The sequence below is a fragment of the Littorina saxatilis genome, linkage group LG3, assembly GCF_037325665.1.
Source record: "Littorina saxatilis isolate snail1 linkage group LG3, US_GU_Lsax_2.0, whole genome shotgun sequence".
Lineage (NCBI taxonomy): Eukaryota > Metazoa > Mollusca > Gastropoda > Littorinimorpha > Littorinidae > Littorina > Littorina saxatilis.
Genome location: NC_090247.1, coordinates 15,343,353 through 15,415,441, shown reverse-complemented (window position 1 = coordinate 15,415,441; position 72,089 = coordinate 15,343,353). Strand labels below are relative to the sequence as shown.

The 72,089-nt window shown below is 41.3% G+C and overlaps 2 long non-coding RNA genes across 2 annotated transcripts; both read left to right on the top strand.

Annotated features, from left to right (window-relative positions):
- The first annotated feature begins 13,614 nt into the window (after window positions 1-13,614).
- Window positions 13,615-41,104, top strand: LOC138961714 (uncharacterized). Its single transcript, XR_011454287.1, has 3 exons — window positions 13,615-14,474; window positions 35,737-35,827; window positions 39,894-41,104. It is a non-coding gene; the product is annotated as an uncharacterized lncRNA (long non-coding RNA).
- Window positions 41,105-51,972: 10,868 nt separating this feature from the next.
- On the top strand, window positions 51,973-61,056 carry LOC138961709 (uncharacterized). Its single transcript, XR_011454286.1, has 3 exons — window positions 51,973-52,184; window positions 56,738-56,951; window positions 59,988-61,056. It is a non-coding gene; the product is annotated as an uncharacterized lncRNA (long non-coding RNA).
- Window positions 61,057-72,089: the final 11,033 nt, after the last annotated feature.

The following is a 72,089-nucleotide window of genomic DNA, read 5'->3' as shown; positions in this document are numbered from 1 at the left end:
AGAGGATAGCGAGCGGTGACCAGGCTAAAAAAATAAAAAAAATTAAAAAAACATAAAATCATTCAATCGCATGCCTGTACAGATTCCAGTTTCTGTTGAAAGAAGTTAACTCATTGTTAACCAATGCATTGTGCTTCTCTGCCAAAAATCTTTGTTTTAGAGTTAAAACAAGAACCTGAAAATGGGGGCCGGTCGCACGTATTTTAGATGTATAAATGTGGTATTTTGCGATTAGAAGGAACAAATCAAAGGTTTTGTCCGTCACACAGTTTGTTTGGTAGCCACAGATAATAAGTTGCTTATACAGTCTAACATTAGTACAATGTACAAAATTGTCTCGCATCCACTGAAGGAAATCATTCCAAAAGGCCTGTGTTTTTGTACAGTCCCAAAAAAGATGTTCTAGCGTTTCCTCCTGCTGTCCGCAGAAAGTACAAATAGGAGATTCAACAATTTTTCTCAGATGCAAAAAACGCTGGGTGGGTATAATTCTATATATCAGTCTATACTGAAACCATCTGAGACGTACGTCCTCAGTTGTTCTTTTAATTTTTAGAAAAACCTTATTGACATCTACATTACAGTTCAGTGCAGCTGTCCACTTTTCAATACATTTCAGAGGATCAGTATTCTTAATCAAATATCCATAGACATGTTTAGAACCACCACTGGCCAAGCACTGCCAGACACATGGGTCACTTACCACAAAGTTATCACAAAAGTCAATTTCTAGCTTACATTGATACTTCTTAACAGCCCGTACTATTCCTTGATATAACAAAAAATTAACAGTCACATTTGGGTATTTTCTGCTAAATTCATCATAGGTCAAAAATCCATCTTCCTTCAGCAAGTGACCAACAGAAACAATACCACAATGTGCCCAGCTTCTAAGAAACAACACCTTCTTGTCTCTGCATATATTGATATTATAAAAAAGACATTCAGATACAAAGTCATGAAAAGAAGATGGAATACATTTGTTACACACTTTTTTATAATGTTTAAAAACATCAACCCAAAAAGGATTAACAATTCTTTGCATCAGTACATTTGCAAACTCGCCCCCGCGTTGTTTCACAACTCGGACAGCAGGACATAATGCATAGAGAATTTGTGTAATTTTTCCATCATCATGTAAAACTTTCATTAGCCAGTTTATCTTCAATGACGATAGAAAAACTCTCACATTAACCATTTTAAGTCCCCCCTCTTCATATGCCTGATACATGGAGGTTCTTTTAATTTTGTCAATTTTCCCGTCCCAAACAAAATTAAACAGTAGTTTCTGTAGATTAGCTAGAAAATCCTCATCTGGGTCCGGCAAATTCATAAATAGGTAGGTAAGTTTGGACAATGCCAAAGTCTTAATGACTGTTATTTTTCCGAAAGGGGTTAAATTCCTTCTGGACCACGAGTTGAAAATTCTCTTAATCTCCACAAACTTGTTTTCATAGTTTATTGGAACAATTTCCTCGATGTTTGTCGAAAACCAGATACCCAAAACCCTGAAAACAGTGGGATTCCAAACAAAGTTGTGTTCTGGCATAAACTTAACGTTAGAATTTTTAGAGGCTCCTATCCACACTGCTGACGACTTATCATAGTTAATAACTAGACCTGACAAAGAAGCAAATGTCTGTAGTGTTTCTACACATGCACAAAAAGAATCTTTGGTACCATCAAGAAAAAAAGTAGTGTCATCCGCATATTGTGACAATAAAATTTCGACATCAAAAAAGTTCAGTCCCTTTATTTTTGGATTCTGACGCATCATTATTGCCATAATTTCGGCACAAATTAGAAAAATATAAGGAGACAAAGGGTCCCCTTGACGGGTTCCTCTCTCCAGATTAAACCACTCTGAATATTGTCCGTTTACTGCTACACATGATTTACTATTTCTGTAAAAAGTTAATATCCACTTTTTTATATCATTTCCGAAGTTAAATTTATTCAGTGCTTTTTGTATAAACGACCATGCAATGCTATCGAAAGCTTTTTCAAAGTCTACCATTAACAGAAGGCCATCAGCTTGTCGTTCATTAGCATAAATAATAGAATCATAGAGTAAACGAATATTTTCGCCTATATTCCTACCTTGCATAAACCCTTTTTGATCTTCATGAATTATGGTTGGGAGAACACGTTTCAGCCTTTCAGCAATGCAGGTGGAAGCTATTTTGTAGACAGTATTTAAAAGAGTAATAGGACGCCAATTTTTTAGAAACCTTTTATCTTTCCCTTCTTTGGGTATGCAGGTGATCACTCCTTGACGTTGTGTTACCGACATTTCACCTTTTCTAAAGCCTTCATTAATTGAACGAAGCAAGAAAGCACCTAGATCAATAAAGAAAATTTTAAAAAATTCTGCTGAATATCCATCCGATCCAGGGCTTTTATCGTTTTTAAGTTGTTTTACTGCTTTGACTAATTCTTCTTTACAAATAATACCTTCAAGTCCATCACGTTCTTCATCAGTCAAAACAGGATGTTCTAAGTTATTAGGAATGTCTTCATTCGTTATATTATGTTCCCTTGAAGCATACAACTGTGCATAGAAGGATTTAACTTCTTTAGTAATCTCATCACTGTCACATAAAAGTTCGCCATTGTCCTTTTCAATAAAACACATAGCCTTTTTGACAAAGTTTCTTTTTTCAAGACTACAGAAATATTTAGAATTTTTTTCACCATCTGCAATCCATTTTGCTCTTGATCTAACAATCAACCCGTCTACTTTTTTCTGTCTTAACTGAAACAACTCTTGCCGCTTCTGTTCCAAAATAGTTACATTCTCATCATTTAGATTACTTTCTAGAACCTTAATCTCATCCATCAGATCAGTCTCCCTTCTGCAATTTTCTCTCTTTTTCTGCGCTGCAAACGACATAGTTTTACTTCTTATCTCTAAAAGTAACATTTCGAAAAATAATTGATCGTCAATAGTTAACTGTAACTCCTCATCATCAATCTCTGCAATGTTAACTGTATCATACACGAGAACAGCATACTGCTTTTTAACCTCTAAAATACATTCCTTAACTAAGCGAACATACTCAATATCTTTTAATAAACCATTATTAAATTTCCAAAAGGATCTATGCCTTTTAACAACATCAGTTTTAAAACTCAGAGATACAACAGAATGATCTGAGCAATATCCAGGTGAGATATTAACATCATCCACAACAAGACCAAGTTGTTCAGAGACAGCAAAATAATCAAGCCGGCTTCTCTGTGTGCTATTAGTTCTTCTCCAAGTATACTTTCTCACATCACCATGAATAGCTCTAAAAATGTCTACAACATCATGCTGTTCAAAAAAATCAGTTATTTCTTTTCTACTCCTATTTCTATACACATTGCTTGGATTGCTAGAGTCCATTTTTGGATTCAAAGGAACATTCCAATCTCCCCCCATTACTAACAGTTCATTATCTAACAAAATAACACTGTTAAACAGATCAAGAAAAAACTCAGGATGATCTCCACTACTGGGACCATAGACATTCACCACTGTCATGCGTTTATTTAGAAGTTCAATATCTAACAAAATGTACCGCCCCGATTCATCTTTTATGGTATTGTGTAATTTGTATTCAAAATTATTTTTAAACAATATCGCTACTCCCCTACTAGCTGAACTATCCCCGTTAACTACAACATCAAATCCCCACAGTGATCGGATGAAATTTTCATCTTCTGTTTTCCAATGTGTTTCTTGCAACATAAAGATATTATTATCAGAACTTCTCAAAAAGTCAAATAAGTCTTTTCTTTTCTTATAATCATTTAGTCCATTTACATTGAAAGTGCAGATCCTCAGTTTTTCACAATTGCTTGCCATCATATTTCATAATCGGGTATAGCCAACAGTTACAGAGAATATTTACAGGAAAAACAAAAAGCAAAGACAGTATACTCCTGCACTCACATAAATAAAATAGAGCATACACGCTATGTAATGCACTTCTGCAAACACAACCCTGTAATAGATTAAACCAGCAGTCAGCATACAAACACACACATGAATGATTTGACCTAGTAAGCAAATAATGTGTAAACTTGCACTCACACAGATCTAAAAAAACAAACAAGTCAAATATACTTTCACAAGCACAGCACTGCAACAGAAATAAACCATGATCAGAGTGTACATGCACACCTAAATATTCAGACCTGGACAACAAGTAATGTAGACATTTGCCCATATGCTCTAAGGAAAAGTCACACCTGCCATACACACATTCACAGAAGCAAGTCTGCAACAGAAGTAAGCCTTGATAAAGAGACAAGAGCACACCAAAATAAGCAGACATAATAAGTGGGTCAGGTACACATTTGGACCTACACAGATCAGATAAACCAAACAAGTTGTATACACCATCACAAACATAACCCTGCAACAGAAGTACACCATGGTAAAGATAAGCAAACAAAAGCACACACACATATCCAGGCATAAATGACATGTCAGGTACACATTTGCACCTACACAAATCAAAAATAGCAAACAAGTCATGCACACACCCACCAACATAACCCTGCAACAGCTTTGGGCAACAATCAGCATACCACTGGCAGTATTCACATAGATAGGCAGATATGCATGCACATGCAGCAAACAGATATTGAACACACTTGCACTTACACAAATATGGCAAAACATTTAACCACACACAAACATCCCCATGAAGTAGATGTAATCCACAGTCAGGATATAAATGTACGCATGAATATTCAAATACAGGACACATGTCATGTACACACTCACCAGCAGAGTGCAAAAACAAATTCGTGCACAAGACCCCAATCAGAAATTCGGCAATCAAATCCATCTTCTGAACATGCGGGGAGAAAGAATCAACATAAAAGGGCAAGGCGGAATATACACATGACAACAGTTGAGTAACACACATGTAGGCCTAACTTGGTCGCACCTGGTCACCATAGAGAAAAAGGAAAGTATAAGAAGCCAATACAGTGACAGAAAGAGGCACACTGACAGTGACAGAAAGAGGGAAAAGAGAGAATGGCAGGGGAAAACAGCTGACAGACACAAAAACAGGGACATGTAAAACACATGGAGAAAAAAGAACATACTTTCCGGATAGAGCTATCACACCTCCATCTTGAAAAATCGTGCTAATCCGTAAACAGACACATTATGTAACACACACAAAAAACCAGATTCGTTGTAAATCCAACGTTCCGCGGCCGAGTGAAACTGACACGCATAGGCTAGGCCTACACAGGATGCAGCGAACGTTTATCATTGGCTAAGACTGTCACATGGTATGAGTGTTTACATACACGCTGCGTAACACGCTTCAGCACACGTTTGTGATCAATTGTCCTGTTTGTCTGGTGTTTTGTCTTTGCTTCCTTGTTTTGCACTGTCTGATTGTTTCTTCTGTTCAATTTCTTTCTTTTTACGTTGCTGGAAACGGCGCTGGGCTGGAGTAGAAGCAGCGGCTGGGTCATTCTCAGGGATGGGAGGTAGTCTGCTCAGGTCTGCAACACGTTCAACACGGTGGACTGCGCCGGCCGCGTCTTTAGCGAAGATGGAACCCTCCGAGGTCCAGGCCTCACGGGTGCCAGGGTGGTCGAGCGTGCACTGGAAGAGGATGTACCTTGATTTGGTGAGGTCTTCGACGATGACGACTTTCGGCTGCACATTCTTGAGGAGTCTTCTATTCTGAATAACCTCACGCTTGTTTTTCCGTGAGACGAATTTCACAATGATAGGCCTGTTGAGACCTGCCTTTCGTTTGCCCACACGGTGTGCTGCCTCAATGTGCCATGGTTTGATGTTGGTCAGCTTCAGTTTGTCATGGAAAACTTTCAGAACTTTTTCTTCACTTTCTTCCCCCGTCTCAGCATGGTCAGAGGGCTCTTCAATGTACAGTAGTTTGACATTGTTCCTGCGAGAATATTGTTCGTTTGCCTCTGCCCGATCGTAAGCAAGTTTTGCATAGTAATGGGCCTCGTGTAACCGACTCTCTGTGTTTTCTTGCATTTTCTCACACGCTTTGAGCTGCTTCTTCACATTGTCGTTTTCTTGCTTTAGATCAAACACCTCTCCCTCCAGTTTTTCCACATTGAGTGCCAAGCTGTCAAATTTACGATTCACACTCTTCAGTTCTTTTCTTACAGCTAGCAGTACTGACATAAGATCCTTGTTTGAACATTCTCCCACCTCCATGTCACTGTCACAACTCTCAAAACCGGTACCACTCATTGTATTCAAGTCGTCGTCCTCACCACCCGATGCTGTCAAACTGTCACTCACCTCATTATATTTCCGGAGAAAAGAGTCTACAATTGAAGGCTGAGACAACCGCAAATTTATCACTTTCTGTTTTTTCTGTCGCTTCGGTGGCTTGGGCGTAGAAGTAGACTGAGTGTTAGATAGGTTTGTGTCACCTTCACCACTAGTGTCAGCTTTGCGTCGCTTCACTGACGCAGACCGGCTACGGTGCATGGCGGATCACTCACACATAACACATCGTGCATTGACAAGGTTCGTGTCTTTCAGGAAAAGTACGATAAAATTCACATATTCACGTCACATTTTTAGTAGGAGGATTACGACAGCCCAGAGGACTATCAGTCCATGTTACTAGAGCCCTAAACGACTTGAAATAGACGTTTTTACATCATAGATGTTGAGAGCTCACAAAAAGACGTCCTCTCTACATGGGCCCGGAAGTGACGTTCCTCAACTCCGAAACTAGTGACAGAGCATTATGATGGCTTAATAAAAAGTAAGTTCATTACGAATTTCTACAACTGTTATTATTAGCACGACCACCACTCCAAACCAATTGGCGTTTTTAATAGATTTCTCGGCAGTACTAAACTATTACTTAAGCTGTTGTAATCTGAAAACTTGCATGACCAGTAAGTATAATTATCTATATATAAGTACTTATATACAACTATCCGAGAGGAACATAATTATGGTGTGACGTTCTTGTTCGTAACTTTGACAGTTACGACCAAAATAGACTGTTGTTCAGCACCATATTGATTGGTTCAGCTGTGACCAATAGGAGTGAAACTGGCAAATACGCCACAGGCTCTCAAATGGTATAAGGTTTAAAAAAAATTGCGTCAACAGTAGTTTTGCAACCTACTACACAATCTGGCTGGTAGATGTAAAAAAACATATAAACAATAAGAAGGAAACAAAGTTATAAGAAAAACGTTTGTGTAGCATGCGTCAAAAATCTTGTGTATGTAGGCCGTGAGAGCTAATGGCTATGAACGTCGATTGCATCATAGATAATTAACTCTTTTGTGATTCGTTTGCATGCAAACAACCAACAAGCTGATATTGATGATGCTTTGTTCGGGGTGGGGGGGGGGAGCTTTTTTGTTGGGGGATGTCGGCAAACAAGACAGGCTAAGCCTAAAGACATCATCATATGCATGAATCGAACTGCTAACGTAGTGACTCTTATCAACCAGAACAATCTCGGCACACAGTAAATTCAACTTGTGTATAATCACCCAACTGTCCTTGACAAACAATCAAGGGCGTCTAAAACGAAAGAAAACAAAAAGTTGTTATCAGCGCAAATCCTATGCAGGTGGAATTCCTGTTGGTGAAGTGTCGTTAAAGACGCCGTCCCTCCCGTCTAAACCATCATGCACACCACCACAGACGTCGACCTGTCCAGGCTTTTACCGCAGGTTAGTTCCGTCTTTCCACTTGCATACATACCGATAATCTACGCCCTAGATGTTTCTTGGGATGAAGGAGGATTTTTCTATGATTTTTATTTTTATTTTTTAGAATGACATGGTTTTTGGTACGAAATCAATTCAGCACCTCCCCAAGTCCCCCACTGCACAGAACACAGCACGCAAGGCTTTTGATGTTTGGTAATTGTCCAAGTGGATGAATGCTTTTTTCCCACGTTTAAACCTGGACGGATTTATGTTGGTTTACGCCGGAAGGAATGTACCCGTACTTGAATGAATGTCGGCCCAGCCATCGCGCATGCCGACAGAGGTTTTTTATTTTCGTGAAGAGTCGTTTAAACCCGCCACAGTTCTGCCAAAGCAGAAAAATATTTAGCGGCGCCCTAGGCATAAAATATCTGCAAATCTTTTGTCAGATTGTTCCCACAAGCAGCGGTCTGCACCTCTGAACTATTTACACACACAGTTACACACAATTACCCGTCGCTTTGTCAACAAGCTTACGATAACTTGAAAGCAAGAACATAAAACCCTCACGACGGGGTAAACTATTTGTTGGGCGCTTGATCGAGCGAGCACCGCAAAATGTATTCATAACAAAAGGACATTCGCCCTCTCTTCATGTGCGTGACTCTCCATTAATGATGTAAATCAGCGGCGTTGACATTTATTTCATACAATCCGCCCAGACTTTGTTATAGAGCTTTGCTTCTGGTTTGAAAAGTGCTTGAGTAGAAAGGACTTCATTACAAATAGCATGGGGGAAAAAGGCTTGCAACTCCTTCAGGGGGTGTATAAGCATACTTACGACTTAAGAATACTTGCGGGAGGGGGAGGAGAGGCGTGGTGGGGGGAGGAGTGAGAGGGGATGGACGATAATAATGTGTCCTCGGATCTGTCCTTAATAAAAACTAAATTACAGGGGGATAGTAATTGTGGTTGCAAGGTGTAATTTTATCTTAATAACGATTCATTGTTTGATAACTTATAAGGAAAAGTTGTGAAAGCAATTAGTAATTAAAAGTAAATCTACAGACAGCGCTCGTCTAATCACAAACGCTACATTGTTTGGGACCTGTGACAATGGGACCACAAAGCGTCATTCACAACAATGACACCCGGCAATATAATAATAAAAAAAAAGAAGCAGAATTGTAAGAGCTTTTAAGTGGACGCTGAATGGCATGCCTTTCTGCTGACTCAGTATGACTGAAATGGGAACAATAATAAACATTGACTTAGTAGTCCTAGCATGTTGTAAAAAGACAAAATAAGTATTTTCACTACTGCAAAACAACATCCGAAACGATAGTACCACCGTATGATTGCCCAGGACAAAAATAGCAGAAATTCGAGAAAAAAAGTCTTCGATCTTAATCAGCCTAGTTGTCTATGCATGCCGAATGTCGCCATGAGCATGCCAACTTAACGTGTGTTTGTGTGTGCTGATTCTTAGCTTTCTATTTTCTGAAAAGAGTGTCATAAATAGAGCCAGATTACCTGCTGTGCTTAAAGTGGCATTTTCATATAAAACGAAACTTGCAAGTCATGATTGAGATACAGCATAGACACCCAAAACTAAACCGTGTTGCTTTTGCTTCTTTGTGTGCTAGTTTCTTTGTTCTAAATGTTTGCTTCTCCCCTTGTGTACCCAAAAATGTCTGTGCTGAAATGTTTTCCGATTACTTGGAACGAAATAGAGCCAGTCATAAGTACATGTATTTTCATTTTTTTGACTGTATGCAGGCTCAATATTTGATCTGCCTTCCCCCGCCCCCCACCTTCTTCGTGCCCCCTGATAAGTCCCTACCGAGTAGCGCTCGGCAGTGTATGTGGTACATGGCTATGGAAAGCCGTTTGGCTCATAACCATTACACGTGTAAAAAATGATTAGTACACGTGTAATAAATAATTAATACACGTGTAATTTATGATTAATACACGTGTAATAAAATTGTCATACACGTGTACGAAATGATTAAATACACGCGTAATAAACATTTCTTACACGTGCATGAAATATTTATTACACGTGTATTTAATCATTTCTTACACGTGTATGAAATATTTATTACACGTGTATTTAATCATTATGCTATTCCATAGCATAAGAAAAAAGATAAATTACACGTGCAATAAGAAATAAATACACGTGTATTAATCATTTATTACACGTGTATTTATGATTTATTACACGTGTAATGGTTATGAGCCAAACGGCTTTCCATACATCGCGACGTGATGCGCGCGCATCACGGTCTGGCGGCATGCGACCTTCCATTCATTCATTCACTGGGCGTGGGCAGCGGCAGCATGTTTGTGCACTGGATTCATAGCATATTGACAAGCCACAAAGCCTGCGCTGTCAAGTGAGCGGAAAAAAGACAATAATGAGCGCGGCGGAAAGTTTAGACACACCACGGTAGGCGAGATGAGATGGGGGTCGGCCCGCTATTGCGCGGGGCCGCTATTGCGCGAATCTTTAGGGTTAGGGTTAGGGTTAGGGTTAGGGTTAGATTCGCGCAATAGCGGACCCGCGCAATAGCGGCCCAGCCCCGGCGAGATGTGGTTTCTTCCACTTTGAGTCTTATTCATTTTGCTGGGATGATATCACATACTTCATCAGTCGATCCCCGTGATGTTTGCCAGGAAGGTTCTCCGGGCCTAGCTATGTGACAATTATGAATAAGACATCGACAAAAACACTTTCACGGCGTCGTTGCAGCTTTTAACGTGTAGTATTATATTACCGTGTGCGTGTGTTGACACTGTTTGTGACAATTCAGAGACTACCAAGGTGTTGTTCTGTTGAATGCTGTTCGTGTACGTGTTAATCAGATAAAAGGAGGATTAGTGCTTTCCCCTCCCAACTCTTTCTGCGAGTTGCCACAGCGGGGATAGACAGGTAAGTTAATGTTTTTTGATTCTTCAGTATGACATTGTCATGCAACAGCTTAAAGGTCCTTGTCTACATTTTTATACCGAAATCGCCATTTGACCATTACAATGCAGAGTCTATTATCTACAAATATCAACAATACACCCCCTTTCGATCAGGAAAGACGAAGCCAGTGTAGCCATTTGAAAATTCATTGTAGTATTCCAGCGTAGTACTCATAGTAGGATATCCTTATTTGGAAAATGCCAAGCGCAAAACTCCTCTCAAATCCCGTGCATTTCGTGCGTTTAAAAAAAAGCTTGGACAGCGCTCTTGTTTGGGCGTGGCTATAAGCATAGTGACATGAATTTGATTGGTCAGTATTTTTAGGCAAAGCACATGTTCTCAGCAAACAGAAAACAAAATATTGGAAGCGTGTGTCACGCTACCCAAAAATAAAATCTTTTTTTTACATATATTTTTTTCTATAACTTTTTTCCCCATCGTTCATTCATCATTTGACCTAATTTTGTATCGAAATCTAACCATAAGATTATTGAAAAAAAGCAAAAATGTAGACGACCACCTTTAAAGATAACAACTCTTCCTGGCAGAGGGGGAGATATGGATGGGGTGGGGGGGGGGGGGGGGGAAGAGAGAGAGAGAGGGGGGGGAAGGAATAGAGAGGGAGGGCGCGAAGAGGAAGAGTGAGAGAAATAGAGGGGGGAGAGAGAGAAAAAGAAGGAAATGTAATTGTAAAAGGAAAAAAGAATGTCCATTTTGCGTGTAACTGAAAAAACATATTGTATAACAAATTCCAAACAAGCAAGCAGACGGAAGAGAAAGAAAGTTATCAAGAAAGAGAGAGAGTGCGAGTGAAAGGGTTATACGTTTACAGTAGGCGACATCACAATACAAATAAAAACCCTTCCGAAATAGTACCCGCTGATGTGACCCCCCCAAAAAAAGTCTGATCTCCTTTAAAAAAAAAATTAAAAAAATTAAAACAAACTCTTCCTGGCAAACATGTACCAAGTTTTGATGACTGTTATTTGTTAACCACTGACATTCGGTTGCTTAAAGGACTGAAACAATTAGGGTTGGACTTTGGGTTTTGTCTTAAGCGTGGGTTCTTTCTGTTAGTTAAGAGTGGAGATTTTTCCGATCTCCCAGGTCAACTTATGTGCAGACCTGCTAGTGACTTAACCCCCTTCGTGTGTACACACAAGCACAAGACCAAGTGCGCACGGAAAAGATCCTGTTATCCATGTCGGAGTTCGGTGGGTTATGGAAATACAACAATATCCAGCATGCCTTTTCAACGAAAGCGGAGTGAGCTGACTATGCTCTCAGAGTATAGTGTGGGGAACCCAAATGGGCAAACGAGCTCACACGTAACCAGACAATTCTGGAACGCTGAAGAAGAAGAAGAAGCTACGGTGACTTGGAATTTTTGTGATGACTTAATTTTGTCAAAAAGCCACTATAATGGCTTCAAAGAAACTAATTCATAAACAAATCCAAAAACAAAGAGACTGCCAACGTTCCAATTTTCACAAGAAAGGTAAGTTGTTGGAACGTTTGTTATTGACAAAAGACGTTACATTCACAAATATATCAACCCAACGGTCTTTTAAGTGCACAGACAAACAATTAGCTTGCGGCTTCGTAGCAGGCGGTAGAAACTTCGATCAAGATAAGTTGTCGTAACTAATTGTTTGTCTGTGCACTTAAAAGACCGTTGGGTCGATGTATTTGCGAATGTAATTATTTTTGTCAATAACAAACGTTACAACAACTTACCTTTCTTGTTTTTTGATTAATTCATAAACAAATTCAAACTATGCTCCTCTGTCTGTGTCATCTGTTGGTTTGTGCAGTGCCGTTGTTTTGTCAGTGATTCTCCTTTCTTTCTGTTCTATCGTCTTTCTTCTTCTTTATTGTGTGTACTTGTCTTTTCGTGCCTGAAGAAAACCCTTAGGTCAAAACGTCGCCGTTATTCGTTTCGAGTTTGTCATTTTAACGTGAGTACAGTGCTTTTTGGTCTCTTTGTTGTTCGCTCTCAGGTGCAGTCGCCATTGTTTATTTGCTATGGGAATGTGAGCAATGGAGGGATGATCTTATCCCATGTAAAAGGCTGGACAGATCTGAAAGGGTGAGCCGAAATGGTTTCTCGAGAAGGAGTGTGCCTTTAACTGACACCCACATTAGATCAGCAATAGAGTCAAAACAGCTTTACGGACAAGTGGTTTTAAGAGATCTGATATATCTTTCGTGCACCTGGTGCTTTTGCATTTCAACGGCTGTTGCCGGGACAACGATCTATTTCCTGGTCTCCATATACCCTGCGCAGTCATGCCTTTGATGGCTGTATTGTGAATGCAGCCCGGCACTTTTAATAACACTGTTTATCTCACGCACATAAACATGATTACAGATTTGATTCCATTAAATGCTGAAAGGGTAATTGAGGCATCTCATTTATTATCGGGGTGTGTTCTTTTCAAAAACAGGCGTGAAATTCCAGTTCCCTGCTGAGCTTTTGTGGTCACATAATTATGGTAAAGCGCACACCGAACGAGCGTTGTATGCCAAATTCGTTCGCACACGTACAAACTTTATTTTCCGAAAGCCATGTTTTTGCACTTGGTTATGCGTCATGTTGCTTCACCTAGAAGCTTATAAGTTTACTCGTCACACTGAATTATTATTTGATTCGATTGCCTGCAGGTGCTACAGAAGGGAAACATCATCGGCTCGTATAGTGACCCACAGGTGTATCCACATCATATTGCTACAATGGCATGTTTGAACAGTTGTCACTCTGTTCACTGTTTTTAACGTCTACAACTTTTTCTTTTGTTTCCAGTTACGTTCTAAAAAAACCAACTCCTGGAAGTGGTAGTCACAAGCCGGGCGCGCGAAACGTCTCAGTGTCGTGCGCAACTGAATCAGTAGCAAGGAGTGTCGTGCGCAGCTGAATAGCCCCTGTTTCAATTGTGTCTTTGTTTTCTTCTTTTTTTCTGGGGAACATCCGGCGGATGCGTAGAACTGAACTTGGCTGTCAGTCATTTCACGTGATCACGGACTGACCCCTGTCGGTGGCATTGCGGACACGACCTTTGGGCGTGACTGTCCGACAACAAGAGGCCAATGGACAGCGCCAGCCGCTAGACGGCTCTCAGGCAACACCTAGCTACTCCCACTGTGCTACGCTGTGTGCAAAATTTCAAAGGTCCAGCTTCACAGCGCGGAGAAACTACACAGAGTCAAATGAAATTGCCTTGCTGATCATATCGCCTCTCTATCTGAGGTTGATTCTTAGCCTGTCACTCTCTCTTCGCAAAACAAACAACCCCAAACAGTGAAGATGCTTGTTTATAGCATGGTTCATCCTGTGTAGACACTTGTAAGAACCTTTCAGCTACGGCGAATTAATATTCATAACAGAAGGTTAGCGATTGGCTGCAGCAAGATCACCAGTGTCGTACATAAATAGATGGGAGGGTCATCCAATGGATGCGCAGCCTATTACCCACTTCCGTCGTGGCGAAAAAAACCAGCAGCCATGTTTCCTTTCCAGGAACTTTTTTGAGATGGTCAAACTGAAAAAGTTTACGTTCCAAGAAAAGCGCTCTTGCCAGTGTTCTCGGATATGTGGATAAGACTTACGCTTTTACTGGATTTGGTATGAAAACCCTGCCCTCAGATGGAGTAGATGCTGAGTGGTGCTTCTGTGTGACATGAATTCCGATATGGCGTGTTGTAGGGATGTGACAGTTCAGTATCAGTGCCAAGATTACCTTCAGCCGTTCATATTTCAGTGGAACTAAGCTGTCGTCTCGATAATATGCAAAGGAACTGGTTGATGGAAATCGACAAGGTAGGTGTTGAAATTTGACCTTTTGTTTAGACTTAAATTGATGAATTGATGTTTATTACTTACATTTTACTTTAAAACGAAACTAACCGTAGGGTAAGACATAACTTTGTGAGTTCGTAAAATTAAACCTGATTGATCTTATTAATCTCAGTCAGTTGACCCGTGCCACAAACACACAGAACTGCTACTCTCCCACAACGTGAATTCGCTGGGAATTCAAGTTTCGATTTAGTTGGTAGGGAAGGAAAGCTTCAACAGTAGATAACATGTCAAATTCCAAAATGGCGGCTCACAGTTTGAGCTCAGGCCTTTTTGAAAGCTATATTTGTGACGTCAGCAGCAGGCTTAAGCCTAGGAGATATGGATCGCCATTTTGAAGTTGAGTTTCTTCGGTAACGTTTGCATTTTTATCGTGGTATTAAAAAAAATAATAATGTCATTATATTATGGAGTTTTACCACAGGATACAGATCAAGTTAAACATTTAGACATGTCACACTACCCTATCTTTGTTCTCGTTTTTTATCATTCTTGATATCGAACACTGAGCAAATATTTTTGGGAAAAAATAGGCAAGTTACAAAACGTCTGTCGTTCAACTTAAAACTCCGGAAAGTCGGTCATTCGTTTACAACTGGTGCACACTATAACCACGGCAAAAATAATAAGCTTTGTGCGACCGCCCCGCTGTCAACGACTAAAGGGGGGAGTTTACGTCCTCTCAGAAACTATTTCTATTTGGGACAAGAGTTGGTGATACGCTAAGGGCCCCGCTGTCGAAAGAACTCGGGTTCTTTGTGTTAAAAACAGTTTTTTCAGCCACTGGTAGTCGACTAACACAAGAATAAATCATAAAAGCATGCCTTTGATGTTTTGGTTCATGTGCTGTCCTATACACACACAAATCACTCTTTCGTCCTCGGTACGGTGAAAATAATAATCCGAATTACCAAAGTAGCTGACCATGAGATTATGAACAGTATGTTAACAAAGCTCCATCTCCCCCTCCCCCCTCTACCACCCCCCCCCCCCAAAAAGGGGGGAACCAAATAAAAAAGAAAAAGAAGTACGTACATGTATACGAGCTGCTTCATCAAAACAAAGCTAGAAGAAAACTAACACGATCTAATACCGTAGGTTTAACGGGGTTTTTTCTGGGAACGGTGCCACGGTGGAGGGGAAAAACCCGGTACTATTTACCCGGGGAAAAAAAACACTGGGAATTTTAGAACAATTCCGGGAAAGCCCACTTCTTCTCTCACAGCTCTGAATACGAAATGTATGCTTATTTCCTCGGAGACGAAAATGTGTTTTCTCCTACGAAATACAATAACATACTTCCTGCATTTATATCCTTGAAAACTTTTCTGATCTCCTTGCAGTAAGACTGCACCGCCGAGAACCGTTGACTGATGTTTTATAAATGCTATCAAGAAAACGCCTGTTAAGTATATTCGCCAATCTCATCCACGATAGTTTCTATAACTTCAGACAACAATACCAAGTAATCAGTCATATCGCTCGTAAGCATAGATATATTTGCTGACGGTAGTACTGACCCTGTGGAGAACATAACACATAAGAGAAGAAAAAGGCACAGTGAGTAAACTGTAAAGCATTGGGATGTTTCTGTTTGTCATTGAAAATTTGGCCCTGACCCTGCACAGAAGAAAGACCGAAATAACCACTGGGAATACCCAGTGACATACATATATAGGCAGACCTCCGCGTGCAGTGTGTATAAATGTCATGTTCAAACTTTCCGCTTATTATTGGCTGCTAAAATGTACATAATGATGGCAGTGAGGTGTAAAGCGGCGCAGGTCGAATCGAGGCGTCGCCATTTGCTTTTTGTGTGTGTTCATTCTGTATTGCTTATTTCATTGGAACAAAGGCAGTGTTGCTCGCTGTCACTGTCGTTTTTATGTTTCTTTTAGATCGAAAAGGGATGGACGGTGAGACGGAAAAGGGTTTCAAAGCGTGAAATGTCTTTAGACTAGACGGTAAGAAGGCGATTAACTTGTTGTTACAAACATTGGCAACTTATGACATTTTCAGATCAGATTCTATTTGAGAGCCTAGCAACAGCAGTTTGTACACAAATATTCGCACACAGTCTTTGTGGAAGTAGATATACTCGATGGAATGTTTAACATCTCTGTCCGTCCGTCACCACGATACTCAAGCAAGCTTGGTCTTGCTAGCTTTTTTCCACTGTTTCCAGGGACGACTGATTTTCAACAGCTGTACAAATGCAGCCGCGCTCATAGTAGGCCTACAGCCATTCCAAAGTAACTGAGAAAATAAAAGCAATGTTCATGAGGAAAAAATGCAGAACAGTTAATAAACCAGATTACAAGTTTAGATTACAACATTCTGTACCTCAGTCCAGCTTCTATTTGCATTCCAATGGTTGAAACTTTGTAGGAGTGTCAAAACGTTTTTTAACGTATGCTAAAGCCTGTCGTAGAATATCTTGCTTGAAAAGTACTAAACAATTATTTTGGCAGTTTCGCAGCTTGTCTCCTAGGTATATGGTTGTGTCATGTGATCATCTCGCCCACCCCCCTTCTTTTCCTTCTCTCTGTTGTTGTGGATGTGGCACGAGTGCACAAACGAAAGGAGGCTACCGCAGATACAACGTCAGGCCTAGACACGCCTCTTGAGGCCAAACGATGGCTGAAATCAGTACAGTTAGTATCGAAGACGTTTCACAAAAGGAAAAACAAAACAAAACATCTCAACAACGCGTTCGAGATATATAATTTGATAAAATCTGTATTGTTTAGGGGAATAGCAAAAATGTCCTACCTCTGAACGTCCTGCTCGTGCCAACAGTAAATATTACTATATCTCGCTTGCGGTTACTTCTCCCTAGCAAAGAGCGACCGGACGATAAGTGACAAAAATTTTAGCAGTATTCTTACGCAATTACTGTACTAATGACTAAGAAAATTGTACCCAAACCCCCCTCACTCCAGATTATAGAAAATACCAGATAGGAACACATCCCGGTAATTCGAAACTAGGGAAACTCCACTCTTCTCCTCTGAAGGTGAAGAACTCGCAAGGTAGAACTGATCGAATGATGTAGTCTGTTACGATATTGTTTGTTATCCAAAAACCGTTAATATACTGGAAATGTCGGGCTAACGCAAACATTGCGTGCATAGATGGCGTTTCGTGCATTGTATCATTGCACAGCTATCTAAACATATTAATTGTAGACACTTGGAGGCGTTTATTTAAACGTTGCAGGCAGTCGAGGGAGCCCCGACACTTATTTCCAAATAGTCGTTATTTCCGGGCAGCTACCGAACTTTTTTGCTTTGTTTTCTTTTTTACCGTGGGGGGAAAGTGACGTAAAGGCCTTGCGAAAGGCACACACCTTCTCGTGAAAGCGCCGTCTCAGATCTGGCCAGGTGTTACATAAAAGAAGACCACCCCTCCAATTGGCCACATTCCAAAAATAAACATTCTCTATGCTCATTTGATTTTTGATGAACTAATTTCGTAATAAATGGATTTTTACGAAAAGTATTCATGAGAAAACTCCACCTCACCATAGCAAACAGGTATGATGTTATTTGCTTGGGTATATTATTATTTAGTCATCCCATGTAAAAGATTGACCAGTCATGAGACGTTGAGCTTAACCCTAACCCTAACCCTAACTCTTACTCTAAGTCTGTTTCAAAACAATTGCCCCAAAAACTCGTTATTTCGCGTATCCATTAGCGTGTTCTCGAAAGCAAAATAGAGTACTCGTATGATCAACCTGCAAGTTAATCAAATATTTCAAAAACATCCTATCTGTTCTGTACTCACTACATAATTATTGTAGATGAATCATTACATGAACCGAAACTACGGCATCCTGCTGCCTTCAGTTGCTGTCGGGATGTCATCCTTTTCAATATTAAAACGATGTTTGAATTCTTTCTTTATCTTTCTTTCTTTATTTGGTGTTTAACGTCGTTTTCAACCATTCAAGGTTATATCGCGACGGGGATGTTTGAATAAATCCACGTATAGCTCACAAATAGCCAAAACGTGACCCTCATAATATAATAACCGGGTTATCACTTGTCAACTGTTACCGCTTATAAGATCGTAAAATTAGACGGGAACACATTGCCAAGTTTACCTTTCTTCCTGCAAGTTCGTCCCTGGGTTCTTGCCAAATGGTGTTACCTTTATCAATAACTCTGTAAAACTGACGCCGTACACGACAGGTTTGAACTGGCAACAAAAAACACACACACAAAAATGTGTTTGTTTGTTTGTTTGTTTGTTTGCTTGCTTAACGCCCAGCCGACCACGAAGGGCCATATCAGGGCGGTGCTGCTTTGACATATAACGTGCGCCACACACAAGACAGAAGTCGCAGCACAGGCTTCGTGTCTCACCCAGTCACATTATTCTGACACCGGACCAACCAGTCCTAGCACTAACCCCATAATGCCAGACGCCAGGCGGAGCAGCCACTAGATTGCCAATTTTAAAGTCTTAGGTATGACCCGGCCGGGTTTCGAACCCACGACCTCCCGATCACGGGGCGGACGCCTTACCACTAGGCCACCGTGCCGGTATACCAAACAAAAAGCACAACGACAAAACTACTGGTCGCTTAAACCAGGAAGTCTATATAACGTGTCAACGGGGCGACGTGTTGTGACATTCGATCGATCGTGCGCTGGCTTGTCAAAGTGACGGGACAACAGTGACAATACTAAAACTCATTCAAACAAGAATATACAATTTTCCAACATAAACTTACAACGGATACAAACTGTCGTTGCACACACACTAAACAACAACAACAACAAATAAAATTAATATAAAATAAATAAGCGGAAAAAACCCCACCAAAGACTTCAAAATTATATACAATTAAAAGTTTGTGACAGCAAATGCTTTCATTCTTTTTGAATAAAGTGAATGGCAAGTGTTGATAAGTATATCTGTGGTAAAAAGGTATCCTCAAATTTTTAGTAAACAATGTGATTGACTATAATATGTCAGTTGACTCAAGCCTAGTTTCGGTTCCGCCATCTTCCTTTAGTGCTATTTGAGCGTACCACGATCCGACCGAACATTCTGTGGTGTCCTAGATTATTGCAAGGAACGCACAGAAAGCGTGTAGTTCTAGTCTAAACATGCTCATTGCCTTGAAGATAAACGGGGAGGAGGTTGGGGTGGGATGTGGGGTGGGGAGGGCTGTTACATATTGTAGTAGACGGTGGAGTTTTCTACTTGTAAATGTAACATCATTTACATGCTGATAGCGCCAGTGAGATACGTATATTTATGATCATAAATGCTTTAACGTGATGTGTGATAGCTAAAGACAATTCTACACATAAACTTGTCTGCAAAAACATGAAAATAGCGGATGCGTGTATGGTCATAACTTCAGATGACTTTCAGTCTCATCTGTAAGCAGTTTAAACCCATTCTTCTCAAGTTTCTTGAATACCAAGCCTCATCAAGCTTGTCCTCGGAGATTTTGCCAGGCTTGGGTGGATGTTTCGAAGATAATTTCATTTAGACGACGTCGATAAAGACTTTACCAGACAGGAAAAGTGTATGAACACAACCACAGTAACGTGCTATAGGTGCGCAAAGCGCGCAGAGCTCATGGGGGAAAACACATTTCAATCATGCTTTGGTAATGCTTACACAATTTGAACTCCATTTTGTAAAAGTATCTGACGTATTTCACATCAAGAGTCTAAATTTTGTAATTATATTAGCCTTGGATGAGTAAGCTATACAAAGCCGTTCAGTACCTATCAGAAAATATCAAGTGGCGTTTGTCGTGTTCGGGCGTAGTCATAACGCGTACACAAACTACAGACTCACTATCCAGTGCGGATATGTGATGAGCATTAGAAAACGTGTAGCCGAATAAAAGTGAAATAAAGGGAAGACAAACAAGCACAGGGCTCATCTAAATATCCGAAGAAACTAAAGATTTCACCAGTAAGTCTGCAGTGACCCTGGTGTTACCAGTTTTGATATAATTATAAAGAAAATGCTTTACCTCTGTCAGTCTTTCGTCCTGGTTAGAAGGATGTATGGTTAGAGACCCGCCCACTTGTCCTAAACATAGAGCTCTACTCGGATGTTGTTTGTTTGCTTAACGCCCAGCCGACCACGAAGGGCCATACCAGGGCGGTGCTGCTTTGACATATAACGTGCGCCACACACAAGACAGAAGTCGCAGCACAGGCTTCATGTCTCACCCAGTCACATTATTCTGACACCGGACCAACCAATCCTAGCACTAACCCCATAATGCCAGACGCCAGGCGGAGCAGCCACTAGATTGCCAATTTTAAAGTCTTAGGTATGACCCGGCCGGGGTTCGAAACCACGACCTCCCGATCACGGGGCGGACGCCTTACCACTAGGCCAACCTCTAGCAGTTGTCTGTAAGCTCCAGGCTGCATCACAAACGCCAAAATCAACAACAAGGAGAGATCAGCAGGCTTGAACCACGATGACAGCATGTTAAATTTCAGAATCAGAAAAAAGTAAAAACTAAAACAAAAAGGAAGTACAGAAAAAAAAGAAGAAAAGTTCCCACAAACACATTATATTCATATCACTCAGCTTGCCTATATTGCTCAACGTGTAACAGTAGAAAACTCTTGTGTAATGCTTTCCGGAACCCACACAACTACGGAGAGCAGTCAGTTATCTCCCTTATCCAAACGATTTACCGTCAGGTGTTGTCAATCCATGAGTCCCAACAGTGGAATGACAATTTGTATCAGATTTCATCTCATGATTATTTGCAGATCATATTTCAATCGTGATTTAGCAGTAAGATTAGCACATGCCAATCCAGCACAATAGAGACGTGGTGCCGATAGGTGGTCAGAAGCATTATCGGTAAACATATAAGAGGGACTCTGTGTGTGTGTTTGTGTGTGTGTGGCTGGCTGGCTGGCTGGCTGTACATCGGTATGTTAAATTGATATAGTATGTCCACGACTGAGCCAGCGGGCAAGTGTGATGCCTCCCTGCGGACGCTGAGCCAGCGGGCGTCTATGAGACTGACAGACGACAAACAGGCGGGGCGTGACCAACCAATCAAAGAGATATTTGTACTTGATATGTTGTACACAAGACAAACCCCTTTCGCTGCCATAAGACACCTGTCGGAACAATTACTCAATCTCCGGCCACGCACGACCAGAAGCGAATCGATTGTGACCGGAGGATGTGCTCGTCTTAATTCAGTGCTACGGCTGATTTCGCTCGGCGCAGTCTTTGGTGCACAAAGGATGAGAGATTACTGGCATTATATTACACCACCTGGACTCGCCGACTTCAAGTTAGGTGAGCAGGCTTTGATTTGTTTGTTTGTTTGTTTGCTTAACGCCCAGCCGACCACGAAGGGCCATATCAGGGCGGCAGGCTTTGATGACTTCTCTGGAACCTTACACTTGCGTAACTGAAAACATGTTGCTTTCTGTCGGACTGAAATTCCTTCACGGGTTCACCGAGTTTAACTAACTGTGCCCCCGTGATTGTACTCGTAGAACCAGGAAGTCTGTCTTCAGTCTGGCTTTTGGCGATGAGTTCTCACTCACACAGAGCCTGCAGGATTTGCGGAAGTTTTAATGATTCGTTTTCGCGATTTTAGTTAGTTTTATTTTGCTGTTTGTTCTTTTGTCGACCTACCGATTTTGTTCCATTATATGTCACGTTATAACAATCATCAAAGCGTTCAACATGGCACGACTACGGATTATCTGCTAACTAGGTTACGTCTCGCACACACGCAAAAAGAATGGTATGTACGAGATTCATTTCTAAAAATAGCCGTGACGCGTCAACAGACGCAAGCCGTTTTACTTGTTCGCCATTTTCTCCTTTGTGCAATTTTCTTTCGTAATTTGTCACACACAGGCTTTATTCTTAAACATTTTGAACAGTCGAGAATACTGTCGACTTTATCAGCCAAGGACAACCGCAGACTAAGAATCTCGTTTTGCCACCTGTGCAACTGAGGACAAAAATCTAATGCACAGTGACCAAAATAATTATTCAAGCTCAGCAGATCAGTGCCCCAGTGGCCTCAATCTTTCACCAGCGGATTCAAGTTTCAACATGCTCCAAAAGACAGAATTCGGTGAACATTAAACATAATGAACTCCCGGACGTGAGGTTGACGCGTGCAGAATCGTGGGATTGATTGTCTATTGAAATTTGTGTCGGTGTGCGTGTGCTGTCGATGGAAACACAGCACACCATTATCCTCTGTCGAGTGTGCCACTGATGTTACGGCGGCGGTTGTGCTCGAGCCCGCCCTAAAATAGTTGCTTATTCAGTTCATGCACAAAAGTCGAATTTTAGTTAAAACATAGTTCGAAAAAGAAGCAAAACATGGTACTCCAGGTATTAATACATTTAGTGTCAGCGTACACAAAGCCGTACACATGCATTTTAGACGTGATTACGGTGGAAATGCCCTCACTCACCTCAGTTTCGCGGATCGTGCGCCATTGCCACGACTGGCGGGAAGTAAAGAAACCTGTCAAAAACAGCAACCCAATTTACCAACCAAAAGTGATCCTTATAAAACAGATGATCGGCGTTAAAGGTAGGTGACTTGTATTGGAAAGAACTTCCCCCGGGATTATTTTGGGTAGCACGGCCGTACTGGGGAAACGGTAGTTATCTAGAGGCGATCACCAGGCAGGTTCGACTGTATTGACCTAGTTATGTGTGTGGACAAGTTCTTTATCTTGGCGCAATCAGTCATCGCCAAGCGGATATTAAAGCTGAGTTCATGCTAAGAAAAATAACTCGGGAGAATTCAGTGTAGTTTGTCACAGTCAAATGGCTTGATTACTCTTGCCTAGGAAGATATAGCGTGCACGGCTTAGTCAACAACTTTGTAGTTTGATTTTTAGACACATAATTATGTGTTCTTAAGGCAAAAAAAAAAATAGGTCTGTTTACGGTAACCCGACCGACCCTAGTTTTTTCGCGCGACCCTAGACTTTTTTTTGGCATTTGGGAAAAAAAATCTTGTTTTTTTGGCAAAATAACGTAAAAATATGGTTTTTTGGAAGAAAAAAAAAATCCCGACCTACCGACCCTATTTTTTTGGCCTATGTTACCGTAAACAGACCTCTTTTTTTGTTGGCCTAATTGTGTGTCATTAAAGAATTAGGTTAGTTGTACATGGAAAACAAGCTGTAGAACGGTTCATTGAGGAACAATTGCGGTGTCGGTGAGGAAAATAATGATTGGACATACTGTTACATCCATCAGTCGTCCGCATAATGTACGTCCTATTTCGCATCCACAAAACTGATTCCCAGTTTTCGCCCGATGGCGCCTTACATGCCATCTTGCCTCAAAGTGTCAAGTTGTAAACCATTATGCCTCAGATGACGCAAATTCGTCCAAGTCAACTTGACAAAGTTGCCCCGGCCTGCGTTGATCAGCACACGCAGCGGCAGTGCACAACATTATGTTCTTTGCAATTTATGAGACCGCCGCACCGGTTGTGATTCTGAAGGCTCTGCTGAAATACATTTATTGATCAAACATGCAGCCGCACAGGCGCGTTCATACATGTTCAACTTATCGACGATACCTTGCTGCCTTGTATGCGCGTTTTCGGGCTCCAGCATCGCGGATAAGCTGCTCTAATCTAGCGTTATTTTGTGGTACTCGATTCTCAGTGGGTAAAGTCCCCCATTTTTGCCGGAGTACGTCCCCCCTCCAACTGAAACCGACCCGTTTGTAGCGTTTTCATTTGACAGATGAATACCAGCGACCACACGCGGAGGTGTCTGGGTAACTGATCGACAGCTACCTGGATATCAGTTATCAAAGGAAAGAACTTGAGCACTTTTCTGGAGTGTGTACTCTTTTTTACTCGCAAGAACAGCTTCCCAAAATATCTGTGTTGAGAGAGAGAGAGAGAGAGAGAGAGAGAGAGAGAGAGAGAGAGAGAGAGAGAGAGAGAGAGAGAGAGAGAGAGAGAGAGAGAGAGAGAGAGAGAGAGAGAGAGAGAGAGAGAGAGCGAGAGAGAGGATAGTACTGAGAAGTAAAATAAGGTCCAAAAATAGTACGTACGAGGCAAAATCTTTGCTGTGTTTGTGAGAAAGAACATCGCGCGCAGGGTGATGTCAAAATATCGCGCCTTTCAAAATGACGTTATGTGCCTGTTCCAAACTAGAGCTAGTGTAAAATCAATACAGGCTTAGTGAAGCATAATTTCCTTCAAAGATTGTCTTCATTTTAAGCATATTTTCAGCGCCGAACACCATAAAACTATATAATTTTGGAATCAGCACATGATAAGGAATGGAGGAATGATAGGCCCCCTATTTTATTTTATTTTCATCTCACAAGTAAGAAAGTCGCTATTTAACGGGTTTCTTCATTTTAAGCACATTTTTCAATCCAACACAACAAAACTATATATTTTCGGATACAGAAGCCGTCGCGATATAACCTTCGTGGTTGAAAACGACGTTAAACACCAAATAAAGAAAGAAAGAAAGGATACAGGAGGCAATACATAATACAATAATGCCACCATTGCGGTTGAAATATCGATTTTTTTCAGATATCGAAAAAATCAGCTAATTCTGAGTGAATTTTTAATAAGCGAATTTTGTAAGGTACCAAGCTGAAAATGAATCCTATAGTCCGGACTAAGTCAAAGATCATGTAACGAAAATTGCAAACAAATTGATGAAAAACAGTAGCCGTGAGAGTGCCGCCTCAACTTTTGCAAACGGTCAAATATGACGTCATCAAATAGCCCTATCCAAAATCGGTGAAGCTGTTTCAAGCAAATGCTCTCAAAAATGTCTGTACCATCACAATCTATCCAGTAGTTTTCGATAAAAGCTTTTCACAGACAGACAGACAGACATATACTCACACACAGACACACATACATCGGCAGACAAAACTCGCTCCCCGCTCTTTATACCAAAGTCCGGGCTTCGTCGAAGATTACTTGACCAAAATTTCAACCAATTTGGTTGAAAAATGAGAGCGTGACAGTGCCGCCTCAACTTTCACGAAAAGCCGGATAGGACGTCATCAAAGCTATTTATAAAAAAAAATTGAAAACAATTCTGGAGATACCATACTCAGGATCTCTAATGTCAAGTTTCATGTAGATCGGTCCGGTAGTTTTCTCTGAATCGGTCTACACACACACACACACACACACACACACACACACACACACACACACACACACACACACACACACACACACACACACACACACATACACCACGACCCTCGTCTCGATTCCCCCCTCTACGTTAAAACATTTAGTCAAAACTTGACTAAATGTAAAAATGAAAAGCAGTATCCACAAGTAGTTAGACTTTGACAAGCAAGAAGATTTAAGCCCTTCTGTTGACCGTGCTTTGTGTTATTGTATCATTTTTAACGTGGGAGACAGTATTTCTGACCTGTCTTGGTGAAATTTCTTCTCTTATGTAATACACGAGAGTATTAAATAGTAAGAAAACTGACTGATCCAAACCCAAAAAAAAGTACCGATCAGTATGATATAAACTTCAATACAAGAAAGTCTGGTTATTTCCTATTTTAAGGCATTAATTTGGAGACACCTACCATGTGGTTGGTCTTGCGGGGGACATAATCGGATGTAGCGCCTGCGGGGGACACAACTATGCGTTCCACGATCCAGGGCTTGTTTCAAAAGAACACCCTGCTTTGCTTGAGAAGATGACAATCATGATGATAACAATCATGATGATAATGATGACGATGATGATGCTCATGGTGGTATTCACATATAGCTTCCTCGGTGGCAGCAGTGGTCAATTCGAGACATGGTTTTTCAATACAGCTGCGCTACCGAGAGACGCACATTGATGAAATAAGCAGCCATGGCGTTCTGTTCTTTATTCGCAGTAGTCATAACAAGAGCTGTTCAGGGCACACATGGTGTGCATATGTTTTTTATAGACCAGCAAATAAGCTCGGTGTTGATTGGTCTCTATGCCGGGAGCAGCTTGGTCAATAGTCTGCTCAATAAACATTTGCCCACGTCATACCGGTGTCCAATTGGTGGGATAGGCTTTATCTTTGTTGTTTGATGTTGCCCAGTGCTCGTTGGTGCAGCAGTTGGGATTGACAGGTAAAGAAATCTCATTGGCATAAACTAAATTAAAGCTTGCGGATATAGGTTGAACTGAGAGTGAGAGTATCATGTTTTCAGAATGTGTGTGTGTGTGTGTGTGTGTGTGTGTGTGTACGTGTCTGTGTGTGTGTGTGTGTGTGTGTGTGTGTGTGTGTGTGTGTGTGTGTGTGTGTGTGTGTGTGTGTGTGTGTGTGTGAGTGTGTGTGTGTGTGCCGAAAGGGCAAAATCATGCGACTTGAAAGAGCCCTGAGGCTCTCACAGTTTATACTGCCACCGCTTTATACGTAATAGAAGTGATTTAACATACTTTTTGGTCACCTTTCTGACTTGTTCAATAGTGGTGTTTGAAGAACCAGTATATAGCGTTATGTTGCAGTAAACACAGAAAAGCTTGAAAAAGGAGTCATCAGCATTTACAACAGTGGGACAAAACTGGGGCAACATTGTATTATAGTTATAGTATGTAAGCCTACTCGCAGCTGACCTACCATATGAACATACCAATTCAACTGAAAGTTATCGATCATCTGCCGTATTAAGAGTTAGGACAAGAAATTTTAAGTTTAAGTCAAACCAAAAATCAATATAACAAGTGACCAACGGTCGTTCCACACCCCACACCCATGTATCTCTCTCTCTCTCGCTCTCTCTCTCTCTCTCTCTCTCTTAACACTATTACCAGGTATGCCCAGGTGCAAAGACTTATTTTCGACGAAATAATTCAAATTAATCACAGAAAAACACTAACCTCGTACTCCTGTGTTTCCTCCGGTTTGCACGCATGAAAACGACCGGTATGTTTTCTGGCACTAAGCGGCGGTGATGTTAGTCGGGTGAAATGTTGAAGACGCAACCACAAGTATGTTAGGCAAATGTTACATTGCCTTATGTGTCGACGCTTCAGTTTGCCTGGATAGTGTTTTATTCACTACAGGTTCACGAGGCTTTAATTTAGTACCACACTAATTAAAAGATCGGCGGAGCCTTTAACATACGACCGGTGTCCTCGACGACCGCTATCAACAAACCGTGACATGCACACACCATGCATGTCTGCCCGCGCGCTGACCCTGTGCGCCCAATCATGATGCATTGACAAAGATCATATAAAAACGTTAAGGTGTGCCATGTCTCTATTTATATACTAGAATGAATACCCGCTTCGCCGGGTAGCCGGCTTCGCCGGGAAGAAGTACTTAGAGCCGTACGCCGAACTATGGACCCGCCAAGCTTAGGTCCCTCCCAGATTCGTGGAATGGGAACAGCACGAAAATGATTCAGTGGCCATAATGCCATTCCTGACCATATCGAGTCCCATCCTTGTCGACGAATGTAACCGTGTTAATCACCTTTGGAGGCGAACTCCACTCAAACAGGACTGAGCAAGTTATGGCTTCTCAAAGGAAGGCCAGTACATAAAATTACACAAAAGCCGCCAGACCACATCACAAACAGAACTGAAGAATGCACAGGTGTTGCTTACATAGAGACACACACACTCACACACACACACACACAAACACAGAGAAGCCGTATCTATAGAGAGATAGATGACAGTGTATTTTTCGCGTGGCTATAAATTGATTCGACCTTTGCACTTTTACAGTGAGGATAATTTACGGGTCCAATTTACGTTCTGTACACTGCGTTGACCTTCTAAAAATAGGTAACAGTAACAGAACGCCGGGAATATCCGAAGACGCTCAGCGCAGTGGACAGCGCAGTGTAGTAACTTACAACTGAACGGGAAAGCCACACGAAGGAAGGGAGATAAACGCCAAACACTGGAGAAGATATTAAAGGAAGAGTTACTAATAATGGTGAAATGAACACAAAAACGAAAATGAGTTCAGCGCTGCGCGCTGAGAGCACGTGTTGAAATATCTCATCGATGATATTGTGTCCGGGGTGTAGCTGAATACGGTGTCCAAATTTGAAAAAGATCCACCGAGAACTTTGGCGTTGTGATGTGGTGTAGCGGCTATGGTGTGTCGGTATGGGTAAGCTGAGGTGGAACCAAAATAGCTGAGGTGGAACCAAAATCGGTTCCGCGCTGCGCGCTGAGAGCACGTGTTGAAATATCGACCAGGTTGTGTCGTGTCCCGGGTCTACTTGAATATGCCCACCAAATTTGAAGCAGATCCATCGAGAACTTTGGCCGTGCATCGCGCACAGACACACAGACAGATACACAGACAGACACACAGACACTAGTCGTATATATATATAGATTGAGCATTTTGTGCATATTATGCATTCTATGCGCATAGAATTGGGTTAGGGTTAGGGTTATGTGCACAGAATGATTTCTTTGTGCAAAGAATGCTTTCTATATCCAAGGAATGCATTTGTTGTCAATTTGAGGGCTGTTCCATTTTTATTTAGAATCCAGACTCCTGGCAATACGTATGGCAAGTCGTATGGCGTTAAATACAAAATCATGCCGTCGAATAGTAGACTATAATGAGGGTTGACACACAAAAATGAAGTTCCAGAGTTATGTCGTTTTCGTATAATCGACTCGGGAAGATACTGACCGCTCAATGTATGAGATTGCACCATGAGGCTCAAAACTCGCGATTTCCGAGCCATGACTTTCAATAACTACAACTAAGGGTTAAACTAGGCCGATTTGCATGAAAGTTTGGTGAACTATTTTTGAATGAACGCTCTTTTGTAGAGCCGTGGTGTAAAACAGGTACAGCAATTTCGAACCGGGTAGATGGAGCCTCGAAAAGGATACCCGCCCTGGTCTACTCATTTCATCCGTTATCCCCGAAAACATTAGCGCTGTTGAACAGATACTAAGAGAAAATCCCTGCATTATAATCAAGGAGATACAGTATACCCTTGGCATTAAAAGCTCTGCATTCGAAAAGATCGTACACAAATATGTAATGACCCCAAAGCGATGTGCCGATTTGGTACCACATGAACCCAGTGACAGGAAAAAGAGGGGTAGGGCAAAGTGGTGCCTGGCAATCCTTAAAAAAATCAGCAATGGCTAGTCCGAATCAATACGGATTATCGTCAGTGGTGCCGAAACCTTTGTTTATCAGTTCTACCCTGAACCAAACAACTGTCGTCTGTTTATGTGTTTCCAGGTGACCCAACCCCTGCCAAGTACAAATAACAAGAAGCAGTGAAAAACAAATGCTGATATCTTTTGTCGCTAGATCAGGGAATTAAGACACTGTAACTCTTGAGGAGAGATATACAGTCACGTCTGACTGCTATGTCTACCACGAATGGCCTAGAGTATTCGAGGCTTGGCACAAACACCGTCCAAACACGGGTATTCGAGAGCTTATGCTGCAACATGACAACCCACCTGTGCACACTGGCTTCGCGACGAAAGATTTCTTGTCACAAAATGAAGCACTGCTGTTGTCGCATCCACCCTATTGTCTTGACATCTCCCCAAGCGAGTTCAGCCTGTTGTCGAATTTCAAGAAACAGTCGTACAAACACGGGTTGAGATCCCTGAAGACTGTCCGAGCCTTCGCGAGGGCCATACACGGTATAGCTGATGTCTCGTGGTCCCAGGCCTTAATGAGGTAGTTTAAGAGGATGGCCAGTTGGGTGTCGGCTGCGGAAGGATTGGTCTAGAAAATGGCTCAGTTAGATTGTTGGTATGTGTTTCCGTTTCTGAGATTCTACATAATTATGGAACAGCCTACGTATGTGCACAAATAATCGATTTCTATACATAAGATAATTTCATTCTATGTTACAGAATGCAGTTGCTGAGTACATACACAGGGAATTGAATTCTACAATATAGAATGTATATTTAGTCGTGGATTTCAATAGTATATATCATAGAGTGTGATTGTATGTAGATTTTGTTTACATATAGAATGTTATTCTATGTTAAAGTAATGAATTCTTAGTGAAGGCTATTTACCCAATACTTGTGTACATAACGTTTTCAGCAAGGCCAGGGTCTTTACACCAGAAGAAAGAACTGCTTCCTTTGGCCACGTGCACTGGTGTACATAGCTTCTCCAACCGTGTCTGGGCTGTTAACATAACTGTGATCGTGAAAGCTAAAATTTCCCTTCCCGTGATCGTGATGATACCCCCCCCCCCCCCCCCCCCCCCTTTGTGGCCCTCATATAGCTCAAAGTAATCCACGTGGAAACAGCCGGCGGTGTTTTGTGTCTGATGCAACCGCTGCTGTTATTAATACACGTTATCAGTAAATTCGCGGGGTGAGCAAACAAGTCGCGTCAAGCACGCACACACACAATGCAAGGCTATGGTTTTCACAACCGTTTCTGGGAAATCTAGACATCGATTTGTCCGATCAGAACAAATGTGCAGAGAACGGTTTGTCATTCCCTTCATGGTTTTTTTTCTGTAAACCGTACATACTGTTGGTTTGTTTACCTTAAGTTTCCAGAAAGGTCTTGTATTCGTTTGGTTCCCGTTCAATATCTCCCATCACAGAGCTGTATGAAGCTGTCCATGGTCACCAAAAATTGATAATTTCCTCGACGGTAGAGCGCGAAATTTACAGCATAAGATTGCACGAACGCTTCATAAATTGCACGGTAGTTGGGACAACCATATTTTTTCAGAAATGACCCTAAACAAACACAAGAAACTCGAGTGCAGAGTCTTTTATGAGGACAGACGAGAAATGGTGAAAACAGCATAAGGAAATGACACATTCAACTTCTCATTATACTTGTAGTGATGGTTAATGGACTTTCCTTGGAAAGCGGAAAATTGTGCGTTCTGATCTGCTTATTGTCTAACGCAAGGTCACTTGAGATTGATTTCTTTGTTGAGAAACCGCACTTGATTGGCACTACCATCTATTATGCAGTATAGGTCACACCAATGACAAGAAATTGGAAACATAGTGAAGCGGTGTTTTTTTTAAAGTAGTGTTCCACATTATAATCTATCAGGTGTTACCAACATCGTTTTTCTGAAAAGCTAGCTGCTGATTTACAAAATGGTCATCTTCGCGCACTTACTTCCATCGAAACTGTTTTGTGTGAGTGAAGTCACGTAAAGCCTCTAGGTGACAGATCAACCACACCTTATAGAAAAGACGTCAAAGGCGTTCACAAATCCTATCTTTTTATTAAGTCTGTGAACGGATTGGTACTACTACTACTACTACTACTACTACTACTACTACTACTACTACTACCACTGCTACAACTACTACTACTACTTATGCCGCTGCTATGACTATTACTAAACTGTGCACACAAATATCGCCACACCTTTTTTGTACGCCTACTAAACCAAATCTGCCTTCGTTCAATTGTATATGCCCTTAAAGGCACTTGCTGTGACTAAATATCTGTCAAACTTTTGAAATTGAAGATTTCTTTCACAAGGCTCACGTGACAGCCGCTCTTATAGGTGTACCACTAAAATCGACACGACACTTAAAACGTCGGTAAAAATGGTAAAAAGTCGGTCAAACTTCAAAATCTGCAAAAATCCCCATGTTCGAGGCTTCTCAAATAGAATGGATGTAATTCGGTCATATACTTTATCAACTAACGCCGAATTTGCTAACGCGGACCGAAAGAACGAAAGAAAAGCATTTGCACAGACACGTTTACGACATTGAAACAATATAGATCGTCAAAGTCTCTTTGTTCCGAGACACGCTGTCACCGTTATCAGCCTCTCTCTCTCTCTCTCTCTCTCTCTCTCTCTCTCTCTCTCTCTCTCTCTCTCTCTCTCTCTCTCTCTCTCTCTCTCTCTCTCTCTCTCTCTCTCTCTCTCTCTCTCTCTCTCTCTCTTGCTTTGTTGATGCTAATTCAGCTAGCCACTTTGTGAGAATCACTTGTGCCAAAAACAAATCTTTTTCCTTATTGTTGTTTGTTTTTTTTCTAACAAAAATAAGAGTTAAGCAACAAAACAAAAACATAGACAAATTCCTGTAAACTAATTTATGTGATGCCATGACTGTAATGTCTACTACATATATACAACAGCAACTGTGTCGTTGTCTTTTCGTTGTTTTAAAGAAACAAGAAGAAATAGAACAAAAGAACTGTTAATCATAACACACTCATACGTATATTTGTAGTGGTGCCCATTTAAGTCACTAAACATACAGAAACATAATCAGGGATGGCCAAATCGTCCGCCCGATCGCCAGGGGCGAGTAAAACATTATCCGGGCTAGTAGAAACCGCCTGGCAGCTCGCCCGGCTGGCCAGTGAACATTCTGATCAAATGCAAAATTTGTGGTTGTACTTTCGAGTTTTAAAGCCATATAAACACTGCAGATGTAGGAACTTCTGTCGTCTGCAACATCATCGCCATGTCAGTTCTATTGAAACAAAAACGAGACTCCTGTGCGTGTCACCGCTGTTTTAATTGAGTAAAGAAATCTAACACTCATAATTTGTTGCGTGGTATGTACCGGGCCTGGGACATTTCTGGCGGGCTAGTGACTTTCTTTAAGTTACTCGCCTGGATGGTAAGATAACATTTTGAGATTTGGCCGTCCCTGATGAGACAGAAATAAAAGTACAAGATTAATTAGATTTTCATCTGAATCTGTTTTAACCGAAGGCAGTATTTTATCATTTTAAATCTATCCAGAAACAAAATCTATCCAAGAAAAAATAGCTGTTACCGTACTTTATCCTCCCTCACACCACGTAGCCTACAAGATCTTTGCTCACACAGCGAGGCTGAGCCCGATCGAGAAATAACAATTCGACCAAACCACTGCTGGAACTGTCGTTGTCTGATGTCCCGCTGATTTCTGACGCGCCTGGTCTAGTCATGTCCTTTTCACAGAAAGAAATAGTATGCAGATCTCAGATTATCATCTGTTTATGACTAGATCATCAACTTTTTCATCCGGGATAGGCGTTTAAATTGTGAATAATTCAGAAGGCCATTTGTCTCTTTCGCTTGTTAATCTACCATTAGGTTCAAAAAGCGAGTGTATGTGGGAGTTGCAGCCTACGTCAGTACGAACGCAGAAAAACACAACTGACAAAGCATTGTCGGAGGAAGCGCACTTCCTTGGTAATTCCTGCTTGAGTCATTTGAAACGGGGAATGCTGAAAGAAGTTAAAGCTTTAAGAGTCCCCTCCCTTTCTGAGCGCGCCAGTGCAGCTTTTCCCGCAGAGCAGTTGCCTCCATAAATAACACAGCTGTGGACAGCGACAAGTCCCTGGCGGATACGCTCCCGCTCAAAACCCATAAAGAATGATAAGTTTTGTGTTTCACTGTTTGTGCTCGGCGCGTTCATCACATCGTAGTAAAATACACATAACTACAAAGTACACACTCGATTGATCGTATTAAAACTTCATAATGTTACCTGGGACCTAAATGCGAAATAATCCACAAAAACGACTTGGCGGTGGGACGAATTCGCACGGAGCAACAGCCAGCCAGCGCCCTTAATAGCCTTAATTTCACTGACAGAGTCGTCAGAGTTTGTGGCTTGGTGGTAGCACGTCCGCCTATGGCCAAGGTGATCCGGTTCGATTCCCGGCATGGGCGGTCTATGTTTCTTGTGTGTGTTTTTTTGGGTTAAATTCTTGTTTACTATTGTTTATTATGAACGTTTTAATGTTTTATTTTACTCTAATAATTTTTTTTATTGTGTAAAATAAATAAATAAATAAAAACAAATCATACTGGGGGAGCGAGCCAGTCTGAAGAGTACTCGGGTCCAGCGCGAGCGTTTTTTTTTTTATCTGAGTGGCGCCGTTAGCAACGCTCTGGCTTTGTATCCCAGCAGTTCGCAATCGATGTGGGTTCGAGGTTCAAGTGCAACGAGGGATTTTTCTTAATTTCTCAGTGTCAACATTCAGTACAGACTCGAAGCGGTCGGAATCTTACAACACAAAGTATGCAAAAAGACCGACACGCATTGTTTCCAACAGCAATCTGGGGACTTGAAAAAGCACAGATACAAAGTACGCATTCTCTCAAAGATGGCATAATGCTGCCCACGTGGCTTGGTAAAATAAAAAGCGTATTACGCTAAACTCCACCCCATAGGCAACCCGTGGAGAATAAAGATGTAATGAAATCTGACATGATTCTACATTCGACATTGTATATTACCTGCTATTCAGACTTGGTCGTGTGACTGACGTTTTCTTCCACACGAGATTACGTTGATTGTCTAACGAAGCCGTCATGCTGAGTTAGACATCAACTAATCGAGTGTGGAAGAAAACTCTGTCACACGACCAAGTCTGAATAGCATTTATGTCTCACAGCTTCAACAGAGGAGAGAACAAACACGTTTTGAGTACTCACGCTTTGACAAGCTAGCTAACCTACCAGCAATGATTGTAGAGCGATCTACTTTCACGGAAGTGACCGAACAACTATGAATGACGTCGCGGTATGTGTGCATGACGTCACAGCCACCGTCACAGTCTGTATCTTTTGAAGCATCGCATTCTTTATGGCGTCTTTCTGTGTCTGCATGCGCGAAATGTTTGTTCTTTTCGGTATGTTTGTCTTCTATGTTCATAACTCTGTCCTTCATAATTCAGACTGACAGGCCCCATGAGCAAGCCGATTTCCAATGGCAGCTAAACTCGCGTATGAAAACAGTACTGCCGGGTGGGATGTCGTTTGCAGTATTCTCGGTGTTGTCGAATTGTTGAAGAGAAGAAACGATCAAAGCTGGAGAAATGAAAGCCACTTTTGGGGGGACGATTGCGAGTTTGACTCCGTTCTTACCATGCTCCAAAGCGTGTAATATACAATCTTGCACACGTTTGCTTTAGTAGTGGCAAAAGAGGAAAGCGTGTGACATACATGTATATCGAATTCCAATAAACTATCTTTTTTGCTATCATTCTGCCCAAAAATATGTGCCTGAGTATAGACCCTGTTTTATTAAATTGAGGAAAAAGTACCGTACACAGAGATTGTTTTCTCATATAAATTCTGCAGTCTTTTTTCCTAAAAGAAGTAGTAATATAATTAGTCGTCTTATGCCAATAAAGGAGGTCATGATAAACTCTAGTGGATTTGTTAACGGTTGCAGAATCGAAATGCAAATGCGAGACTGTGTCAGCTCCAAACGTTTTCTACATTGTCCAAAAAAACATTTCATGTATGTTTCAGGGACGCTTCTCAAGTGACTAGCCTTCACCAGGTACCTGTTGTAGCATCGCACTGGAAGTATGGTGACCGATTCATGGCAGTTGGCTTCAGCGTAAGTATTGGCCATTCATTCATACAGGCAAGGCACATTAGGATTTATAGGCAGATTTTGATTTCATCTTATGTTGTCTATAACTTTATAAATATACTCGTAAAAGCCCTTTTTTCAACAACAAAAACAAACTGAGAAGAAGGAGAATACTAATGCCCGCGGAAATTGAAACTGACGAACGCAGAAAAATATGTCTCGAATGAGACAAAAGAATCGGGGAATTTATTATGAGCAGAACCGTGGGGGCATGACTGATGACACACCTGGAGCAAGGGTAAAGGTGGTAACAGCTAGAGACAGCAATTTAGATCTACGTTTCTTAGAGGTCTCGCCAAACATTGAAAGCTGCTGCAAGATAACATCAACAAGAGGATTTCTTTTTTTTAAACAACAACAACATAACTGTAAATACTGTGAGCATTTGACTGCAAGACAACCTCGCTGCGAGAAATATAAACAGACAGGACTGGATTTACGACCAGCGTTTGAATAGATACAAGAGTTCCATTTACACAATTATTCAACTCCACAAGTACAAAACGCCCAACACTTTTACAAACAATTCAGGGCACCTGTGTGGAAGTAAAAAGCCCCTGCACCACGGAGTTGAGGCCAGGGCTGAGGGGCACCAACCAAAATCGGGTGCCACCCAAACGGGAGAGAACAAACCGCGGGTTCTGATTCGTTGAGATCACAACACATCTTAGTTTCAACCAATTCAGCACTGCGGGTGGCTCCAGTTTTGGTGGTAACTTTCTCGTGCATCCCAGCCCAGGCATCGGCCATCGATCGGTGGCGCATTTTGAAGGACCTATGCCAGAAAGTCGATCAAATGACTCATCAAATTTCTAACATTGAAACTGACTGATCAAATGATTTTGAAAATGTCACTTGGATGTATGCACATACCAAAAAGCAACATTAACACTCGGCCTGTTTCCTGAGCATGAGTAGAGTGTGAATTACCACATATTACCACCAGTGTCCGTTAAAGAAAAACTACATCAAAATATTCCCGCTCGGAACAAATGGCAGACAGGATGTTGTTTTTGGTATGTGTCCAAGTGGAGGGTTTGTTTGTTTGTTTGTTTGTTTGCTTAACGCCCAGCCGACCACGAAGGGCCATATCAGGGCGGTGCTGCTTTGACATATAACGTGCGCCACACACAAGACAGAAGTCACCGCACAGGCTTCATGTCTCACCCAGTCACATTATTCTGACACCGATCACGGGACGGACGCCTTACCACTAGGCCACCGTGCCGGTCTAAGTGAAGGGATGGTCCTATCCCATGCAATATCCTGGCCAGACCCATGACGGCGACTCTCATTGTTTACCCGGGAAGGACCGTCCCTCTACGATGTACCCTTATTTTGTGAAAGTACAAGCATCTGAAGTACATGTAATTCTACTATCGTGATGAAGTGTAGGCTACCAATATTTTGGTTTTGATTTTGGTATTTCGGTATTTGGTTTCGACATTTTGGTTTTGACATTTTGGTTTTGTTCTGGTTAGTCAGATTTGATCAAACATTTAACGTGAAATCTCGCGATAACCGATATTTCGAGTGAGATTAATAATGAACCCGCTATGAGAAGAAAAAGGGCATTCTGTGAGAAGAAAGTAGTACCCAAGCACAAGAAGGTTTGACGAAGGTTTCTTTCTGGAATAGGATGTAGCTAAACTACATTTATTAAGACTATATACGGGAACTTTTGGAGGATACGCACGAACAAATTCGTGTCTGCCCTATCAACAGTTGTTCCCATTAGTAGTTCAAACTGACCTACCCGAAGCCATTTGTTAACAAGAGGCGAAGCCTTCAAGGCTCACGAAATCGACAAACAGTAACACAAACTCAATCACTCTGTCACACATACACACACACACACACACACACAGTAAGCATAGGTGAAACTGTGCAAGAAAGGGAGACCCTGGATCTGCCAATTAGTCTCGGTCCGCTCACAATAACAATGACCGAGACTTTCAGTAATTCCTTTGCGTGACGTCCAACCCTCTTACGTCATAATGTGACGTCTTCAAATAGTTTCTATCACACACGTCAAACACTTTTGACCGAGACGTAATCTTCTTAGCTTTATCCATAGACTCGGAAATGTTAAAGTTTCTATCACACACACACGCACGCACGCACGCACGCACGCACGCACAGACAGACAAAGTTTATCATCGCATAGGCTACACTTACGTGAGCCAAAAATAGAGAAATGCTGGGTCAATCGGCAACCCGATAGCTGCAAAAGAAACAACAATAGAAACGGGGACAGTTTATAAAGAAATGTTTTAAACAGTGCATTCAGAGACCTTTCCCCAGATCTCAAAATGTAATGTTTAAACATAGAGACTGATTTGTCCATTTTCATGATATATGTCAGCCAAGTCAATCTGACCCCCTGACAAGTACTGTAAAGGCAACTAATAAACTCCCACCTTTCAACTGGAAAATTAGATGCCATTTAATTTTCTAAGGATGCACAGGTCACTTCCTTCCTCTGAGTATCTCGACATTAATTTGTTTTCAAAATCTCTGATATCCTTAGGCCTAAAAAAAAAAAATAGGTGTGGTTACGGTAACCCGACCTACCCTAATTTTAGGGGCCGATCCTATAACTTTTTATTACATTTGTCAAAACAAAACAAAAAAACGAGTGCAAAAAACGCAATGAAAGCGAAAACGCCCGAGTCGCACACTTATTTCCCTGTCAAGTAGGTTTAATTTGTACACATTAGAGAAAAAAGTTAAAAAAAAAAAAAGTGATTGCCTACCTTCCTACCCTATATTTTTGGCTATGTTACCGTAACCACACCTATTTTTTTTTTTGGCCTTATGTATATACACTGTAGGCAGCATTTTACTATGTAGCTTAAATATGAGTGAGCATAAACAAATCAAGATTTGGTGTATGGTTAAACAGCCTAATGTACGCGGCGGTTTGACAAAATACTGCTTTGGTGACACAGTGCAACCCTAAATTTGTTAACATGTAACCCCTCCTTCCATAAAACTCTTTTGTCGGTCGATTCTCTCTCTCTGTCTCTGTCTCTCTTTGTCTCTGTCTCTGTCTCTCTGTCTCTCTCTCTCTCTCTCTCTCTCTCTCTCTCTCTCTCTCTCTCTCTCTCTCTCTCCAGAATGAGTTTAACACAAACGGCAAGTACATATGCGGCGTTACATAACCGTATTTTCCAAACTCTGGTGTCTTTTCGTTTGTAGCAATTTCTTTCTTTTTACATTTAGTCAAGTTTTGACTAAATGTTTTAACATAGAGGGGGAATCGAGACGAGGGTCGTGGTGTATGTGTGTGTGTGTGTGCGTGTGTGTGTGTGTAGAGCGATTCAGACTAAACTACTGGACCGATCTTTATGAAATTTGACATGAGAGTTCCTGGGAATGATATCCCCGGACATTTTTTTCTTTTTTTCGATAAATGTCTTTGATGACGTCATATTCGGCTTTTTGTAAAAGTTGAGGCGGCACTGTCACACCCTCATTTTTTTAATCAAATTGATTGAAATTTTGGCCAAGCAATCTTCGACGAAGGCCGGACTTCGGTATTGCATTTCAGCTTGGAGGCTTAAAAATCAATTAATGACTTTGGTCATTAAAAATCGGAAAATTATTAAAAAAAAATTTTTATAAAACGATTCCAATTTTTCATAATTTTCTGATTCCACAAACATATAAATATGTTATATTCGGATTAAATATAAGCTCTGAAAATTAAAAATATAAAAATTATGATTAAAATTAAATTTCCGAAATCGTTTCAAAAACTATTTCATCTTATTCCTTGTCGGTTCCTGATTCCAAAAACATATAGATATGATATGTTTGGATTAAAAACACGCTCACAAAGTTAAAACGAAGAGAGGTACAGTAAAGCGTGCTATGAAGCACAGCGCAACCGCTGCCGCGCCAAACAGGCTCGTCACTTTCACTGCCTTTTGCACTAGCGACGTACTACGTTCAGTTTCATTCTGTGAGTTCCACAGCTTGACTAAATGTAGTAATTTCGCCTTACGCGACTTGTTGTCTATTCCAGGCGGTGTCATCTTTCCCGCGACACCAATTCCCAGATTTTTTGGCCAAGGAGATCCGCAGGAGGTGAGGTTGTGTTTTGTTTGATTGTATAAATTGGACATTCAGCAAACATTTGTTTATGATCAAGTGTAGTTTGTGATACAATGCAATATTTGTTTAATGTATTTTGGAGTGAACAATAAAAAAAAATACATACAATCAATTGTTCAACTTTGAACGTGGACAAATCTGTGTGAATGGGATAATCTTATGCTTGCAGATAAGCCATTTGCATCAAAGATCAATCAACAACTACACCCGCACCCCCAACAATAGCAAAACAACAACAAACAAACAAAAACAAATAACAAGCAACAACGATAAAACAGACACACACACACACACACACACACACACACACACACACACACACACACACACACACACACACACACACACATTAGCAACATAGACAAATTAATTCACTCAACACAATTCAAACATAGAATCTAAAACCAACAACGAACAAAAATCAGTTAAAAATTAAAGTAACAACAAAAAGCTAAATCTAAGCACCTAAGTCTGACATGTCGAACACATTAATATATAGCATGTTAAACCTGTGCTTCCGGGCTCAACTTTCGCCCCACGCATACCTTCCCTCACACCCAGGTACATCTACCCCCCCACCCCCTACTCGCATATAATAGAACCATATCCCTAACCCCAACCGGCGAATACAAACGTACAATAAATTCGTATTACACTGACACGGATATTCGTCCTAAAAACTTAAGTACACGCACACGATGAAGTACAAACAGAATATAAATACCATTTATGAAAAACCTGGTCTCAAAGCCGGAAACAGAGGAGTGTCCCTCTCTCAGAACTTAGCTTGCTTCTTTCCCAATCCCAATCCCCCCCCCCCCCTTTCCTGGATACCAGGTTGGAAGTCATAAAATCATTCAAGCAAAAAAAGTGGATGGCGGATGGCCTTGAAATTCAGTCCGACAGAGTACTCCACAATTGTTCGCAAGAAGCAACACACAAAAATCGACCCGGTTGGACAGTTACCATGCTACGCTGCAAAATTAGGTCAAGGCCATTGGTTCATTGAAAAAAAAAGAGGTCAAGGCAATTCTCTCCCACACAAATAAATTCAGAGAACGTCGCTGCGATCACGGTGACACGCAGCTAAGCCAGGGCATGTCTACCAGGTCAGACACCAGAACAAGGACCATCGTGAACAAGAGTGTAGGAGTTCGAATAGATAGTAACATTCTTGCCACGAAGACTTGTAAACACTAGTCTACAGCTCCACGTTCCACGTTAATGACGCAGGAAACTGGCTGCCAGCGTCAGTGACTGTGTTTGCGCTGGGTCACACCACTTTGTGAGTGGTTTAGAGTTATTGACGTTTGGTTTCAATTCACTGTGTATGAGCAACTCGAATTGTGTACTAATTCAATGTATAATTTTATATATATATCTTCACTTAAAATCTGAATGTTGTCGTTATTACGGGAAAGTCGAATCATTGAAAACCGTAGCACTGCCTTAGGTTGACTGACAGATTGTTGTCAGCATTGTAGCTGCCAAGATTCTGCGTAATCTTTGTGATCTTAAAAGAAACGGACTAAGTATGGCAACATTTAACGATACTGACACTTGCATGAAGAAAAACAACAAGAGAAACAACAATATTCGATTGAGACTTCAAACCTGCACCAGACATCAAGGACTTCGTTCACAGCCATTTCGAGGAGGATGCTGTTGTGAGGACTTTTGGATTTTTTTCGGAGTGCATGCAGAGTCTGTCATCTTCCAACGTACATGCCTACCTGACACATGAAAAAAAGAGGAATCTTTAACAAGGTAGGTGCAGGTGAAGAACGCTCATTAACGCTGATATACATACGTATAGGCCCCCTACGTCTCTAATGTTACGCCTCTATTATGACGAATACATACCCGGACCAAACACACATTTCTGGTCCAACAAAACGGATACCAAATTCCCGGCGCCCTGTCGGTCGGCTCTCTCTCTCTCTCTCTCTCTCTCTCTCTCTCTCTCTCTCTCTCTCTCTCTCTCTCTCTCTCTCTCTCTCTCTCTCTCTCTCTCTCTCTCTCTCTCTCTCACACACACACACACACACACACACACACACACATTCCCAGACACACCAGCACACAGACACACACAAACACACACACACACACACGCAGTTACGAAGAGCGACAGATTATTTTAACCCGGACAAGTTAGTCTAGGAGCAAAAAAGAAAGCAGCACATGTATTGAAATAACTATTTTTGAGTATGATGTGTCTGCTGGCTTAGTTCACATCGAACTACGTAATAAGCACAGTGACTCCGTCAGCTTTCAAAAGGATCTGTCGCGTTTCCTGTCCTAACCCTAAATTGTAGACAGGACACGTGACAGATCCTTTTGAAAGCTGAGTGTGGATCGCTCTCAGTTCAGCGGTAAGAAGAATCAAGTTCAGTTAAGGCTAAAGTAAAACCGTATTGCGCGGACACGTCCAAGTTTTTTACGGTCTACCAGTTTACCACTGTGGACAGCAAGGAAGTTAGGTGTTTTCTAAACGTGTTTTGGCCTATAATTATCACGATATCGATTTGCCCAGTGACATTATTTTGAACTTATGAACGCTGATTAGATACCCCCCCTCCCCCCTCCCCTAGAGCGAGAGCTACTCTTCATGTGTATATCTGTAAATATATATATATAAATGAATGTGTATGAACGCATTATATAATTATTTTGAGGCGTAGCTCTACACTGTGCATTAGGCCCCCCCAAAAAATAGGTCTGTTTACGGTAACCCGACCGACCCTAGTTTTTTCGCGCGACCCTAGACTTTTTTTGGCATTTTGGGGAAAAAAAATAAATAAATAAATAAATCTTGTTTTTGGGGCAAAATAACGTAAAAATATGTTTTTTTGGAGAAAAAAAAAATTCCCGACCTACCGACCCTATTTTTTTGACCTATGTTACCGTAAACAGACCTATTTTTTTTGGGGCCTTATACACCCACATCAGTTTGCAAGTGACAGTTTGCAAAAATTGGTGATACATAACTTGTTTAAAGCCGCAATACAACTTGTTAAAAGCTCATACGACTAAATAATAATAAGATGAAAACAAGTGCATACTTCCTTAAAAACTACGTTGACCTGCGAACAAAAAAGGCACATTAACCTTTGATAAGAATCGAGCTGACATCAGATGTTTGCAACATGACTCAACTGCGGAAAAGGCTCGAGCTCGTTCTATTTTTAGATGCAGCTCATTGCTTGCCTCATGCTGCTGTATTTTTTCCGCACTTTGTGACCGTTTATTCACACGGAAAAGACAGGTGAGATCAGACCGTGATAGTTAGTGCACTGAAAGGGCTGCAGCACCAATGATGTCCTCAAACACTCAAGCTGATAGCATTGGGATGCGTGCCAGCTTTGTCCCCTCATAAGTCACATTGGCAGCACATATGTAATGCTCATTACTCACAAGTGGGTGAGTGGCCGAGTGGTAACGCACTTGCGCACGGAAGCCGCGAAAACCCGAGGTCCCTTCGTGTACACTACATTGGGGTGTGCACGTTAAAGATCCCACGATTGACAAAAGGGTCTTTCCTGGCAAAATTGCATTGGCATAGATAAAAAATTTCCACCAAAATACCCGTGTGACTTGGAATAATAGGCCGTGAAAAGTAGGATATGCGCCGAAATGGCTGCGATCTGCTGGTCGATGTGAATACGTGATGTATTGTGTAAAACATTCCATCTCACACGGCATAAATATATTCCTGCGCCTTGAGTCCGAGTCTGGAGATACGCGCGCTATATAAGACTTCATATAACAATAACAAGTCCGCATCCCCTTTAGCACACATGACCAGGATTACTGGCCTTTTCAGTACATGGACAAGTCAAGCGTAAATGCAAAGTGCAAATTGCTGTCGTTTGGAGAATGTTATTAGAAGTAGAACGTGACTCTGTGCAACTTTTATGAAAATGGTCATTGGTTAATATTATATACTGTTCAAAAAAAGAAACGCATAGCTTGTAATATTTGGTTAATTTAGTTATATGGCTACAAGGATATCCACCAAACTGCAGAAAATGTTTATCTGGTCGTCGACCTTTCGTCCATTGCCACAAGTGAGCTCTGCACGTGACGCATGCGTTATCAGTGGCTACAATGTCAAAATTGCTCATTTGGCATGACCACTCGTCATGCTTCAGTGTAATCTCGTGAAACTCGGGGAATATTGAGCTCTCACCATGTCTTCCAAAACCCATAAAAGCGGATTGTTCGCCACAAAGAAATCAGACGACAATTCAGCGACGAAAGATGGCCCGATTGAGCAGAGAAGACCGTCAAATTGCATTGGGTCGTTTACAAGCAGGCCAAAGTCAAAGTGCAATCGCCAGGCACTTCCACGTGTCCCAGAGCACCATCAGTAGACTGTGGGTCAGGTTTCAAGCCACTGGCTCCGTTGCTGACTTGCCACGAGCGGGAAGACCAAGGGCGACAACTGCTGCTCACGACCGCTTCATACGGCTCCGCCACCTCCGGAATCGTTTCCTGTCGGCCTCATCTTCTGTCCAGGCTCTCCCCGGGCCACACCGATTATCGGACCAGACCGTGCGGAACCGCCTGCATGAAGCTGGTTTGAGAGCTCGCAGACCTCACAGAGGAGCTGTCCTCACCCGCCGCCATCGCCAGAACCGAGTGCAGTGGGGCAACCAGCACCTTCGCTGGACCGTCCGGAATCACTGGAGACACGTGTGGTTCAGCGACGAGTCCTACTTCCTGCTCCAGCGACAAGATGGTCGGAGGAGGGTCTACCGGAGAGTAAACGAACGTTACGCGCCCAACTGTGTGGATGAGGCACCCGTTCATGGTGGTGGAGGCGTCATGGTGTGGGGGGCGATCAATACCGCTGGAAGGAGCACCCTGGTGCACGTCCAAGGGCGCATAACTGCCCAGCGATACGTGGAGGAAATTCTGCGCCCACACGCCCTTCCTCTTCTGGCTGACCAGGATGCCATATTCCAGCAGGACAACGCTCGCCCGCACACAGCACGACTCACCACCCAGTTCCTGACCGACCACCATGTCCAGGTGCTTCCCTGGCCATCCATGTCGCCAGACATGAACCCGATAGAACACCTCTGGGATGAATTGGACAGACGTGTGCGCAGGCGAGAAGAAGCGCCGGCAAATCACCGCGATCTATTGCAGGCACTTCAGGAGGAGTGGGACACCATCCCACAGCAAGATATCCGGCATCTGATCCAGTCCATGCCCAGAAGGTGCCGGGCAGTTGTTGCTGCTCAAGGCAGTCACACCCCCTACTGACTTGACAGCCTCGGCACCCAATCGTATTGATTGACTGATTGATTTGAAGATGCAAATGAACTGTGTGTGCATTCAACTGTGTCCATACCAAATTTCAAACAAATAATCTAAATATTGGATTTTCTGTTAATTTTTTCGAAAAATAAAACAAATTTGGCAAGTAGCAACTATGCGTTTCTTTTTTTGAACAGTATATATATTGTGAGAGGATCTTGTCGACACTCATAAACACACGCACGCGCAGTCAAACGCACACACACACACATACACACACACACACACACGCACGGCGGCGCGCGCCACGCACGCACGCAAGTGCACTCACACACACTCACGCGCGCACACACTCTCTCAAGCGCGTGGGCGCGCACACATGCACACACACACACACACACACACACACATACACACACACACACACACACACACACACCGCATTACTGTGTTCGACAAAGCAGAAAACTACTTGTAGTAGAAAGAACAAATGGAACGAGTATCTTTTCTGAATCAAATCCACCATCGGCCAGACGTAGTGCGTCACACATCCACACTTTGCTCGTATGCCAGACATACCATATCACTTCTTTTTAGCATACTGCCTTTATGTTCTTGGCATACCCCCCTCCCCCCTCCCCCTCCCGCAATATGAGCTGTCTTAAATCACCTTTTCGGTTGGCGGTTGGGACAGATGTCACCACTCACGAGATCGGAACTAGCGTTAAAAAAAATTCTAACGACCAGTAACTCACATGTGGAACGCTGTGACTATTGCAGACTGTACATTAACTTGAAGTTCCTTTGTTGGCTTCGTCCTACCTTTTTGACCGTGATAACAGCGTGTTACCTAAATGCGCACGGCCCGATTCGTGCGTACAAAAAGGTATGATTTACAAACGCCAGCACAGAAAACATATACGATGAACCGATTCGGCATACTGAAAGACTGAGAAGAGTTTAATTACGCAAGCCGTTTCCCTATTCGCATTTATTTAAGCAATTAGCATAGTTACGGATGAGTTCATTTCGAGTCATAATGATTGCAGGTGTGAATCCGCAGCTCACCGCCACGTGACATTATTCGAACGTGACATAAAAGCCCAGTCACTAGCGATGTGTGTGTCTCAAACACGTGTGCAGGAACCACAGGAAGCACATGTGGATATTTGACACTCATTTACAATCCATACAAACCCGAAAGAGTTATTTCCAAAAATCGTCTATCACAGCACAGCAAAAGTTGCTTTGATTTTAAATTCGCAAGGAAACCTTCTCAAAATGGCGTCTTAGATAACACACAAATATATTAGCTCAAAACCATAGTGCAGAAGACATCATTTCTTCAATACAAGAAAAGAAGGAAGATGCAAACAAGTTGCACTTCAAGTTATACTAGGAGTGTTGTGAGAATAACTGTTCCCAACGATGCACTGAGTGCATCACTTGAAAATACTTTTCAGCCGGCGACTGCTCAATTCTGAAGGAGCACTCCGCTGCACACACACACACACACACACACATACACACACACTCTCTCTATCTCTCTCCCTCCTCCCTCTCAGTCTCTCTCCCTCCCTGTGCATTTACTCCTATACCCCACTACAAAAATCATCTCATCTCCCTTTTTTTCTACTGACTGTTTGATCGCAAAAACTTTCAGGGTTCCAAAAATACCTAGCGGGAATTCTCTGTTTTGCTGCAACGCGATGAAGACTGCTGATGAAGCTTCAAGTCCCCATTTTTGTTCGCAAACCTAGTCTCAGGCTCGTTTAATCAATACTTAGCGGGAATCCTCTTTCAGCAGCATTGCATAAGTGATGTGCAAACGTTCACAGATGAAGCGCTATTCTACGAGTTCCTCTTATTCGTTATTGAAACAACACACACAAAAAAGACAAGAAATACAGTCTAGCTTGCCAGAGTAAGATAACTCGATCAGTCTGTTCATTTTGCTTTCAACCGGCAGGTAAGAATTAATAGACTTCCAGTTTTCCATAAATTTTGCATTAATTTCGGTTGTTCTTATCTTAGAAAAAACGTTAGCTTAAGGGACTCGTTCAACGAATAGTCGGAAATGGAAAAGAGCAGGTGTAAACAATACAAACAAGTCGCATAAGGCGAAAATACAATATTTAGTCAAGTAGCTGTCGAACTCACAGAATGAAACTGAACGCAACGCAACGCAGCAAGACCGTACTCGTAACATCGTCACTCCACCGCCCGTGGCAAAGGCAGTGCCCGTGGAATTGACAAGAAGAGCGGGGTATTCGTTGCGCTGAGAAGGATAGCACGCTTTCCTGTACCTCTCTTCGTTTTAACTTTCTGAGCGTGTTTTTAATCCAAACATATCATATCTATATATTTTTGGAATCAGGAACCGACAAGGAATAAGATGAAAGTGTTTTTAAATTGATTTCGAAAAAAAAATTTTGATAATAATTTTTATATATTTAATTTTCAGAGCTTGTTTTTAATCCGAATATAACATATTTATATGTTTTTGGAATCAGCAAATGATGGAGAATAAGATGAACGTAAATTTGGATCGTTTTATAATTTTTTTTTTATTTTTTTTTTTTACAATTTTCAGATTTTTAATGACCAAGGTCATTAATTAATTTTTAAGCCACCAAGCTGAAATGCAATACCGAAGTCCGGGCTTCGTCGAAGATTACTTGACCAAAATTTCAACCAATTTGGTTGAAAAATGAGGGCGTGACAGTGCCGCCTCAACTTTCACGAAAAGCCGGATATGACGTCATCAAAGACATTTATCCAAAAAATGAAAAAAACGTTCGGGGATTTCATACCCAGGAACTCTCATGTCAAATTTCATAAAGATCGGTCCAGTAGTTTAGTCTGAATCGCTCTACACACACACACACACGCACGCACACACACACGCACATACACCACGACCCTCGTTTCGATTCCCCCTCGATGTTAAAATATTTAGTCAAAACTTGACTAAATATAAAAACAATAAATGACGACTCAACATGCACGGTACCGCCACACACACACACAAATAACATTGCCGGCAGAACAGTTTCTTCCGGTGATTAATTAAACTTACCTGTTGTTGAGCTTGGGAGACTGCTGAACATATGCTGTTTCGTGCTTACTATCAATGGCAACGTCAAACCTGAGGAGCTATAGAGGGGTATGCCAGGCACCGATCGCGCTGGGGAGCCCTAGTCTGTCAAGCGTCTGCCAACTCGGAGGAGGTCTGCTAGCTGTCAGAGACTTTTGACGCTGCCAAAAAACAATGCCACAGCGTAACACAGGCAGTGAGGAGAACAATAGTAATTCCTGTGCCCCAGACTTTGCACCTCCAGACTGGGCTTGCGGAGCCAGCTCCGAGCACACCAATAAGATGCAAAACATATATTGATCGACAGACTGCGTATATGTAAGAATGACTAGACTTAATAAAATTACAATGGGAAAAAAACCCATTTACCGAGATATATACGCACTAGAATAAAATATATACGTAGTATATACTCATCAAGGGCGTAAATACACATTCACACACACACACACACACACACACACACACACACACACACACACACACACACACACACACACACACACACACACACACACGAAGCTAGACCGGTTTCGACGTCATGCCTTATTCAGGAATGGCAAACAAGAGCTAAGAGAATAATATTCTTATTTTAGTTTTTTGATGTGTTTACGTCCCATATATTTTTGTTATTGTTATCTTATTTTACTGCGTACACAAGAAGTTGTAAGTACCCCAATGGCAAACTGCCCAAAAAAGACCAAATGGTACGCAATAGCTATTAAAAGCCTCATAGAACTTTGTGTAATTCAAGCGCACCAAGCTTCATTAGTCAAAGAGAAGCAAAAGAAATACGTCCTTTTTACATTTAGTCAAGTTTTGACTAAATGTTTTAACACAGAGGGGAAATCGAGGCGAGGGCCGTGGTGTATGTGTGTGTGTCTGTCTGTGCGTGTGTGTGTGTAGAGCGATTCAGACCAAACTACTGGACCGATCTTTATGAAATTTTACATGAGAGTTCCTGGGAATGATATCCCCGAACGCTTTTTTTTTCATTTTTTCGATAAATACTTTTGATGACGTCATATCCGGCTTTTTGTAAAAGTTGAGGCGGCACTGTCACACCCTCATTTTTCAATCAAATTGATTGAAATTTTTGTAAAGCAATCTTCGACGAAGGCCGGACTTCGGTATTGCATTTCAGCTTGGTGGCTTAAAAATTAATTAATGACTTTGGTCATTAAAAATCTGAAAATTGTAATAATTTTCTTATATAAAACGATCCAAATTTACGTTCATCTTATTCTACATCATTTCCTGATTCCAAAAACATGTAAATATGTTATATTTGGATTAAAAACAAGCTCTGAAAATTAAAAATATAAAAATTATGATCAAAATAAAATTTCCGAAATCGATTTAAAAACAATTTCATCGTATGCCTTGTCGGTTCCTGATTCCAAAAACATATAGATATGATATGTTTGGATTAAAAACACGCTCAGAAAGTTAAAACGAAGAGAGGTACAGAAAAGCGTGCTATGCAGCACAGCGAAACCACTACCGCGCTGAACAGGCTCGTCAGTTTCACTCCGTTTTGCACAAGCGGCGGACTACGGTCATTGTGAAAAAATGCAGTGCGTTCAGTTTCATTCTGTGAGTTCCACAGCTTGACTAAATGTATTAATTTCGCCTTTCGCGACTTGTTGCCGTTTCATCTCGTGATGGCTTTAAAGTAGTGCGTATGTAAGGTAATTTAAACGAGTGTCTTGCTACTGTCAATCGCAATGCGCAAATTATACTGACGCTTTCACCCTCTTGCAGTCTTGTCCTCTGCTTTCTACCAGCGCTCTTTTGGTGCCCTGTTTTGTCTACTCTATATCTAAATACACACAGTTTAGACTCATACATGTTTCAATGACACATCTTCCGTTTCGCAAGTATTCAGTTGATATAGAGAAGGCTGCCACAACCCATCTTTTTCAACAACTCCAAAAGGCAAACAGGATGTTCAGAACTAAATTAAATAATAAACATATGTTGCATCTGGATTTCAACAGAATAGAGCTCATTGATGTAAACAAATTGGGCAGTCACGATCAAAAACTTGATAGGAAATAAAGTGTGTCTGAACACTGATTGAAAAGAACTGATTGGTGGAAATCTTGGCAGTCGCGATAAGGACTCGGTTTCTACACAGCCCCAGGATCATTCTGTCCCACCATGAACCCCTGTTATATATATGGGCGTTTACTTTCATCAGAATCTGTACATGGTCCAGGAAGAGCACACATTTATAGTGCATACGTAACTTCACCCGCACATATAATGCTGACCGATCTTGCCAAGAAGCTGAAAAGGACAACCCTACATATTTTTTCCTAATAAAATGACTGAATTAGATATACCGGTTACACAGTTTAAATCTTGGTAGCTGACAATAAGCACAATTACGTTGCTTTATGACCGTCAAGGTAGGACAAATGCACAAATGCTGCTTGCAACGGCTATGCTCATGCTATTTGAGTGCATTTTGACAAAATCGTACGATCGACAGACCCCTCTAAATACAAATCGTGTTCTCTGGTGCTGGGCAAACACGCAGAAAAGTGGCTGCAATGATTTGCAATTTTTTAAATCTTTAAAAAGGAAACAAAATTTATTCGGTCCTGAAGAGCAAAATTGGTTGAAGGGACGTTCTAGTCAAGAAATAAAATGCATGTATGTATGTATTGCTTGATGCAGTACACTTTAAAAGTCACCCAAACCCCGTCTATTTCAAAGTTAACCACGAGTGAAATAATGGACAGCAAGTATTAGGGTTCACTATTGCGACCACCTCCCGCCACCCCACCCCCCCCCCCCCTTTCGGCTCATACACGTACATATATCCCTCGTCATCTCTGTGCATATGATTAATGTGTGGTTAACAGTTATCCAAGTACTGATAAGAGTACCAGCATAAAGTGTTTGCCCTAAATGTCATTTGTATGTTGTTCTGCAAAGCCAGTGTCAACAACTCCGAGTCAGTAATCATATATGTTATTCTCTATAACTGATTGTCTATCTGACTTACCCAAAACACTGCCCTCAACTACCTGGCCCAGCATTTCTCAGACTGACACAAACAAATCCAGATTGTTCGTTCAACTTTGCTTGCACGTGGCACAGAACAAAATGTTGCGATTAATTAGAACGATTAGCTTAGTTACAAACAACAGCCATAACCTTAAAGTATACAGAACAGACAGTCAAGAAAAAGTAGGAACATTACCGTGCATTTGAATGGAGACACTGGAGGTAACAGATTTGTGACGTCTAGTTACACGTTGTAGAGCTTGCCCGGTTGATGTCTGTCAGCAAATCTTAGCCAGAACTATTTTCGACTACTTTTGGATTTACTTTCAGAATAGTAATTTTCGGCAAGAGAAACTGAAAGTAAGATGGCAACAATTTCCCTAATGCTGCATCAGGTAAAACCTCGCTACCTCAAATTACAGTTCTGTGTTTGTTTGTTTATTTGTTTATTTGCTTATTGCTGGTTCTTGTCTCAAAAACCCAGGGCTAGACAAAGGAGAAGGGTCACAATGTCTGGCTATTTGTGCACGGCATTAACAAATTTGCTCTCTTGGCTTGCACGTAGAACTGACGAACTGCTTTCACTTTTGGTTTACTTTCCAGGCCATTGAAAAGAAACCGAAAGTTGAAATGACATTTACCGCATGCCATGCCAAGTAAATCGACAATACCTCAACTAACGAATCAATGCTCCATGGGCTTCAAGGCGGCGGGGCTTCATTTGAATTCGAAGTTTCATTTTCTGAACCACTTTTCACGACCGCAGGCTATATGGATTCCTTCGTTAAATGTCCAGCAAGAATAAGTAACACATTGGACGTATGTATTTCTGCAGATTTCTTTTTGTCCTGGTTTTTCTTATGTGTACGCTGAAAGTAAGAAGACTTTATCCGGTAGGCAACCACGAACTAACGTATTTTCTTTTCATGAACGCACAGGTCACATTCATTTTAAACATATTGGCAAGCTGTAGCAATACATTACACATGCAGAAAGTTCATTATGTCCTCGACATGGCGATCTTAACAACAAAAGGACGCTATGGTCCTCTACCATTAGCAGCTGGTTAAAAGTGACTTGAAACATGATACCAACGCGAACGTGACTTGTTAACAGGATTTACCTGTTCGTCCAAACAGCCCGACCCAAAACCTTCAGAGAAATTATGTGGGCTTGTTTTACTTTTTTTTTTTTTTTACCCAACATTAGTGTTGTGTTCCTCGACACTATCGCAGGAATAAAATCATTGTCAGAAAAAGAAGGCTTTAGATACCAAGAAGGTAAGTATAACGTTCAGCCACCCCCCCCCCCCCCCCACCCCCCTTCGTCCCTCATGTGGAGGTATTATTGTCATTTACAGAGACTCCTTTCTAAAGCAGCTCACCGTATTTCTGTTATTTTCTTTAAGCATTCATCGTCAGAAGTTTTGCGTATCACGCCACCATATTCCAGGAAAAAGCAACAACACCTCACTGGGACGTTCTAATTTCAAAGAATGTCCGCATTTGCTTGAATTCTGTAGCTTCTCAGGGGCACATCAGTAAGTTTCTAAGGCAGTGGGGGTTGGGGTGTACTTAGCATTCAAAAGTGTAAATCGAGAGCGCGCCCGAGACTGCTTGAGGAATACGGAGGTGGGGGGGGGGGATGGGCAAGACCCCCCCGGGGGGGGGGGGGGGGGGGACGGAATCATCTTACCAAATTCCCAAGTAAAAAAGAAAATTTTTTTCTTGGCAAGGGGGGTGCGGGGAGAGGGGGGTTGGAGGGGGGGGGGGCACTTTTTTAAGAATAAATTGTCTGACTTTAGTGCAATTTCAAAAAACGTTGCTAAATTAGGCGATCGACTCAACAGTACGAGGTTTGAAATTTAAGCCGGTAGCCCACCTAACCAGATTTAAGCCCTCCAGAATTGTTACCTTTGGGGTAATTCGAATGACATAGTATACCTTAATCAACATTAGACTATCAGTGACTTGAATACAACAATTACAGACAGGATCAGGGCATTTCCCAATGATGAATGCGTTCTGGTTATTGACGCATTTCGCAAGTGTAACTTTACAACGAAGGGGTTACTTTTTCCAGTCATTTGAGTTAAGCAAATATGTCACACGCTTTCCTTCTTTGCCACTACAAAAGCAAACGTGTGCAAGATTGTATGTTACACGCTTTGGAGCATGTGCAAGAACGGATTCAAACTCGAAATCGTCCCCCCAAAAACCCCAAAATGCACACACGATTTTTATTTCTCCTGCTGTTATCGTTTCTTCCCTTTACAAATTCTTCAACGCTCAGAATACTGAAAACGGCATCCCAGACGACAGTACTGTTTCCATAAGCGAATTTAGCTGCCCTTGGAAAGTGGCTCGCTCAGGAGGTCTGTTAGTCTGACACTATAAGGACAGAGTTGTGAACATAGATGACAAAGATCCCGGAAAGAACAAACATTTCGCGGATGCAGACACAGAAAGACGTCATGAAGATTGCGATGCTTCAAAAGATACAGACTGTGACGATGACTGTGTCGTCATTCACATATTCCGAGACGTCATTTATAATTGTTCGGTCACTTTCGTCAAAAAGTAGATCTCTCCACAATGGCTGCTCCTGTGTTTAGGTTTATCAAGCGTGAGTACGCAAAACGTGTTTGTTCTCTCCTCTGTTGAAGCTGTGAGACATAATCGCCATTACGAGCTAGTCGTGTGACAGAGAGTTTTCTTGCACACTCGACTGCTGCTGTTTCACTCCTGGCTAAAGCCGTCGTGAAACATCTACAGTTTCGTGTGCAAGAAAACTCTCTGTCACACGACTAGCTCGTAATAGCGGGTAATATCCCACGAACGCTGCTGTAGTGTAATCGACTTGAGAAATTCATACCGATAATACATGATAAAGAAGGATTCTTTGTGCCCGGCTGCGGGCTACAGTTGAAGATGGAAGTTCACCAAAAGTTGGGACCATACTAACAAAAATACGGTGGGTGCAATAGGCGCCCCCATTTTTTGAGCAAATGCCACCCAAGTCCGCTTTGGACCCGGTAGAAAATCTGTAGTTTCCAAGTCTATTTGTGTGTGGTTGTTCAAGACTATGGATAAAGCTCGCGTAAGAAGATTACGTCACGGTCAAAAGTCTTTGACGTCAATTAATGCATCATGACGTCATGCCTCCCTGTCGTCTTTCTCTCTCGCGCGGTGTGTGTGTGTGTGTGTGTGTGTGTGTGTGTGTGTACCCCCGTTTCCACAGGTTTGGTTGCCTAAATCACCATAAGGCAACCATCCACACGTGGATGGCAACCTAAACTCTGGATGGGAACCTAATTGTGTGGATGGTCGCTTCATTTAACACCGTTAAATTGACTTTTTTGACGGAAAGAATGTCATAACAATGTTCAAAATGACATTCTTTCCGTCCTCTATAGGCGACGAAATAGGTCAAATTTTGTGCATTTTTTAGTGCAAAATTCTTCGATGCCGGAGCGAGTACTGCACCCAGTGCTGTTGTAGTGCAAGTGCACTAGAAAGGCACTACACCCAGTGCCGCCTCTTAGGTAACCATCCACACTTTAGGTATGTGTGTTCATTTTGTGCACATGTGTTAGTGTTAGTGTGTGTGTGTGTGTGTGTGTGTATGTGTGTGTGTGTGTGTTTGTGCGCGTGCATGAGTCTGTACTCGTGTGTGTGTGTGTGTGTGTGTGTGTGTGTGTGTGTGTGTGTGTGTGTGTGTGTGTGTGTGTGTGTGTGTGTAAGAAAGACTGAGACTGAGAGAGAGGGAGAAAGAGTGTGTGTGTGAATGTGTATGTGCATGAGTTTGTGTGTATGTTTGTGTGTGTATGAGTGTGTATATATATGTGTTTGTTTGCCCAGCCGACCACGAAGGGCCATAATTATCAGGGCGGTGCTGCTTTGAGATATAACGTGCGCCACACACAAGGCAGAAGTCTCACCCAGTCACATTATTCTGACACCGGACCAACCAGTCCTAGCACTAACCCCATAATGCCAGACGCCAGGCGGGGCAGCCACTAGATTGCCAATTTTGAAGTCTTAGGTATGACCCGGCCTGGGTTCTAACCCACGACCTCCCTATCACGGGGCGGACGCCTTACCACTAGGCCAACAGTGTATGTGCGTATGAGTGTGTGTTTTGTGTGTATGAGATTTGTGTGAGTCAATGTGTGTGTGTAAGTGTGTGCGTGCGTATGTACAGTGTGTGTGTGTGTGTGGGTGTGTGTCTGTTTGTATAAGAGAGAGAGAGAGTGGGTGGGTGTGTGTTTGTGCGTGTGCGTAAGTGTATGTGTGTATGTATGTGTGTTTGTTTATATGTGCGTATGGGGGGGGGGGTGTTTTGTGTGTATGAAGTGTGTGTGAGAGAGTGAGTGAGTTCGTGTGAGTGAGTGTGTATGTGTGTACGTGTGTAACTTGGGGTATGTGTGTGTGTGTGTGTGTATGTGTGTGTGTGTGTGTGTTCGTGTGTGTTTGAGAGAGAGAGAGAGAGAGAGAGAGAGAGAGAGAGAGAGAGAGAGAGAGAGAGAGGTTTGTCTTTCGCTGGGGTATGCAGTGCCTTGGCGTTGCACATCTACTTAATTTCATAGTTATTGTGCATTAAATGCAGTTCGTACACGACCATTCTACAATGGTCCGACATTTACCTTTTCTCCAAAATAAGTTCCAAAATACAGACACCGACTCCGAAAATGTCAATGGCACGAAAGCTTTCTTGCCTAGGAATTGCCCTGAGCCTATCTGTAACTGCTTTCTTCAGGTCACTGATGATTTAGGGGGTGTAGGGGTGTACACTATACTCAGACATTCAGATAATCCAAAAGGTAAACGTCTGGAGGGTTTAATCAAGGAAGTATCGCTACCGCTCAATGTCAAACAACGTTCTGTTGAGTCGATAGCAACACTTGGACACTCTTTTCGAAATTGCACAAAAGTCAGACCATTTGATCTATAGAATTGTCACTTTGTGGAAGGGTCATGCATATGCTGCAGTTTATGTCCCCTAAATAGAAAGTAATTCGGTCAACAGATGTAGAAGTAATTAGCATTTTGGAGGGTTGCATTTTTGTGGGTCACACTGTATTATGTAACTGACCATAAGACACTCTCTTTGATTTTGAGGTTGGTTTTTTTTACAAAATGAGACGTCATGTATGTAACCTGGATAAAGCCATGGCCTGAATAACGTCTGTAATTTTGAAAAATGATAATTTTTGATATAGTAGTTACCTTATTACCAAAATCTTCACACAAGGCGCTATAGATTATGAATGAACAACCAAATACCCTTCATTGCAATGGTTGGATTTTATTATTAGTATAATATGTTTAAATCATTGCTTTAATAATTTTGATGTTTACTATCTTTTTCAGAAGACCATGCACAACACAGCCTCGGGCTGTAAAGTGTGATCCCGCTACCAACACTTGGTAACATTCTGTCTACCAGAAAGTTGGTTAAAAGCACACTCCTTCTCGGGAAACAGTTCGAGTCACCACCTTAGATGTGGCCAGGCTTTTACACAGGATGAGTCGATCCCTCCGCTTGGACACTTACCAAAAATAAACCCTCTGCCTGCTTGCTGTGGTGAGTTTGATTTAAAGTAAAACATCTTAAAGAGCCACCAGTGGCATAAAATGAATCCAGGAAACACTACTGTGCACGGACCCAGACTGTCCATTTTGTGTGTGTGACTAAGTTGAGGGATGGTCAAATCCCATGCAAAAGCTTGTCCAGATCTGAGACTGTGACCCAAACTGTTTACAAGTGTTGCTACTCTTACACTGTGCCGAATTGCACTTGTGAATAGAATTGTCCAATAATTCACAATGATCGGGACATGGTCGCAAGACATTCGTAAATGTTCTTAACCATTCGCCACCATTCGACTCTTGTTTTGAACATAGCAACATGTTCCTAATAATTATTCGCAAAGAAGTCATATTCTTAACTTTTTTGCAACGTACTTGTAAGATTTCGCAAGACATTCGTAATCATCGCAATGTATTCGTAACGCTCGCAAGGCATTCGCAACCATTCGTTATGCCTGTCTCACACTGTGCTGAATATCCTTGCGAACATTCGTAATCATCGCAATGTATTCGTCAGGCTCGCAAGGCATTCGCAAACATTCGTTATGCCTGTCTTACACTGTGCCGAATATCCTTGCGAATATAGATTCGTATGCATTCGCAATGATCAGTAGACATTCGCAAGCACTCGCAACCATTCGTAAGACATTCGCAAGGATTCGTAAGGCTTCGAATGGTCAATATTTTTCCTGTCCATTAGTCTCTTTTTTGGGCCAAATACAACATGTTCATATACACATTTCTTGCGAAGGTCTTAGAATAGTTGCGAGTGCTTGCGAATGCGTACCGATCATTGCGAATGCCTTGCGAGCGCTACGAATACCTTTACGATGATTACGAATGGCTTGCGAATACTGAAGAATATGCATTCCTTGCGAATATTAGGAGCATGTTGCTAATATTCGCAACAAGAAACGAATGGTGGCGAATGGTTAAGAACATTTACGAATGTCTTGCGACCATGTCCCGATCATTACGAATTATTGGTGAATTCTATTCGCAAGGGAAATTCGGCACAGTGTAAGAGCAGTATTACGAACAATGCGAATTGCATAATCGTTTTATTCGTAAAATGTTTGCAAGCACTCGCAACACTCGCAAGGCCACTCGCAACGTTCGTAATACATCCGCAAGACATTCGTATATGGATTTGTATGCATTGGCAATGATCAGTAAGACTTAGAATTTTCAATATTTTTTCCTGTCCATTCGCCTCTTTTTTTGCCGAATACAACATGTTCATATTCGCAAGGATATTCGGCACAGTGTAAGACAGGCCTGAAGGAATGTGGCTTTAAGAAACATTTGCACAGAACTCGCAAGCATCATGACAAAATACACGCGTATGGTATAAACAGCTTTTGTGACCATCGTACCTGAAGTGAGGCCATCTGCTGATCCTCAGGAAATATTGGTTGTGTTTGTAAGTACCAATATTCTTCGTACGTGAAGAGAGCCTCACAAGATTCAGCGATTTACTGATCGTGTTGTTGTAGAGTTAAGTACTATCTCTGCTACTTCTTCTCCTTGTATTTGCTAGAGAAAGTTGTTCACGTGAAAGATATTATGCAACTTGCACGTTGCGTAATGTAGGTATTTCAACATCATACAGACCTTCAACATGAAGTGCTCTCACTTATTCACCGTTGAATATATCGTCTTATAGCTGATTATCGATTGCTGTCTTGTCGTCTCTCATCACCAACCAAGTCTCAAGCAGATATATACAGCAAGCCTGCAATGCTTCAGTCTTCTTACCCAAAAAAGGAAAGGCCATCAAATAAAGTGTCAAGTCAGTGTGACGGGGTCCGACTTATTGTATGCCTTCATTAAACGGATCTATTTTTCTTCGTAGGCCCTACATATTTGAACATGACTGTGCTTCCCCTATCAGGTCGAGAACGAGCCGTGTACCCAACACTACCACATCCCCGGATCCCGTCATCCTCCAGTCCCCTTTCCCCCACTGCTACCCCACTTTTACTATCGTATAACCCATTATGTCCCATATGTCCTGGTTACCTTAGAGGACGTTAAGCAGCCTATCAGGGCGCAGCGTACATTATACCGGTCTTACTTTCAATGTTGATTGCCCTTCAAAACCCTTGGCAGACAGCTATGTCATGGTGAATCAACACCAGTACAAGCCATAGAAGTTCCTCATACTTTTCCACGATGAAAGAATTAAAGCGATCCATGTGTACACTACATTGGGGTGTGCGCGTTAAAGATCCCACGATTTTCCTGGCAAAATTGTATAGGCATAGATAAACAATGTCCACCAAAATACCCGTGTGACTTGGAATAATAGGCCGTGAATAGTAGGATATGCGCCGAAATGGCTGCGATCTGCTGGTCGATGTGAATGCGTGATGTATTGTGTAAATAATTCCATCTCACACGGCATAAATAGATCCCTGCGCCTTGAGTCCGAGTCTGGAGATACGCGCGCGATATAAGACTTCATATAATGTGATTGGCCAAGCAAGCCTAAGAGCACGGTCTCTGGTACAGATAAGTACAGGTATTTCTTTCAGGATGACGAACACTAGTCTTTATCGCGTCACATGCATAGCTTTTCTTAACCGCTTGCTTGATATTTTCTTCGTTTGCAAAAGTTGAAAGACACATTCTAAGGTATCCTAGGCAATACACTATCATGTGCTTCGTGTTGAAGAGCACTTTTGAAGCAACAATTTGTCTTTTTGTCGCAGATAATGATATAAACAGTCAAAACATTTACACAACTATCCCACATATACTAATAGACTTCAATGTAGGCTTTTGACGTAACAAGTTCACGTGCGGAGCCTGATCGAGGCTTCCGCTGTCCTGCACGTACAATGATGAAAGTTAATTTATCCTACATACGTGAGAGAGACACTCGTGAGATAATAATCGTTCAAATCACACGTGTGTATATCATGTAAATGAGGTCATGTCATGATAGAAAGAAAAAATTGCGCTCGCTAATTACCCTCGATGATATTTTATAACTAATACGTGACGTTTCATTGCTTTGACGTAATAGATTGCACGGGGCTTTAAAAGAGATCGAGGTTCCAAAACAAGCGTCTTCAATTTAGCTGCCTCGACTGCAGGACATTTTCAGTGAAATACACGTAAGTACAGTATGCAGGATAAACAGAATACTACATGGCTTGCTGTTTCGTACCAGATTCACACTCATTGCTTTTTCAAATAGTGAACAGCTCGCTTTCTCTCGCAGTTCAATACGTAAAAAAAACCTCGTGTAAATCTGGTACGACACAGCAAGCCATGTAGTATTCTCTATTTGTTAAAAATAATTTCAGTTTGTGACAACTTGTAAGAAGGTCAATAAAACTTGGTATAAATAGACGATGCCCGAGGCATGGCTGAAAGCCCTAGAACCACCGTGCACCTTGAAGTAACAACCACAGTAATTTTAGGATGTGAAAACAATTATCCTGTTTGTCGTCTCATTGGTGGTCATATTTTGAAAGAAAGCTTTCTCAGACGAGTTGCCCCTTCGAGTTGCCCCTTCAAAGAAATATGTACTGTTGAATTCCGTTCAAGTCTGTCTTTAGGTTAAAAACAATATATTGCGTGTTTATCTTTTTCTGTTTGTCTTTATTTTCTCCGATGGAAAAATTATTATGTATTTCTGTCATCATTTCTGTATGTGTGGCACTCTCCATTTGATTTACACTGACACGAAAGCTATTAAAAGCACACATGCCTCGTGTTCATCCTTGTGAATTATGAATAAGTAGTGTGTGATATTGTGAAACTCGAAAACCGGCCAAGTACACAACGTGCAGTGTTGGTCAAGGTGAAAAAAAGGCACAATACGACCTCTAAAATACTGACTGATATACGATACAGTTGTACGATTGTACCTTTTATGTATTTCACCTTCGAAGGACCTTGTAGAAATGGCACTTGTGCTTTGGTCTGTCTACTATAATGCATTTTGAGGACGTTATTGCATATTTAAATAGCTTATAGAAAACGTTCCATGTTAAAGAAGTTGTGTATATTTGTATATGGGCAAGCAGCTTTACTTTGTAATGTTGTGTATTCAGTGTTTCTAAATTATTGACAATAAAAGTGTTTGTAACCGCTGTGTGTGTTTGTGTGTGTGTGTGTGTGTGTGTGTGTGTGTGTGTGTGTGTGTGTGTGTGCGGGTGAAACATTACACTGTGTGTGTGTGTGTGTGTGTGTGTGTGTGCGTGTGTGTGTGTGTGTGCGTGTGTATGTGTGTGTTATTTTGTGTGTGCGTGCGTGTGTGTGTGTTTGTGTGTGTGTATTAATGTTTGTGTGTGTGTGTGTTTGACCTATTTTTGGTTACCATTTTCTCCATGATATAACCAGCTGAACAACCAGCCTCTTGGTACATAAAAGATCTACAAATGCCAGATCTAATGTTGTGGTTCTAGAAACTAGAAAATGTCCAGTATAGTACCCTTGAATATTTCCTTTTTAGTTGTAAGAATTGGAGTTTACTTCACAAGCATACATTTTGAATACAGAATGATTAAGGACTCCCATTGCAACAAAAAAACACTATCACACAGACAGACGTACTTTATTCGGGAACTACTTAGATAAAATAATAAACGAAGAGTAAACGAAAGAGTTTGTTGACACAGTTGACCTACAACTCGATCAATTTTCCTTTGCAGACACAACGGCTGCTCACACCAGAACAATATAGATGTAGTAATTTCTACCTTACATTTACACAGTGCATACTAGTTTGGCATGAATTGCAAATACGCATTGAACACTTACATACTGCTGGCGGTCCCCTCTTGTGAACACTCAAGCTTGCGATCAAGCAGGAAAAATGAAGTGGTGGTATACTTGGCATCATTGATTTTCAGTCCATACGTTCACGTTCTAATTTAACGATGAGTATTAGCGCACGCATATAAAGTCTGTTTCTCTACTGCAGCAGATTCGATAGACCTATTGAGTCAATGTCGACAGTTTATATAGGACAAAGCTTCATGACGTAAAAACGCCCTAAGGTTAGGCTTAGGCCTTTTACAAATATAGTTCTATTAGGCAAAGACAGAGATCGCTCGGCGCTTCTTCAATGAGGTAAAAGATAACGCGCTCTGCAACATAGGACACCCACACAAAACACGACAGGAAGGTTGGGATCGCGTAAAAACTGTCAGGAGAAATATTGCGATATCAAATGGAATACCCAGGTTAAAATAATATGAATTATTTTTACAAATGACCTCCCGGCCTCTGAAATTATGGAAAATTGGTCCAAAAGACTTGAAAAGGTTAAACAAATCATTTGCAGATGGTCAAGAAGAAATATAAGCAAATTATGTATAATTAAGTCCTTCTTAGTTTCACAATTTGTTTACGTTATGCAGGCGCTTCTTGCCCCTGTTAAAGTTCTCGATAAGTTGAATACTATTTTGTTCAGGTTTCTCTGGAAAAGGAAGTATTCAAAAGCCTTTGAAAAAGTTAAACGAAATGTTTTTTCTGTAATGTGGTGGAAGAAGGTGGTATTAACATGATAAACGTCCACGATATGCAGACTTCTTTTTTTACTCACATAGGCAGCAAAACTTGAACAACGAAAACATGAACCGTGGACAACGATTCCATTAAATCTTTATCAGGTATTGGGAAGATATTTACTTTGTTTTAAAGCCACAACACCGCTAAAACTGTTCCAAGGTATTGAATGCATTCGATCAAACTTTTGGAAAGAAGTTCTCTTAAAATGGATTCATAATAAAGCATTGATTTTTGAGAGAGAAGATCGCTTTGGCGATCAATGTTTGTGGAACAATATAAATGTGGTTTATAAAAATAAAAGCTTATATTTTAAAAAAAGTGGATAGAAGCGCACTTAGATACGGTGAAAGATATTTGGGTTAACGGAGATATGATTCCTTTTAACCAGCTGTGCACAAAGATAGGATACAGTCTCTCTAGATTTTTTTAGTACGGCGCAATGAAGACTGCTGTGCGAGCGCTTGCATTTCGCAAAAACACAGCCAGCCCGCGAGCAGGCGAACACAATAATGACCTTGACACGCGGAACCCTGTGATCATTAACCCCTCTGCGAGAAAGTGTCGCAATTAAGCCATGCTGATAGTTCAGTCTAAAGCGAGCGAGCCTTGCGCTGTTACATTTTGGTTACATAAATATCAGGTTAAACTAGATCACAGTTATTGGCTGTTAGCAAGCGAATGTACAAAAGAAGAAAGATTGAGATTGTTACAATGGAAAATATTACATACTATTTATCCCACAAATATATTATTAAATAAAATAAAAATTAGAGAAACAAAATTATGTACATTCTGTAAACACATTGATTATGTTGAACACTTTTTTTGGCAGTGTGAGAAGTTGACGAGCTTTTGGGAAAATGTTGCCCATTATATTTTTAGAAATACAGGATTAAATCTGCACCTTTCAGAACACGATGTTTTGTTTGGTTATCAACTTAGTAATATATGCCAAAATAATAAGGTAATTAATCACATTATTTTGATTGCAAAAATGTGTACAGTATTAGTAAATATGGAAAATGAAATGTACATTAGAAGATTGTGAGTATTGTATAAGTCGAGATGAGGTGAAGTGATATGTGACGTTTGTGAATATTATGTATGAGGGGGGTGGGAGGGAGCGGGCGGACGAGAATGCGTGTATCTATCTTCGGGGATGCATATATATATATATATATATATATATATATATATATATATATATATATATATATATATATATATATATATATATATATATATATATATGAGTGTGCGTGTGACTGGGGGTGCGAGTGGATGGATCGGGGGTAAAATAGGCTTTAGGTGTGGTTTACCTATGTAAAGAAACGATGCCGGGTTTTCTAAAATTCAATACGATCAGGATGTTATAAGATAGCAGTAGACCTACATATATAGATTTATTGAAGTGTACCGGTGTATGTGATGTTATTATGTTTAGATGTCAGAAAAACATATTTTATGAAAATGTTAGCCATTATATCTTTTGTTTGGTGGTTATACGCATACATATGTCTCACCAACACATATTCCAACAACACATACACATTTAAAGGAGATTAACAAATTTTAAAAAAGTAAAAAATAAAAGTATTTGCGAGGAGAAAGAGCCTGACATTCCTGGCCTACCCTTTGCAATACAGTGCCCGGTGTGCGAATGTAGGGATCCTCCCTGATCTTCGCATTACCATGCCGTAGTATTAAATTGATGAACTTTCCGCTGTTTGCGCCGTTTTCGGTAAATAGGTACACCGGCTGGATCGGTTATTTCCGTAAACGCAGCCTCGAGTGTCAATGACGACAAACACGGACTCGGTACCGAGTGCATTTTCACTCGTAGCGAAGATGAGCATTTCGATCGGGGTTTGTTTTCCGACTTTGCAACTCCCATTCCATTCATTGCAGACCTTGTCCGCCTTGTACGAATATGTATCGGTCAGTTGACCAGCAAAACGTAAAAACTATCGGTCCATCGACCGGACAAGGCTAGGTCCAATGGTCAAATCAGAAAGGAATCCGTCAGAGACCGAAGACCGAGGCCTGGCAACAACACTGGGTGTTGACAATTCCAGCTCTTACACCCAGCAACAAGGCAATCGGAATGAAGGCATGAACATGCCAAGCAGTGATAACTAAATTGTGTGCACTGTGTGGTTGGTTTTGATGCTCGTCTGGTTGAGTTATCCCCGAGTACGCAGTAGGAGGGTCCAGCAGACTTTAATTGTGTGTCTGTGTGTGTATCTGTGTGTGTGTCTGTCTGTCTCGACTTAACAGCTTATTGCTGGGAAACTACTGGGCGCAGTTCGTTCAAAAGTTGATACACTAACTTGATAATAGGTCCGATTGATCGTATTAAAACTTCATAATGTTACCTGGGACCTAAATGCCAAATAATCCACAAAAACGACTCTTAACGGCGGGCGCAATTCGCGGTGGGAGTACAACTGCCGTGCAGCTAATGGAACAGCCAGGTAGCTGGTGCAAAAGCACGTCCGCTTATGGCCAAAGTGATCCGGGTTCGATTTCCGGCATGGGCGGTCTATTTTTCTTTTTTTTTTCTTTTTTTTTAAATTCTTGTTTACTATTGTTTATTATGAACGTTTTAATGTTTTATTTTACGCTAATACTTTTTTTAATTGTGTAAAATAAATTTTTTTTTTTTTTTTTAAATCCAAGTGATCCGGGTTCGATTCCCGGCATGGGCGGTCTATTTTATTTATTTATTTTTTTTTTAATTCTTGTTTACTATTGTTTATTATGAACGTTTTAATGTTTTATTTTACTCCAATAATTTTTTTAATTGTGTAAAATAAATAAATAATTTTTTTTTTTTTTAAATACAAGTGATCCGGGTTCGATTCCCGGCATGGGCGGTCTATTTTTTTATTTTTTTTAAATTCTTGTTTACTATTGTTTATTATGAACGTTTTAATGTTTTATTTTACTCCAATAATTTTTTTAATTGTGTAAAATAAATAAAAAAATTATTATTATTTTTTTTTTAATCCACGTGCACAAGACACAAACTTTCATACTGGGGGAGCGAGCCAGTCTGAAGAGTACTCGGGTCCAGCGCCAGCGTTTTTTATAACATATTCCCCGAGTACGCAGTAGGAGGGTCCTGCAGACTTTAATTGCGTGTCTGTGTGTGTGTCTGTCTGTCTCGACTTAACAGCTTATTGCTGGGAAACTACTGAGCGCAGTTCGTTCAAAAGTTGATACACTAACTTGATAATAGGTCCGATTGATCGTATTAAAACTTCATAATGTTACGTGGGACCTAAATGCCAAATAATCCACAAAAACGACTCTTAACGGCGGGCGCAATTCGCGGTGGGAGTACAACTGCCGTGCAGCTAATGGAACAGCCAGCTAGCTGGTGCAAATCATGTCCGCCTATGGCAAAAGTGATCCGGGATCGATTCCCGGTATATGGGGTCTATTTTTTAATTTTTTTATTTTATTTTTTTTATTCTTGTTTACTATTGTTTATTATGAACGTTTTAATGTTTTATTTTACTCTAATAATTTTTTTAATTGTGTAAAATAAATAAATAACTTTTTTTTTTTAATCCACGTGCACAAGACAAAAACTTTCATACTGTGCCAAAGTGATCCGGGTTCGATTCCCGGCATGGGCGGTCTATTTTTTTTTTTTTTTTAATTCTTGTTTACTATTGTTTATCATGAACGTTTTAATGTTTTATTTTACTCTAATAATTTTTTTAATTATGTAAAATAAATTAAGTAGATGTGCAACGCCAAGGCACCGCATTCCCCAGCGAAAGACAAACCTCTCTCTCTCTCTCTCTCTCTCTCTCTCTCTCTCTCTCTCTCTCTCTCTCTCTCTCTCTCTCTCTCTCTCTCTCTCTCTCTCTCTCTCTCTCTCTCTCTCTCTCTCAAACACACACGAACACACACACACACACACACACACACACACACACACACACACATACCCCAAGTTACACACATACACACTCGCTCACACGCACTAACTCACTCTCTCACACACACTTCATACACACAAAACACACCCCCATACGCACATATAAACAAACACACATACACTTACGCACACGTACAAACACACACACCCACCCACCCACTCTCTCTCTCTCTCTTTTTCTCTCTTATACAGACACACACCCACACACACACGCACACACACACGCGCACACACACACACACATGTACATAGGCACGCATGTACGCACGCACACACCCGCAGACACACACACACACACACACACACACACACACATACACACTCACACATTGACTCACACAAATCTCATACACACAAAACACACACTCATACGCACATACACGGTTGGGCTAGTGGTAAGGCGTCCGCCCCGTGATCGGGAGGTCGTGGGTTAGAACCCAGGCCGGATCATACCTAAGACTTTAAAATTGGCAATCTAGTGGCTGCTCCGCCTGGCGTCTGGCATTATGGGGTTAGTGCATGCTAGGACTGGTTGGTCCGGTGTCAGAATAATGTGACTGGGTGAGACATGAAGCCTGTGCTGCGACTTCTGCCTTGTGTGTTGCGCACTTTATATCTCGATCACCGCCCTGATAATTATGGCCCTTCGTGGTCGGCTGGGCGTTAAGCAAACAAACAAATACGCACATAGACAGACGGACACACACACCTTTACAAACAAACACATGTACACACCCATACACAAACAAACATTCACACAAACTCATGCACACACACATTCACACACACACACACACTCTTTTTCCCTCTCTCAGTCTTTCTTACACACACACACACACACACACACACACACACACACACACACACACACACGCACACCCCACGTCACACATACACACACTCACTCACACGCACTCACTCAGTCTCTCACAAAAAACTTCATACACACAAAACACACACCCATACGCACATATGGACAGACGGACATACACACCTTTACAAACAAACACACATACACGCACACACATACACTTATGCACACACACACACACCACAGACACATTCACACACACACACACGAGTACAGACTCATGCACGCGTGCGCGCACACACACATACATACACACACACACACCCCACACACACACGAGTACAGACTCATACACGCGTGCGCACACACACGAGTACAGACTCATGCACGCGTGCGCACACACACACACACACACACACACACACACACAAACAGTAACACTAACACATGTGCACAAAATGAACACAAACACACACACCGCGCGAGAGAGAAAGACTACAGGGAGGCATGACGTCATGATGCAATAATTGACGTCAAAGACTTTTGACCGTGACGTAATCTTCTCACGCGAGCTTTATCCATAGTCTTGAACAACCACACACAAATAGACTTGGAAAGTACAGAATTTCTACCCGTCCAAAGCGGCCTTGGGTGGCGTTTGCTGAAAAAATGGGGGCGCCAATTTTACCCACCGTATTTTTGTTAGTATGGTCCCAATTTTTGGTGAACTTCCATCTCCAACTGTAGCCCACCCCCCCGCGGGTTAGGGGGAGTCCCATATTGGTTGGGACTAGAAAGAATTTACCCGATGCTACCCAGCATGTCGTAAGAGGCGACTAACGGTTCTGTTTCTTCTCTTCTTTTGTCTTATTTCTGCCTTACCAGTCCTTTCACCTATATTTCCTTCCAAGAAAACTCTCCCTACTATTCCCTGCAGTTTTCCAATTCTTTTCTTGTTGTCTGACTGGATCCATCACCTTTATTTCACCTACCAAAAGTCTTCTTTTCCACATCCTTATTTCTCTGCACCCCGCATGTCCTATGAGGCGACTAACGGATTCTGTTTCTCTTTTTACCCTTGTTAAGTGGTTCTTGTATAAAATATAGTCAATGTTTGCACAGATTTTAGTCAAGCAGTATGTAAGAAATGTTTAGTCCTTTGTACTGGAAACTTGCATTCTCCCAGTAAGGTCATATATTGTACTACGTTGCAGGCCCCTGGAGCATTTTTTTGATTAGTGCTTTTGTGAACAAGAAACACTTAACAAGTGGCTCTATCCCTTCTCCCCCCCCCCCCCCCCCCCCCCTTTCCCCTATCCCATCTCCCCCCTTTCCCTCGTCGCGATATATAACCTTCGTGGTTGAAAACGACGTTAAACACCAAATAAAGAAATAAAGAACTGTAGCCCATAATCGGGCACAACGAATCCTTCTTTATCATGTATGATCGGTGTGAACATTTCTCAAGTCGATTACAGTATGTGGGATACCTCTAGCTTCGCTGGGATAATTTTTTTTTTCTTTTTTAATCCACGTGCACAAGACAAAAACTTTCATACTGTGCCAAAGTGATCCGGGTTCGATTCCCGGCATGGGAGGTCTATTTTTTTTTTTTAATTCTTGTTTACTATTGTTTATTATGAACGTTTTAATGTTTTATTTTACTCTAATAATTTTTTTAATTGTGTAAAATAAATAAAAATCCAAGTGATCCGGGTTCGATTCCCGGCATGGGTGGTCTATTTTTTTTTTTAAATTCTTGTTTACTATTGTTTATTATGAACGTTTTAATGTTTTATTTTACTCTAATAATTTTTTTAATTGTGTAAAATAAATTAAAAATTTTTTTTTTTTTAAATCCACGTGCACAAGACAAAAACTTTCATACTGGGGGAGCGAGCCAGTCTGAAGAGTACTCGGGTCCAGCGCCAGCGTTTTTTATTCTAGCGTATTCATTGTGATATTGTATGCAGTTGACTGTTTGTTGTTTTTGATTAACCAGATAAACTCTCTTTCCTCTTCTCAACTTAACATGAACCATTTATTTACACTTTCTTGTCTAAATTTATTTTGATCAGCGCAACTGGTTCACGAAAAGCGCATTCATATGAGTCTGGTTGTTCGTTGTGTGTTTGAGGTCTTTTTACATTTAGTCAAGTTTTGACTAAATGTTTTAACGTAGAGGGGGGAATCGAGACGAGGGTCGTGGTGTATGTGCGTGCGTGTGTGTGTGTGTGTGTGTGTGTGTGTGTGTGTGTGTGTGTGTGTGTGTCTGTCTGTGTGTGTGTGTAGAGCGATTCAGACTAAACTACTGGACCGATCTTTATGAAATTTGACATGAGAGTTCCTGGGTATGAAATCCCCGAACGTTTTTTTCATTTTTTTGATAAATGTCTTTGATGACGTCATATCCGGCTTTTCGTGAAAGTTGAGGCGGCACTGTCACGCCCTCATTTTTCAACCAAATTGGTTCAAATTTTGGTCAAGTAATCTTCGACAAAGCCCGGACTTCGGTATTGCATTTCAGCTTGGTGGCTTAAAAATTAATTAATGACTTTGGTCATTAAAAATCTGAAAATTGTAATAAAAAAAAATAAAAATTTATAAAACGATCCAAATTTACGTTCATCTTATTTTCCATCATTTGCTGATTCCAAAAACATATAAATATGTTATATTTGGATTAAAAATAAGCTCTGAAAATTAAATATATAAAAATTATTATCAAAATTAAATTGTCGAAATCAATTTAAAAACACTTTCATCTTATTCCTTGTCGGTTCCTGATTCCAAAAACATATAGATATGATATGTTTGGATTAAAAACACGCTCAGAAAGTGTCACGCGCTAATCGCGAGAGCAAAGGATAGAGGAGAAAGAAAAAGAAAAAGAATGAAATAAAATAAAAGAACCCCAACCAATTTAATTCAACTGTAAAAGGAAATAAGTTTATTATTTAACACAAGACAAGACAACTGCAATCATACACTTCCACTCAAACCAAATATCAAAGTAATGAATGAACAACTTAATAAAATACAATAACACTAAAAACAAAACACTATCAAATAAAACAACTAACTAACTTGAAGAAAAAATGTAGCCATTAACACATTTGCATGTACCACACCCTATTAAAGCCGGAGTGCACTCTCAAAAATACTTGTCAATCAATGGGGTAACAACTGAACCTCCATCAATGTGCAAACATTAAGCGATAAACACACGAGAATGTTCAACACGATCACTCTTGTAATCAATTAACCACCAGAAAATATTCACAATATCTGCTCAAGTTTATCCCCCAGTTTCTTCTGTGTATTTGAGAATGACGTGCCAATCACAAGCACTCAGCCCTGGGTTTCAGTTCATTGTCACTTGGTTTTCGACTCAAATCCATACCATGGTTGAATACTGTGATCTCTTCGTATTATCCCCACACGGTCTCTGAACTACTGAGTCTTGGTTATTGAAAACCAAAGTATGTTTCTTTCCCAATGTTCTCTTAGGCACACACAAAATATTGGCAAAGTTCCACAACCCAACTGTTACTGGCTTACTTCCCTCAAGGCGAACAAAATCAACCTGATAGGAAGATCAGGGATGTCATCCATTCATCACCCCAAGAAGAAGGGCAACGGCCATCTCTCTGACCACTCCAAGGTCCAGAACCAACCGGTGGAGATGGTAAGTAAGCTGTCATCCAACAGCCCCAGCCTGAAGCCAAAACGTCCCGCTGTACCCACACTGGTATGTGGATAGGTCCAGTAGGTATGTGGATAGGTCCTGCACCATATAAATGAGGCAGCCTATAGTCTAACTACTAATACCACATTAAACCCTCATTACACAATGCTTTCTCAAAAAAAACCTAAGTTCTCATTCCCTCTTGTCATGTGTAGAAGTTGGGAAAATTTTGTTCAAAAATTTTCAAAGTTCAAACTCTCTATAATTACCAATTAAATTTTCCACAAAAATTATCAAAGTCCAGGAAGGGATGAAAACACGGGAATTCTTCCCTAAGGTTCAATTCATATGAATTTACCAAACACAAGTCACTTAGAGAAAGCAATGTGCAAAAGAAGTCACACAATTTAAAAACCATATCAATGTTTTCATAACATGAGGCGGCCATTTTGGAATAGGGGTAATAACTCTCCCCAAACTAAGGGCAGTTATCCCTGAAGTACAATATAGACTGGGGTATTATCTTCCCTTATTGAACAGGGGCGATAACCACATACACTTCCCCTATGCCGCCATTTTGTTTCCTCAACAAAATATAATTTCATCAATTATTTCATAAAAAATTCAAATCACATTGTACAAATCTCAACCCCAGTGATTTTACACACACATATCATATTCCACACAACTTGGGCCCCATCACCCATACAATATCTTTGAACACACACAAATCATTATGATACAAGCTGACCAATGCCCTGACCACCTCTCTGGAAATTATAACAGATAAATAAAATCCATCTTCATCCAACACATTTCAAAGCCAACTTTACAATAAACACATGTATAGACTTTTGATTTGTGGTCTCTTTCAATCTAGGCCATTATTTTCAGGAAGCTGAAGCTGACCCCATCACCAACCTGTCCCTGTGGTCTGGAAGACCAGACTCCAGAACATGTCTTAATGACATGCCCCCAACTCAAACCGATCAGAGACAAAGTGTGGCCAGCATCAGTCCCTCTCCGCACCAAACTCTATGGGAGCAGACAAGACCTGGAAGCCACGACGTCATTCGTCTCGCAGACTAAACTGATGGTGTGACGGCGAACGCAAGAAGAAGAAGAAGAAGAAGCCATTATTTCAATTTTACCT